The 62,025-nt window shown below is 38.4% G+C and overlaps 3 protein-coding genes across 4 annotated transcripts; 2 read left to right on the forward strand and 1 right to left on the reverse strand.

Moving 5' to 3' along the window:
• Window positions 1–2,838: 2,838 nt before the first annotated feature.
• On the forward strand, window positions 2,839–29,429 carry LOC114358706 (uncharacterized). The gene is made up of 6 exons (XM_028312740.1): window positions 2,839–3,014; window positions 3,685–3,808; window positions 13,774–13,970; window positions 27,339–27,449; window positions 28,775–28,975; window positions 29,416–29,429. Exons 1-6 carry the CDS (start codon window positions 2,927–2,929, stop codon window positions 29,427–29,429), a joined length of 735 nt encoding a protein of 244 aa, XP_028168541.1. The 5' UTR covers window positions 2,839–2,926.
• A 14,217-nt stretch (window positions 29,430–43,646) lies between these two features.
• On the forward strand, window positions 43,647–47,001 carry LOC114358716 (uncharacterized). Of its 2 annotated transcripts, XM_028312752.1 has the most exons (3): window positions 43,647–44,016; window positions 46,552–46,702; window positions 46,789–47,001. In XM_028312752.1, the coding sequence occupies exons 2-3, from the start codon at window positions 46,651–46,653 to the stop codon at window positions 46,977–46,979; spliced, it is 243 nt and encodes an 80-aa protein (XP_028168553.1). In that variant the 5' UTR covers window positions 43,647–44,016; window positions 46,552–46,650; the 3' UTR covers window positions 46,980–47,001. The 2 variants fall into 2 exon arrangements, with proteins under 2 accessions (XP_028168553.1, XP_028168552.1); XM_028312751.1 differs by lacking the exon at window positions 46,789–47,001 and having other exon boundaries at window positions 46,552–46,741.
• LOC114358707 (uncharacterized) lies at window positions 46,879–51,187 on the reverse strand. Its single transcript, XM_028312741.1, has 6 exons — window positions 51,167–51,187; window positions 51,001–51,085; window positions 50,876–50,891; window positions 49,067–49,215; window positions 48,904–48,980; window positions 46,879–47,564 (listed from the first exon to the last, which is right to left on the reverse strand). Exons 1-6 carry the CDS (start codon window positions 51,185–51,187, stop codon window positions 47,250–47,252), a joined length of 663 nt encoding a protein of 220 aa, XP_028168542.1. The 3' UTR covers window positions 46,879–47,249.
• Window positions 51,188–62,025: the final 10,838 nt, after the last annotated feature.

Below are 62,025 nucleotides of genomic sequence, written 5' to 3' on the forward strand. Positions count from 1 at the left end.
AGGCCTCTCCCACCCATCTGGACAGCGAGAGAAGTGAGACCAAGTCCTCCTCCACCCAAATGACAATGCCAGATTTAGTATGGAAGGTGGCGTCTTTTTTTTTATCGCGCGGCCATCGACCAAACTTTGTTTTTTGATTACAAAATAGTGTAATAAACCAAACTTATTATGACATGTATACGTCTCAACTCAGTCTGAACTGAGTTACGAGCTTTAGAAGTTTGATGATTTTACATACTAGATTTGCTTTTTGCGCGCAAGTTTTGTAAGAAATTGCAACATTGAAATAATCATTGTTTCGCATTGTAGAGTCACAATCATTAATGCAGAATGCAGCCGCTGTAACGTGTAATTAAGCATACATAGGTACTCTACATGTTTTCTCGCTATTTTATGTTATTTAAGAGCGTTGTAGCAAAAAGTTGGCGTTCGAATTTTAGGTTTTTATTGCTTGACGTCGCGTAGTGAGTGCGCAAACTGCATTTATCTGTACAATTTCAATGCTGCGTCGACTAAACGATCTTAATCCGTAGTTGTATCGTACCTAAGACAGTACATCATACATAATAATAAAGAAATAATGTACAATAATTTACCTATTTGATTTTTTCTCAGATTAGACTTTTAGCAAAATTAAGTTACGTAATTAATGTATTTTTACACTAGTAAATCCCGCGACAAGTTTTTAATCTTTAAATTGAGTAAAGTAATAAGTTGATGGGTTTGAAAGAATTTATGTTTTATTTTATTCTTTTTACAGCATCAAATGCTTGTTTATGAAAAATATTTACTATTTAAATTTTACTTTTTAGTTTTTATGATGCGGGATGGATAAATTAAAATTTATTCTGATTTTGTGACGTTTCCGCACATAAAATAATATAGGATAGGTTAAATAAATAGAATGAAATGTATGAAAACGAGCGTGCCATTTTTTAAACGTTATCTATAATATCTGTGTCCATCAAAGAGCTCGTAAGTAAATATTATCGTAAGCGCCATTCACATTATTATCTAAAAGTTAATAATAAATATTTAGTTTTTGCAAATCTAAACAAGTCAGGAAATCAAAGAGGTAAATACTGATATCATTGTGATTTTATAGAATTTATTATTATAAACCACGGTCGTATAATGCTAAAATTTATCTAATCGTGTTTTTAAACAGTTATCCCATTAGGTACACATGCGTTCTGTAATACAAACCCATCAAAAACAATACTTTGTCAAAAAACCAAGTCTCGCTACTGAGTTGTTCTACGGTAAAAAGTTGTGAGATCCATGTAATACCAAGTCCAGTCCAGGAAATCATTAACGTTTTACATAAATATATTGACTTGGCCATCGCATGAAAACACGTAAATTAAATTATTTAGTGCGAAAAGAAACGAAATTTTGCATGCCTGTGTAGACGTGCAAAATTTCAGCTCAATGGGAAAACGGAAAGTAAGTAAATTTTAAGTTGCAAGATTTTACAACTCCAGATGTCAAAGAAAATAAAAGCTTGTAGATAGCATTACAAAGAAAATAAAGATTTATGAAGAAAATAAAAAGTACTGTCTACGACACATTTGTTAGGCCGTGTTGCACCGTCTTACTCTAACATTTACATCAAAATTTTGGATGTCAAAAATCTGTCTAACATAAAACACCGGTTATTGTCAGTTAGGGTCGAAGTTAGGTGGTGCATCTCAGCCTTAGTGTATTTTAACTAAATTTAATACAAATAAGGATGACGAAAATAAATCGATAAGTGATCTCACTTGAATATTTCTTATAGTAGGTATACAAGATGTCGAACAAATGGTTACTTACTGAAAAAGTATAAAGTAGTTTATGTTGCCAAATGACTTTTAGATTATGAGATGTGACCGGTTTTCTTGCAGCAATTTTCTCGAATTTTGACTATCTTAGACATGATAAAAATGCATTTTAATGAATTAAACATCAAATTTTTCTCAATACACTTTCTTCTTCAGGGTATGCTTATTCTAATGAATATATTCTGTCTTCTTACTTAGAAATAAATTTGTTGTAATATTAGTTCAAAATTGTGCCTTCGCGAGTTACCTGGAAATCGGGCTTTCGAAATTCGCTGTTTTCGTAGGCAAAAATCCAATTTGAACGAGATTTTGTCAATAGACATTCCGTAAAAACGTATGATAATTACGATGATATAAGTCAAAAGAAGCTATAACAATAAATTATATGACTAAAATCATTTCGAAATCTGCCAAATTCTCGATTTCTGCATGAAAAATGTGACAACGCTCTTAATATGCAAGAATCTTTTCCTACTTGTTCTGTTGTTAAAAGATACTTAGATATCAAGCTTATTAGCGTCTACAGAGCCACTTGCAGGATTAAAACTTGCTCTCCGAAGTTGCATTATCCTTGTTACGTCAATTATTTTTATTAAAACTGGCTGTCTTTTTTATTATTATTAAGGGCTACCTTTTTTTACTGTATTTTTATTTTACTAGTGCAATAGTGATCTAAATTATTAAATCTTTGTTTGTCACCTGTCATCCGCTTTGTAATGGAGGGAAGACGAATCTTAATTTCGAACTCCTCCTATGTTCTTCTGATTAATTTCGTTGCGGGTCCAATGACAGTTTAACTTTCCCCCGGGACAAACTTGACCTTCATTGGTTGGGTTTTTATGGCGGTCAAGCTGTAGATCCTGGCTACACAGGAGGTGCAGTGGTGGGAACGAGAGGTGGAAATAGTCTCATTCCTTCAATAATTTGTGATTTATATACCGACGAGGTCAATAAGAAAATTGATTAAACCTTTTTTGTTACAATCTTAACCAAATCCTTTTTTTTTGTTACAGATACACCCCATGTCCTTATAAGGACAACGCCACTGTAATGCTCGCGCGCCCTTGAGATATGCGCGGCGAGCGAGATGCGCGGGGGCATGGATGGGGCATAGAATGCGCGCCACTCTCGCGCAGATATGCCTGTTGCTGACCGTGATCGGCGTACACACGTTCATACCGGGCGCTGATGGTAAGTAAAGAATTCTCTAAATTTGTTTCGCGAGCCCTTTATACGCCCCGCCAACGCCCCGCCAACGCCCCGCTAACGCCCCGCAAATGCCCCGCCAATGCACCGCTTAAGCCCCGAATACGGGCCACATGCCACGTAAATACCCTAATAAGAACATCGCCACTGTAATGCTTGCGCGCCCTTGAGATATAATAATAATAATAAATCTTTGGACAATTTCACACAGCGCCAGCTAGCCCCAAAGTAAGCAACTTAATGCTTGTGTTATGGGTGCTAGCTTACCGGATATACTACTTATATACTTTTTTTTAAATACATAAATATTATACATAGTCACACCCAGACCCGTCGCAGAAATTAAAATTCATCATTACGCGTAATACGCGATATACGCGTAAATATGCCATCGTTGGAGCAGATATAAAGTCCGTATTTTCCTTCATAATAAGTACATATCGTATGCCAGCCACGGCTCAACGTATCCTACGAACAGACACTATTAGGTATACAAATCTCCGATGTCCAAATAAAACTGGAAACAATCAATCTAGCTTTGGTATTTAGATTTCGAAATCCGAAATCAACAGACGGTCACCTAAAACTCCGGATGTAGAGGTAATTAGAAATAATTTATGCACATTTTACATATTAATATGGTTGTTTTTCACAGGCCCAGTGACGAACCAGGAGGCAATAGAAGGAGGCAACGTCACTCTCTATTGCGACACCGAAACAGAATCACCCGACGAGCTTATGCTCCTAGTTTGGTATAAAAGCTACACGCCTATTTTTAGGTAAGTCTAATTTACTACATCGTTAACTCCTAATAAGCAATTTTATTACACAACAAAAGACTATCGCAATCTAGTTTCCGAGAAACGAAACTTGCGAACTGAACAAGGAGAAAATTTTACGTCACTATACTCCATTGCAACACCGAAAAAGAATCAACCGAAAAGCATGCTACTAGTTTGGCTGAAAAAGCTACACGACCATTTTTAGGTAAGTCAAAAATGTAAATAAAAATAATAACACAATCTAATTGAAGACAACGCCATCTAGTTTTCAAAAATGAAAGCTTTAAAACCTTGCGGCTGTTGTATTCTAATCAACTTATTATTATAATTTTCCCTGTTCCTACGCTGTAAACAACAAAATCCTCTGTTCACTTTTTCTTTGTCATTCCCTTAGTTTAGCTAAAAGAAAAATCTAGATAATACATTACTCAGGACAGGAGAAAAAGGGCAGTTAATTAAAGAGCGTCGGAATAAATCCTTGTTGCCTCATCTGATAGTGAGAAGCTTGATTCCTTCAATTATTCAATACAAAAGAACATTAGTGACTAGTGATTTGGCAGGATCCACAACGAAAGGTAAAGTGAGACAGGAATAAGTTATTTGATATACTCGTATGTTATTTTTATGCTATGAGAGAGTAATGTCCCTAATCATTGTAATTATTAAGATCTAAACGAGATCTTTCATCATCATCATCATTTCAGCCAGTCCTGTGGCTATAGCCAATATAACATAGTCCGCAATATTGGCTGGTTGGTAGCGGCCTGCATCCAGCGCCTTCCTACTACCTTTGTGAGGTCGTCGGTCTTTACTCATTTAGATTCTCTTGGATCTGGTGGATGCATGCCGCCACCACCCGGCCATTGTGGAAATCATTGGCCTATGTTCAGCAGTGGACGTCCTATGGCTGAAATGATCATGATGATGATGATGATCTGGTGGTGGTTTCGATTCCCAAGAACACACAAATAGAGTGATAATGGCTTTGTTGCCCAAGTTTGCAAAATTAATCATTTCGAGAGACACCAGTTCGATCCCCGTCAACTGCTAAGTATTTAAATAAGTTAAAATCTACTTTTAGTACAAGAGTGTAAGCGTGCCCATTTAACCTTATTTTATCGCGATACATTACTATTCACAGCTCTATCCTCGAACAGAAATAGAGCACATTACTTACACTTTACAATCTCGCCAAAAAGGTGTTAAATAAATAAAACAATGACCAGCAGCGATTTCCCCGCAGACTAATAGAAACCCACATGAAAGTCAAAGGGCCGCTGAAGCGGTCTTGTGCCTACTAATAAATAAAATACAGGAATGCCTACATAACCACAAATAACTGAAATTCAGTAGGTCGAATAAAACTGAATTTGGCACTTGCGCATTTATGATGATCATCATCAGTACTTACCATGAGTTTACGTGTTAGGCTTGCTTGCTAGCGAGTGCGTAAAAAAAGTTATTTCTTGAAAGTAGTCGCTAGGGGAGCTATACAATCTGTCATACATTTATTGATGTCGGCCGTTTGGTGTAGTGGTTCAGAACGGACTACTATGCCGAGAGGTCCCGGGTTCGATTCCCGGCCGGGCAGAAATTGAAATGATGAATTTTAATTTCTGTGACGGGTCTGGGTGTGACTATGTATAATATTTATGTATTTAAAAAAAAAAAGTATATAAGTAGTATATCCGTTAAGCTAGCACCCATAACACAAGCATTAAGTTGCTTACTTTGGGGCTAGCTGGCGCTGTGTGAAATTGTCCAAAGATTTATTTATTATTTATTATTTATTTATTGGATTTTTTTTAAACAGTCGATAGCGAGCAGATCTGACTTAAACTCATGGTAAGCACATAGATCATTTAGTTAGTCTCCGCTGGAGGACGATCCAGTCTAATTTACTACAGATTTGGCCTACACTCCAAACTCCTTGGTTTTTTGGCCAGACGGGTTGGGAAGGCCTGTTATTCGCATATTTCTCCCTTACTTACCACTTTCGGCATTTGTGATACATAATTAATTATGTTAATCTTCTCTTAGTTAATCCCTAAACAACAAACAGTTACTCAAACAATTACTATTTTTAGATTATTATTATTCCGTTGAAATCTGCGATAAACATACAACAATGTTTATGTTTCACTTGAAAAATTATCATAATATTTGCCGAGAAACTTCGGTTGTTTTTTAATACTTTTGGTAAGTGGGTTTACCACTTGACACCGAGGATTCTGTGTTGTAATGATGACCAGCTTCTAAATATTAACTTACTTCAGAAAAATCACCATTAGATATTATAGCGTTTATCTGAGTATGTATCTGGGGTAGTGTATTTTTAAAGCCAGACCATAGAGAAATTTCAAATGTGCAATATGTAAACCAGCCGGGCTAGGATGCGCGCCATGACAAAATCTTATCGATGATTTTAGACAACAAAAATCTTAGTCAAGCGCAGTACCGGTAGCTGGACATTTTTATGAATTCATTTACTGTTTTGAGCTACAATACATATGAGCCGATACATATCATAACCAAGTGAAACCGTAAACGCCCCACAAACGCCCCGCAAGCCCTATTTCTTTCACAATGTGCCTTAAAATAGATAGAGTGGGTCTATTGTTTATCCCATACATTATGTCAAACGCCGTTTCCTTTGTTCATTAGTCAGCCTTTGAAATGACTAGCTATTTCCGAACGTATTGGAATCGTTTGTTCGGAAAATCGTATTAATGTTGAACGTACAGTCCAGAGCAGATCAGATTATACATTTTTATTCTAAAATAGCGTCTATTACAACCACTTAGGGTGCTACAGTGCTTAGCTTCTGATGTTGTAGTCTGTACATTGAACGAGATGAAAACAAGGTACAAATCAGTCAGGGTAATAGTACTTGTGTAGTTACAAAAGCGAGAGAGAATAAAAGCTGTTTGTAACTCCTACACAAAAACTACTGAACCGATTGTGGTTATATTATACAGTAATATAGTTTATGGGTATTTCTCATCAAATTGCGAAATTTGATTCCCGAGCCATTAGTGCCGAGTCACATGCATTAAATTACATAAGTCTTTTTTTTATCTGAGTGGCTGTCTATACCACTATTGCATAAAAAGAAAACGTATTACCTCTAAAGAAAAAAAAGATATGGCTACTTTATTACCGTGAAAATCATTCCCTCACCTTGTCCCTTAGTACAAAATTATTACTAAAATGCCTATTAACTTGAAATATATCAATATTTTTAATAATAAAATTATGCAAATATGTAAGAAAGATGTTTGTTATTGTCCATAAAAGCTTTCATCTTACAACAACAAATTTATAAAAACAATGATTCGATTTTAAATGTGTCCCGCCAAATAAAATCATTCCCTCATCCTATTACGAATATTCGATTTCTGAATGTGTAAAACGATATTTAGGAACGCAACTTTAAGTTTTTAGTACCTGGATGGATACACTCTCAAATGATTCAAGATGGCAATTTCTTCTCAACAGTAGGTTAGTTCGTGTAAAAAAATAATTTGCGTAAAATTGTTAAAAGTTAAATTTATGACGATCATTACCTCACGTTACATTAATGTATTAAGCATTTTAATATTTATCATTAAAATTTGTTGGTTTTATGCGTTTTTGGGAGTAAAATACATATTAAAAATGTAACAAGCAAATTGAACTTATGTGTCGGTGTTTTTGTAGCTTAAGTTAAAATTCGTCATTCCCTCACAGTCATTCCCTCACTTCTAAGTGCAGTGAGGGAATGACGGTCGTGTGAGGGAATGATTTATCCAGTAATCTGCGGTTTTTTAGATTGTTTAGACACCGTTGATTTTTAGTCGACCGATAGTTTAGTCGGGTTGGACTCTCAGTGCTCCCACTGATTCAACTAAACAGTTGAATCGGGCGTGTTGATTTAAAATCGGGCCGATTGCTTCATTCGATAGAGAGCTGTTGAAGAGATCAGTCGCGTAGAATGTTTCCCAGAAATATGTATTATAATTTTTTCTATACCAAATTAACTCATGCCTGCGGCTTCAACTGCTCGAAATTCAGATTGTTACATAAAAGATAAAAGTTTAATAAAAATCATCTCAAATTTATACATCATGAAAAGGAAATTGACCTCCTTCTTTTCGAAATTGGACCTACCTAGCTGAATCGTTTGTCCGAGGTAGACATACTTGTCAACAATCTCAAGAATCGAGCGCAACATGGACGTTCGACATAAGCTTCGTTTTGTCCGTGTTCATCCTGTGATGACTCGGAAACGTGGCCTCTCCCTGTGGCTGAAATGATGATGATGAAAGGGAAATGATCATGAAAAAGTGAAATCGAGAGTAATAACTAGTTAAATCAATTAATTAGTAATAATAACCTTTCCCGCCAAAAACGAGGAGCAAACTGAAGCTATCGGCCGAGTTGGACGACGAAAAATCGGCCAGTCTGCGCGCGCGTAGAGGAGCGCCGTCTGATCAAGCTATCGACCGATAGTTGGACGATACTTTAGTTGGAAGGCAGTTGGGAATCGTATTCAACTATTTAGTCGGCCAAATCAAATCGGCGTAATGTGCGAACTTCCATACATGCCCATACTGATTAACTGCCCGACTAAACTATCGGCCGACGAAAAATCGATGGTCTGCGCCTAGGCTTATTTAATTCATGTAACTTGTATTTCATGGTATTTAATTTAAAAGAGGTGCATGTATGTGGAAGCAAAATAGCACAACAAAAGAAGTTGAGTGATGCAAAAAAATAAATAAAAAAGAAAGAATACGATAGAAAAAGGCGAGAAAAATGAAAAATAATACTGAATCTTTGAAAAAACTGCGGGAAAAAGAAAGATTAAAATATTTAAAGAAAAAAGCGAACGTTCAAGTAAAAACTTAGACTAGTGAATACCCGAAATACTTGTCAATGCTTAAAGCATGCCAATATGCCATTTGTACATGTTGTTTTTTACTATAATATAATAATAAATCATTCCCTCACTCCGTTAATCATTCCCTCATTTATTAATTTTTTAAAACCTCATTTTTTATAGGTAATATAAATAAATATGGAAGACCAATACCCCTGGACAGATCTCTAAAAGTAACTTTTCTGATCTCTGCAAAAAATATCTAAGTTTATGTAAAAAAAAAGAAATTTAAATAAAATCTCAAATTTCGAGATTTCATAAGAAATACCCTTATACTTCAAAGGATAGTGCTGAGGATATTTTGTTGAAATGGTGTAGTCTAATAAAATAAAAGCTTGTAATAGACTACACTGAGTAAATTTAATATTTAAAAGGTTTACCTACTTCTTATATTTGAATATTAAGTTATAATGTTATTGTTATAATATTATGTTGAAAAGTTCTCGAGTGGTGACCGCGGGCTGGAAGACGTAGCGTGGGCAGGCCTCCCACTAGGTGGACCGACGATCTGGTGAAGGCCGCTGGATGAGCCTCGATGCGGGCAGCGCAGGACCGGTGGAAATCCTTGGGGGAAGCCTTTCTCCAGCAGTGGACGTCATTTGACTGAAACGAAACGAACGAACGATCGAAGTTATACAGAATTCCAGTTACAAACTAACATTGAAATTATGTAATCTATAATCGTTTCCATTTTGAGTAACTTGATATCTAATAATGTAGAATCTATACATCTCACAGAGCAGAGATGAGATAGTCTTACAATAGCACTCTAGTAACTCCAATTACTCCTTTGTCATACTAATGCATTTCTGAGGCCTATTGGTAAAGCCTATTGTGTGGCGTTGGTTACAACTATCTATTGTCTCGAACGACGACTGTGAGACGTCTATACAATTATACATATGCTAGAAGTCACAGGATCGATCCCCGCAGACTGCAAATATTTGTGTGCATAATTAATTATATTTGAAAATTATAAATAACTTGAAGAAATTTGAAAATTTTGATAAGTTCATCCAGTGTTTGTCTAAGTAGCTCAGATGGAAGAGCAGTCGCCCGGCAAGCGAAAGGTCGTGGGTTCAATTCCCGCCTTAGGTAGTTCGATTTCTTCAAGTTATTTATAATTTTCAAATTAGTTTGAGAATCAACTCTTAACGCTAAAAATTAAATAACTATTATCATAATTTTATTATTTATTTGTATTTTGTTTTATATGGGTAAGAGGAATATTTGACGAGTCGAGTGTATCACATATCATATATCACACTGTATTTTATTTGATGTTTTTTACTGAAGTATTTTTTTTATCCGGTGACAACATTACAAACTTTTCTAAGTTTGGGACTAGGTGTTGCACTATAAAAAAAGTTCAGATATTTATTTAAAGTGGAGAGATGTCCATAAAACGTCCTTTATTTAGATAAAACTTATGCAGTTCTAAGGCAGCTTAGAAACCAGCAAATTGCCAAAGTTATGCTTGAAAACTTGCCTGATTTACATACACGGCTCATTGCCACAAGATAGACCCATAAACTGCTGATTTATCTTTACTACTTCAGCCAAAGTTTTAGCAAAACCCTTCATGTAGCTGGGGAATTTTAGCTCACTATAGCCCAGTGCTTCTCAAACTTTCATAACGGTAGATCCTTAAAAGATAAACGACGTGAGATGCTTAACACCTTAACCCGGCGTCAATGACGCTGGGTCATATTGACCCGAGGCATTTTCAAACGATCATAATTTTTTTTTGCGTCCATTTTGTGGTTCGGGCGTTCGTATAGCTGGAGTTAGAACCTCCCTAAATCCATTCCGTTAGTTAACGTATTGTGACTCCGCTAGCGTAGCGAGATACACAGGCTTCAAATTAAAACGGGTCATTATGACCCGGCGTCATCGGTGGCGCGGTGATTTTGTGACTTACTTTTATTCGCTTATTTTGTGTTTAGTACTAGCTTATGTTGTTCTTTTTTAAGTTTTAGTCAAAATGTCTTTGTTAAATGACCCAGCAAGAATGTAGCATTGCTGGAAGAGTCGGATTCCGAGATTGAAGAATTTCAGGCTGTAATAGCCAGAACTTAGAAATGGCAACGAATGTGAAAAATACGCAAATAATGGGGACTCAGTGTTCGGATAATCTTGAACTTGCATTAGTACGACGCCGGCAAGTGCGTCATGCCACATTTACATGCCCAGACCATATGATTACATACTGCACCAGTTGCAGCAGTTCCATGGCTCTGAATGATGAAGTAGAAGACTGATCTCATTGTATCTGCATATAAAAAGTTGATTTTATCTCTTTTTCACTATATAACATTGTTGATTCCCATTAATACTAGAAATCTTTACCAAAAACAAAACATGTAGACTCAAATGTGTTTCTATACATGATTTTTTCATGTTTTGTTTAAAAATTCATAAAAAAATATTTATTTCATGCATTCGTTTTATTTTTGGTTTATTAGCTCAGTAAAGAACCCTATATACATAGACAGTAATTAAAATTAAGCTTACTTGTACAATTTCCTGAAAAAATGATCGATGAAATGTGGGTCAATATGACCCGGGGTCATCGTCTTTGCAATTATTTTCACGTCATTGGCGCCGGGTTAACTTAACACAACCAAACTGTGGAATGGACTGTCATCTACGGTGTTTCCGGACGGATACGACCTGCAAGATTTTAAGAGGAGAGCGTATCTTCACCTTAAAGGCCGGCAACGCACCTGCAACGCCCCTGGGTCTGTTGTGCTGCGGGTGTCTATGGGCGACGGTAATCACTTACCATCAGGTGATCTATCTGCTCGTTTGCCTCCTGTCACATAAAAAAAAACTTATTAAAGGGAAAATAATGATGGGGAAATTTCCAGATAGTGACACGTGACAGTCGACAATGCGCTATAGCGCTAGGTCTATCTACACTTTTCTCCTTGTCCTGATGGAAACCTATAAAGATGTATAGAAATATTGATATAAGAATTTAACGAGGAACGAGAAAGTCACAGAACTAAACCCCTATCGATCTCACCTACTCCTGTCCATAACAGCTTGACGGTCAGTAAAATGAATTTATATTCGGCGGTGTGTTCGGTTCTATGCCATGGAATTCAATGAACAATAATGACCCCTATTTGGCGGGTGTAATACTTTACGTAGCTCCTACTGCAGGAGGTTTTTATGAATGAGACTCAGTCATTCAGCCCTATGCGCCATCAGGCTGATCACCACTCTATCGCTTCTTTTGAACCCTGGGGTAAAAAGGCCCCCAGAGATCACTTAACTCCAGATTGGGAACCGCTGTACAACACCAAACGTTGCAGTTCGAAACTCGGAACAGCTGCGCCTAACACTTAATAAGCTACTCAAAAAGTTTCTTCACCCCTTCGCTCTTAAGCCTCAGTAGTTCAGTACCGACCGAGCTTCACTGGAAAACGAATTTCCACAGAAATTGGAACCTACTTAGATTGATTTTTAACCTCTGTTTACCTCTAATTCGCTTCTTCTTTGAAATTGTTAAGGCCGCTTTCGAGAACGCAATTACAAATTGAACAATGAATATTGCTCGTAGGTAATTTTACTTAAAATAGTCTACCTATTTATTAGCCTGACTGATTTTAACAAGTTTGTATAGTTATAAAAGTAGGAACTGAAAAACTTTTAATTTAATCGTCTATAGTCTACACTGAAAACGAAATCTCCTTTAATTACTCCTGTTTCGGGACAAAAAAGTGTCCCGTATTCGGAATAAGCAGCGCAAGAAACTTTATCACCGTTTTATGTCTCTTTAAAAATATAGTGACACATTTTGCCTTTATATTGCGCTTCTTTAATAATACTTAATGTCTACTTCGAAGATAAAATTCGTGTAGCTTATACGAGATCGTTTTCACCTGATGAGCGCTCGTCTCCGTAAATAAGACATGGTATAAATTTAGAAAATGAAAGGCACATTATGCTTCAATATTGATAATTTTGCTACAACACGATCCTTTGTATCACAAATACTGTCAAAGAGACAAATCGTTATCAGCTTATTATAAGCATTATGTATTCTTTTAAGAAGTTATCAAATGAAAATTCTGTGTTTTTCTTTTTCATTTCAAAAGTCGTAAGAATCGTAGCCAATACTAGAACACGGTTGTTTATCATAATAATGACGTGACCATACGTCCAACCAACCAACCAACCAACTAACCAACTAAAATAATCAACTTTAGAGAACTATCTTTATTACCATAATCATCATCGGCACGATCTTCTCCTTTTACGAATGGCAAATTGAGGATTTTGCCTCTACTCTTCACGCTAGGCAGTTGTGAAGGCAAGTCTTCTCTATGATACGCTAAGGCTCTTCAGATAAGCGCGATTTAGCATAAGAGCTTACACGATATCGCAAATAAGCCGAAAGCGCGTGCACGAACCTTTCCTCGAACGCAGGCGGCTAGGGCGTGTACTAGCTTGTTAGCTTATCTAACACTCGTATGCAAATTCGGAATAATTACAAAAACAAGCTTCCATCTAGGCGCCAAAACACGCCCTTTACTTTGCAGAACGTCAACTAGAGCAGCAATATTTTCCTGTCTTATCTTTTCCTACGATCAACCAGCTGACCAGCTCATACTTTTATATCTTACTAGCGGCCGCCCGCGACTTCGTACGCGTGGATCCCGTTTTACCCCCTTAGGGGTGGAGTTTCGTAAAATCCTTTCTTAGCGGATGCTTACGTCATAACATCTACCTACAAATTTCAGCCCGATCCGTCCAGTGGTTTGGGCTGTGCGTTGATAGATCACTATGTCAGTCAGTCACCTTTGTATATAATATCGTATTAATATAATATTGTATAATATCGTAGGTTCACGGAGTGGGAGACCTTCACTGCGTCTTTCAGTTCGTGGTCGCCACTGGTTTCTACCATTCCGCTTATTGTCACTTCTGCGAAGGATTACTATCATATGGTTCTAATGATATTCTCATTTGTTTACATTATTACTTTATACCATGTTATGAATATCAGTATTTAAACGTCCCTTCTTTACAGCTACGACGCGCGCAACCAGAGCCAGTGGGCGAACCCTTCCAGTTCAGGTGGCACCAGGATCTCCGCAACCCTCGACCGGCAGCCGACTTCCATCACCATCTCAAGATTGACGGAGCTGGATCAGGCGCTGTATCACTGCAGGGTCGACTTCTTGGTCTCGCCGACCAGGAATATTGGGGTCAACTTGACTGTAATCGGTAAGTACCTACTTTACTAAACTACACTCCAGTTTACCTACTTAGAGCAAGATGCAAGGGGAATTGTAACTTTTTTTTGTAGTATTAGAAAAGAGCTTGTTCGTCCTGGAGAAAAAAGAAATTTCGTCCTAGAGAAAAAAGAAATTTCGTCCTAGAGAAAAGAGAATGTTCGTCTTAAAGAAAAGATAAAGTTCGTCTTATTGAAAAGATATATAAATATAATGTTTGTCATAGAAAAAAGAAAATGTTTGTCATAGAAAAAAAGATAATGTTCGTCCTATAGAAAAGATAATGCATAATGTTTGTCCTAGCGAAACAAGAATGTTTATCCTAGCGAAAAGAGAATGATCGTCCTAAACAAAACAAAATGTTTATCATAGAGAAAAGAGCAAAAGGACAATGACCAAAAATTTATGGAGTGTGGTCCAAATGTCCACCACTAACGAGACCTATGTAGTAAAATAGTCTACTAAAAACTGATTCATTATAACCAAACCGCAATCAAAAATAATAAAAATAAACTTTTTTAAAAACAAGCTTTTATTCTGAATTTCGAAAGTTTGTATCGCGCATGGAATTTATTCCTCTTTTTCTCTGTTTGCGCTACAAGCTTTCGAAATTCAGAATAAAAGCTTGTTTTTAAAAAAGTTTATTTTTATTATAATTTTATTTTACACTTTTTAGTTATATCTTAATCTCAGGACCCTGGACGTTATCTAACACTAAAGTGCTCGAAAAGACAAATCCAACGAACCCAAACTCGATGAGTTTCCGCCGTTTTGCTTAGGAGTTCCTATGGCCACCTCCCGACTCCATCATCAGACCAGCTCAATGGTACCATAATATTGCATTGTCATCGGACTTACACATGTATGCAAAATTTCAGCTCAATAGGAAACCGGGAAGTGGGTCAATTTTAAGTTGCAAGATTTGACGACAGACACCAGACATGTGAAAGTAATAAAAAGCTTGTAATATGTTTTTTACCTTTTCATCTGAAAAATGTTCTTGATATCATTCTATCCATCGCACATTTTTGATTAATTTATGCATGTTATGTCATGTCCCTTAGTGTGCCGTGTTAGATTCTCGCTAAAAGAAAAAAAATAAACTCAGAAGAAAGAAAACAATATTGGAATTATGGACGGGTGGTCGTTACTCCGCCCCTATTGGTTGTAGTGCGATGTTATATAACCTAAATAAAACCATCCTTAATAAATGGGCTATCCATAACAAAAATAATTTTTCAAATCGGACCAGTAGTTCCTGAGATTAGCGCGTAAACTACTAAAATTTTTCATACAGCCATAACTTTTTACTGACAGCTTATTATTTTTTTTCGTCCCATACTGAAAGTTAATCTCTATTTAATGGACTATAAGCCAATATAGGTCTCATTAGTGGTGGACATTTGGACCACTTTTGGTCATTGTCCTTTACTCGAAAATCAATAATAACCCCCGAGCTGGAAAATTTTGAAGTTGAAAACGAAAACTCACTTTCATTTTGCCAGACACGCATTACTTTGATAACTTTGCTTAGTTAATTAGCAACCATTAATTAGGCCACAGACATTGCTGAACATGAAGATCCATTGACCTCTGGGGCGACCCAAAGCAATCAGCTATCGTCTATTTCTTTCGTTCAGCCCAGTCAGCACTTTTTTGATTTACTTATTGGCTAACTTTTTTCCTGAAACAGTGGTGGCTAAGTTTATTCCGACTTTTTATGTTTGTCTGAAGGTCGTTTTTTATAAGGTCTGCAAATAAAGAGGCCTGTTTTTTGGAAAGATGCCTTAAGGGCTAGGTTTTATTATGTACCTTATCCCTCATTATTGAAGTTTTAAAATGCCCTAACATCAATCATGGTCGTCTTAAGTGTCGATTTCTACTGCCTTACGATGATTTCTAGTCTTAAATGTCGAATTTAACGACCGCTATCCAACACTTCTAATTCGAAACCTATTCGAAGTGGAGCAAAGTTCGAACAAGTCAGTGCTTCCACCGCAAGATAGGTAGATCTGTCTGAAATATAGCCTAACCTGCACCTGGGCTAAAGGGAAGCAAACCACGCAGATGCAAAGTTATGTCTAGAAATTCAGAGTCAAGTAATCCATTATAACTTAAGTCGACGAAGTAAGGTTGAAATTCGATGCTTTTTAAGTTAGCGGTTAACTATAAAGTTCCGATACGAAACTCTATCTATACTAATATTATAAAGCTGAAGAGTTTGTTTGTTTGTTTACTTGAACGCGCTAATCTCAGGAACTACCGGTCCGATTTGAAAAATTCTTTCAGTGTTAGAATAGTCCATTTATTGAGGAAGGCTATAGGCTATATACCATCACGCTACGAGTAATAGGTGCAGAGAAAAAATGAAAAATGTTGCCAAAACGGGTTTTCACGCGTACGAAGTCGTGGGCACAGCAGCTAATAACTCTATAAAACGGTTTTTATTAGAGATGAAACGGATATCCGGTAACTATCCGGTAGGCCGGATATCCGGCCTAAATTTACTATCCGGCCGGATACCGGATAGTAACTCACTATCCGGCCGGATACCGGATATTAAAAAACTACGACAATTTCCTATTAATAAAATGAAATACATTAATCTTTGAGGTAAATATCAATAAAATGGCTTATAATAATGACGGCTTTTATTTAAAGTCCAAAAAGTTACAAAAAAGCCATATTAAGGCATTTCAAAAAACTGATTTCTTTTTCTGGGCTATTCACTCTAATGACGAATACACGTACACCCACCCACACTGTTAACTATCCATTTCCGTTTTTGCTCTCGCTCTAATCAAATGGCGATTCTTTGCGATAGCACGAGATGACATGACTTTCAATGGGCAGTTAACACTGTTGGCGATAGTACATAAATTAGTAAATATCTGTTAATGTCGAACGAAATATTGCCAAATAAAAAAGGCGATCTTTTTTTCACTGATGGTCTGATGACATGATGCATGCAGTTCAGTCAGATTACGCAACAAGTAAACTAATTTAATTTTCACTATTCAATCACACACTCACGATAGCAACGGAAATCGGCCGAATTGACAACCCCCAAGACAAGTGGCAAAATCTGACATTCTATTCGGACGGATTCGATTTTCGAAAAGTGTGACTACTTGACTAGTCTAGTCTACTAATAGACCCACTGATCGCGTTCGAAGCACCTGTGCGGCGCTAAACTCGTCATGACATGCAACGAGACAATGGGCCAACTATCCGGCCGCCGGATATCCGGCTATCCGGCCTAGCAGCTGGCCGGATATCCGGTATCCGGTATCCGGCCAAACAACTATCCGTTTCATCTCTAGTTTTTATCTTTTCGAAAACCTCTTAAATGTATTGGAATCCTTTTAGCGCATTTACAAACTTTGTTGTTGTTCAAAGTTTATTATAAACGTGAGATATGGATGGATTTTAGTTACTAGCGAAATCTGAGAAGGATAGATGAGTTTACTTAAAATCAACTGGACTGATTTCCATGAAACTTTAGTTAGAACATTATAATATTACACCAACATTATTGTACTGAATTAAAATATAGTTAGTTGGGTTTTCAGAGCTAAAACATCTTTATTGGAAACAGCTTAACAGCTTTTTAACCGACTATATTATTAACTCTACTTATTAACTATTAAATTTTGTCCACGGCTTCGCCAGCGTGAAATTTAGTTTTGACACAGATCGTTATAAATGATAGACTACTAGCGACCCGCCCTGACTTCGCACGGGTGCTAAATCTATATATATGTCGGCGCGCGGGGCGCAATAAATTAAATAACTTAATGTTATAGTTCTCACAACACTTTGAATGTGTTAGCTAATTTATTGCTATGGAATTTTAAGCAACGCCAAAGCTCTTATGGTCAGAGTTAAGTGCGCGCCTGGGAACGAAGGTGACATAAATCCCCATGTTGCCTGACGTAGTTGTGGACCCGTTCAAGTGCAGTATTGATGGATTAATAGCTTTACAAAAACTTCAGGTACAGAGCCCTGGAACGTAGAGATTCTGGGACTCAGTGTTAGAGTCTTTGCACATTCGGGTTTTGGACGTGGTGGTGACTGGGCGTGGTTCACAAATTCGTCAATCGCTCCCAATTTATTAAGTCTAGGCGTCTCTAGCTTTGTTAAAGTAATTCAGTAACTTTGATCTTTCTGTTAAATTTAACTGTGGACAATATTGATTAAATTACGAACCAGTCTTTACATTCTAGTCTAGTAAAGTTAGTCATTTATAATCAGTGATTATAATTAGTGTTAGTATCCACTCGCACGTGTTCCCTATACGCCCACATAGGTAGATAGTATGAATTCAATGAGAGACCCTTCTGGTGCCGTCCGAGAGCCCGACGCTCCGACATGCGCAATAAATTAAATAACTTAATGTTATAGTTCTCACAACACTTTGAATGTGTTAGCTAATTTATTGCTATGGAATTTTAAGCAACGCCAAAGCTCTTATGGTCAGAGTTAAGTGCGCGCCTGGGAACGAAGGTGACATAAATCCCCATGTTGCCTGACGTAGTTGTGGACCCGTTCAAGTGCAGTATTGATGGATTAATAGCTTTACAAAAACTTCAGGTACAGAGCCCTGGAACGTAGAGATTCTGGGACTCAGTGTTAGAGTCTTTGCACATTCGGGTTTTGGACGTGGTGGTGACTGGGCGTGGTTCACAAATTCGTCAATCGCTCCCAATTTATTAAGTCTAGGCGTCTCTAGCTTTGTTAAAGTAATTCAGTAACTTTGATCTTTCTGTTAAATTTAACTGTGGACAATATTGATTAAATTACGAACCAGTCTTTACATTCTAGTCTAGTAAAGTTAGTCATTTATAATCAGTGATTATAATTAGTGTTAGTATCCACTCGCACGTGTTCCCTATACGCCCACATAGGTAGATAGTATGAATTCAATGAGAGACCCTTCTGGTGCCGTCCGAGAGCCCGACGCTCCGACATATATAAAATAAAGTCGTGTTAGTTACTTCGCTTATAACTCAAGAACGGCTGAACCGATTTAGCTGAAAATTGTCAGGGAGGTAGTTTAGAGCCAGGAGAAGGACATAGAATACTTTTTATCCCGTTATTTATTGCCATTAAGGCGGAAGTTCGCCGGGTCAGCTAGTATACATATAAACCTTCCTCATGAATCATTCTATCTATTTAAAAAAGAGGCTTCCGGCGACTGGGACCGCGGTCCCAGTTAATTGCGGTCCCAGTTGACGGAATCCTCTTAAAAAAAACCGCACTAAAATCCGTTGCGTAGTTTTGAAGATATTAGCATACATAGGGACAGACAGACAGGAAAGCTACTTTGTTTTATAATATTTTATTTAATATTGCAAACGGTGCTGCTCGCCAGTACTGTTACTTGAACTTGGCTGGACACACTACCGCGTGTCTAGATTAGTAGGATAATGATGACCGGTCTTTTATATTCTTTTCATGGTAACAAACAGACAGATTTTTTATATAGCTGGCAGGATATAAACGTATTTCGCAATACTCATTGAAATATCAAAGGGCGGACTCATTGTTATAATAAAAAGAAAGGCAAAAGATTTTCGGGAACCAAGTTGTTCATTTCCTGTTTATTTTGTAAACCCCACGGAATTCTGTCTCACTCCATGAATATTTATTCAGCTCTGAATATAATACCAGAGATCGTGTCTGCTATGTTTTTTGAAATTAAATGTAATAATGTGGGTCTTTATTGGTATATAAATTATAATATGTGTGTCTGCTTATAAAGAAAATAAAGTATATCCTTGGATATTATTACACTGCGCCATCTTGTCCCAAACTAAGCAAAGCATGTTCTATGGGTACCAGACAACGGTTATTATTATAAATAGAAAACAACAACAAAATGTACTATGAAAGATGTAGGATAAGGATAGGTAACATCAGCTTTGGGAAAGTTTTACGTTTTTTACCTCGCCCTTGGTATAATTTCCACTTAGATCTTAAAATTATAAATAGTCGTGTATAGTTTTATTGACCATAGTGCCCTGAGCACGAATGAATCTTGTAGTTATCAGGTATTGAGGGTATACCTGACACCTCCTACAACGGTAGCAGCGTTGTTTTAGTAAAGAGAATGATATTGTTTGTGTTCAGGGCACAATATCACCTTGTTTTTACTTTCCGGCTTTAAAAACCCAATACTGTGTTATATCTATGTATAGTTTAGTATGTATTATACCTGCTTCAAGTTTTGGGTAGTGCCCGCCAAATGTAAAAAAAGAACGTTCATTCAAGAGTATTGACACCGAAATTCCATTCAGTTGTTTGTTATAGCGTTTTACAGCAATGATAAAATATCATCTAGCATTTTATTTTCAACCTTACTGCCTTGGGTTAAGAACTATCTGAGTAAAAGTTGAGGTACACCTGTGGATCGTCGGCAATACTGACAGTTGTTTACAGAACGCTCGTCGCGTGATGTACTGTCAAAAGCACATTATACTTTAATTTTTTGTTGAAAAATAGCACCTTAATACAACTGCTTAAGGAACTAGTATTTAGCTTGATGAGCTTTCTTCGTACATTCAGATACATATGACGAAGAGCGAGTAACGCTCAATTAATTTTGAGGGCCCCGTAAACGCGAATTACTAGGGAGTTGAATATAAATTCTGATGCTGTACCTGGGTGTAACGATTTTCATTTGCCCTGTGGGAAAATACACCCTACTTTAATTTTGTATATTTCCCAGCATCTGAGTAAATTGCTGATAAATAAGTAGGTAACTAGTAAAAAGTCAAATAGAAATTACCTTTGCTCTTTATGCCGACAAATGCCTATACGATAATTACATACTTACATAGGTGATCTACGATGCTTTTTTCTTATTTATAGAAAAAAAATATCCCAGATGTTTTTGTGCCTGACTGCACCCGTTGAATATTTTGAAAGACGAACGCGTTTCAACGAGTCACATTAGCGGAAAATGTATTTGTTCTTTGTAATGCACTGCCAAAGAAGTATCCAGAGATAGTTTACATTTCGGGGCAATGTGGCGGTTATATTTGGGAGCATTAACTTTCTTATGAATGAAATACACCACCTTGCCACATGTATACCTATGTAACCTATGGGTATAGTCGTATATTCGATGGTACAAAAGACTCTACATTTTTCTTGCAAAAATCATAATCTACTATTGTTGTTGGAGAGGGCTATGCTCGGTGTTTCTGCACGAGATCGAATCAGAAATGAGGAGATCCGTAAACAAACTAAAGTCGCTGACATAGCCCGACGGATTAGCAAGCTGAAGTGGCAATGGGCAGGGCACATAGTACGAACTAACGGCCGATGGGGCAGCAAGGTTCTGGAGTGGAGGCCACGTACCGGAAAACGCAGCGTGAGACGTCCACCCACAAGGTGGACCGACGACATCATAAGGGTAGCAGGAAGGCGCTGAACGCAGGCCGCTACCAACCGGGCAACATGGAAAGCCTATGTTCAGCAGTAAACGTCCTGTGGCTGCGATGATGATGATTATAATTACTATTGTTGTAATGTAGCTATAATTTATGTTTAAGTTCTGTATAAACTAGAAGTGAATTGAAAAAAATCCATGATTATTGACTATAATGGAAGTAGAAGGCTTTGGTCCTGATAGATAGATATTCCTTATTGAACTTTTGTGTTAAGTTTTGTGTGGTTCCTATTTTGAATGTATAATATCTCCCACTAAACCCATTTAGATAAGATCTGAGTATGTTTACTTAGTGAGTACGCATGCTGCTATTTTTCGTGGAAAATCTTTTTTTATCCTTATTGACAAGTACGAGTAAAGAGGATACCAAACCAGTGTCCCGGATGGGTCCAAATTGATAACTTATTGAATGAAGTCTTCTGAGAACCATTCGATTTATACTTTTCACATTGAATTTTGTTTGAATACCCTCGTTGGAACTTCAAAGCCTTACAATAGTGTTGCATTGTGTAGAAGCAGAACAATATTTGCTTCTGCGCCATTGTTAAGTTAGCAGGACTTCAGTGCTTTTGTATTTATTTGAGTAGCTATCGATAAAAATAATATTGAATTTACCGTATACTACCAGAAAAATATATAGGTACTCAATCACTACATATTATAAAACAAAGTCGCTTCGCTGTCTGTCTGTACGCAACGAATTTTGATGCGTTTTTTTTTTAATAGATAGAGTGATTCAAGAGGAACTAGTTTATATGGCTTTCTATTCTAGACAACCTTTGGGCCAATAATTTCTATACGAAACAATTTTATTATCAAGCAAAATATCTTAAATTAAGTGATCTTTTGCAATAAAAGTACATAATCTTGTATTATTTTCGTATAATGTCACTGCAAAAAAACATACGTTATAACGTATAATTTATCACATAACGCATGTTTTCTGACATAAGATAACTACATAGTTACCTGGTAATCATTATCATAACTACAACATGTTATCATGTATAATGAATATTCATGAAGTACCTAACTTAAAACTATTAACTTCACATAAATAATAACCTCCTCCTTTTTTGAAGTCGGTTAAAAATAAAAACCAGTCGCATCAACCACGTTGGCTCGCACGTAGCTGTGTGAGAATACCTTTACAATAAAGATCTTCGTGTTTTGCCTTTAAATAAAGCAAACTTTTTTGACTTTTGAAAATTACTTTTCCAAAAGGCGGTGTGAAATATCCTGGAGCATAATACAATTTTCATCTTCAGTTTACAGTGAGGGAGCTCTGCAAAATTGCATTAATTCTCCCCCTTTCCACAAGAAAGGGGAGTCAGTAGAGTCATTTAAAGTCCGGCTACGGCCAACCAGCAGCGATACAAAAGGTCGATACGACTGTTGAGTTGACAATATATTCTGTCTCTTCCCATCTTGTGTATTTGCCGTAATGTCGCTTTCTCCCGCCAAAATATGTCAAAGTCAGACGGGTTCACCCATGACATTGGGATTGTTTACATTTGGTATCGCTTCTCGTTGGCCGTAGCTTATGTTATAGTTCTTGCAACTCACAAAGGCGAGTGAGCTTTACTTGTGAGTGTACGTTTACATGCACATAACTGTAGTGTAATGTATATCAAAACTTTTGAATAACGGACAATAGCGAGCCACCACACATGTAAAGCTCACTCGCTTTCGTGAATTGCAACAACTGTTACTTTCTCTTTTTAAACATTAGTGGAAATCAAGTCTAACTCAAGTTTTAAGATAGATTATTTGTTATTTGCAGAGAAAAAAGTAGGTTTGTGCATTGAATGCCCTACAATACAATCGCCTACCTAATATAGCTGCTGCTCTCGGATTTTTTTATTCTACTAATATTATATGTATGTGAAAGTTTGTGAGAATGTTTGTTCTCTTACGCAAAAACTGCTGAACGGATTTTGATGAAACTTTACATAGTAGGCTATAATTTCATATACATATAAATAACATCCACTAAATTTACTTGTTGTTGCAATCACGAAGGCTCGCTACTGTTCGTTTTTCATGATAGACATTACACTACCGTTATGTGCATGTACAGGTACACACACAAGTAATTAAAGCTCATTCGCCTTCGTGAGTTGCAATGCAAAAACTATATCAGAGGTGGAATTGTGTAAAGCAATCGTAATCAATTGACAGTTCATAACGTACGATAAAGTCAGATATACAAAGCGTTTGACAGAATAATCATACGTTATGAACTGTCAAATGATTACGATTGCTTTACACAATTATTCCACCACAGAAGTGAACCCTCTACAACTGAGCCCACTGTATGACTCTGTGTTATGTTGCCGAGGGGTCCCGAGTTCGATCCCGGTATGTTTATTGTGGAAACAGAGCCGACCTTGTTCCAGCTTTCGCTTAAGGTGCCCTACGCAAGGTCTCGCTTAATTGTGAATACAATGTAGTCAACTTGTCAAATTTCGGTAACGTTGTATTACATACTGAGTTATACCACAGAATAATAATAAGTACTACGTACAGAAGTTTTACTTCGCAAAGGTATTTAAAAAAATGTATGCTCAATGTCATTAACAATATGGTGTAATTTAGCCTGTCTCAAGAGTCAAGCACCATTTTGTTGACAAACGTCAGTGATCGGCACTGCGCCGAAGCTATAGGGCTGACTTCGGTAAAATGATGTGACGTGAGGTGCCAAACTGCGGAAAATGGCGGAGGAAATACATGATTTAGCATGAATTATCATGAATAATATTAACTACTTATTTATCTCTCAGTGTCTTGAGGCAACTTAAAAAAGTACATTCTGTGTTTTTATTATTATTTAGGCAGTTAAATACTGCACAGTATTTAGTACACCATTTTCTTTATTTTCTTCCATCATACACAAGAATACGCGTGCGTGAGTCAATGTTCGCTCGTATGTGAGGCCTTGTCGAATAGTATCCTGTAGGTGGGCCATCGTGCGTGTTTTGTTTTCGATGTAAGCTCGCGGAGATGAACAGGCCTGGTTATACCAACAAGTTTTGTTCGACATAAACAGGGTATAAAGTTCTGTAGGAGTCAACCGGAAGACTCTTGGCCGGATTGTTCTGTGTATATTTGAATTACACTCGAAAACCTTATAGAGTAAGAGCTAGTGAACGCCAGACCTACGTCATTTTATAAAAGCTGAAAGTTTGTCAGCGTATGCTCCCAATATAGGATATAATGTTGGTGAATTATGAAGTTTGGGTCATCGTGGCTTTGTGAGCTACCCTAAAAAACTGTCTGGCAAGGAGTTGGAACTGTCAAAACTGTCTGGCTGCTGGGGAAAATACTTCTAATTATTGTCCAAATATTATACACAAAAATCAGATTTAATGGTATAACGTTAGTAGAATTACTGTCTATTGAATATAAAGAAAAAGCCACCGTAAAAGTTAGACTTTTTTAGTTAGTTTTTATTCTTAGGTTTATAGAATTCCCGACAATATTATAATGATTTATGGTGTAGTGGTTATAGTTTAACTAGACTTTATTGAGATGAAACATATAGTCACTATTCTAGGTATGAAACTTAAGATCAGTTTATAAATCCCTTAAAAAAGTATGATTTTATACGCTCTACAATACCAAAGTAATCCCAGAACTAAATACTTAGGTCTATTTATATTATTTATAAAAAGAAAAAAGCCTTTTATTCACACAATGGACTAAAAAAGCCATAAATCATGAAATCATCAATCACAATAATAACAGAAAGATACCGAATTAACTTCTTACTCTACCTTTAAAGGGCAATTTGTAGACCATTTATGTTATCTAAGGGCTTTTAGGGCCAAATCAAACGTGTACATCCATTTTTCTCAACTCTCAACTCGATAATAGTATCGATATGGCTCCAATGTGTCGATAGAGACATTGAATCGATAAATGTATTAAAACACTTGCATCGAGTGTGGTTTTAAACCAGGGTTCGAAATTATCAAGATAATTACGCTTCGTGATAATTATCGGATAATTATCAACAGTATAAGATACATTTTGTCAAATTGTTTTAAAAGAAATATTACTTTATGTTTTTAGTTGCTGATTATTGTTAAGTTATCCATCGCTAGTCGCATAATGCTTGGAAAATAGATAAATATTTTGACGCTAGATAAGTAGTGATAATTTTGGAGCTAAAAAGATAGGTTTTTTGATTAACGCCGACCACTAGACGTACTCGTAAGTGCTGAAATACACGTTCGATAACTTCGAATACAGTTCATTTTCACGAGCGCATTTTTTTTGTTTTTATCATGATAATTATCTTGATAATTATCATTGATAATTATCATTTCGAACCCTGTTTTAAACTAAAGTAAATCGCTAATCGGGAATGCCAAAAGCAGCATTTATAACTAGTCAAAGTTTGCTATTTGTTTGTCTAAAGTATGGCCTGTTTCACTACTTACTGATAAAGTCCCTGATAACTTATCAGGAACTGGAAATCTGTCAGATATAACATACATTTTTGTTTTACGGGTATTGGATACAGTCATCTGGCAAATACAGTCACAAGTAAACAGCAACCTGATTTTATGTGTCAGATAAATTATCTGACACTTTATCAGGAACCGGTAAAAGTAGCCCTTATGCAACTATCTCGCCAATAATAGATAAACCCAGAGCCCTTCAGGGCCCTCTAATGGATAAGGATTGTGTTTATTGTAACTTTTCGTTTAACCTTTATGTAACCTTTTAGGAAATGCTTGCTACTCACATATTTATGATAATAGATTACACGTTGTGAGTGACGTATTTCCATATAAAATGTATGAAAACAATCACATGTAATTACCTAACCCCAAACGTGTTATTTATTATTCGGTGTCTAAACTTAGAAAAGCTTTTAAGGCTCTATATCTAGACACGCGTGTTGTCGCCAAGTTCAAGTATAACATTCTTAAATAACACGACGCTTGCTTACACCATAAAATCCCCTTGAACATATCTACTTCACCATTATCTCTGCAGCTCACTGGTCACAGCAGTCACCGTTCATGGTGTTGCTGGCAGTTTGGCCAGCAATCCTTTTTTGATGTTATTTATGTTTTTTTTACTATTTTTAATATTGTTTTTGGTTTTGAAGTGGCTTTTTTACTGTCTCTTGGGCGGTCTAGTTTTATGTCCTGATCAATATACTGTTTTGGCCCTTTTTGGAGTGTTTCCTTCTTTGCTTCTTGCATATTAATCACCACCAGCAGGCCTATCTCTCAGAAATATACAGTCCACTCCATCGCCCATTAAGACATGGGTTCAAGTCCCAACAGAGGCAGTCAAATAAAAAATATAATACAGGAAGATTTTGCAAACAGACAAAAGTCTGCAAACAGAAAATTTAGGTAGCATTTAACCCTTGCACAAGTGTGTGGTCCTATGAATCTAGATATCCCTTTATTTGTCTGACCCTTCGGCCTGTATTTGTGTATCTTGTTGGTTGTCCTAAATAAAGAAATAAAATAGGCCATTTTCACATGTGTTGGTGTGCGTGTGTTTGACAAGCCCATTCAAGTAATCGTTAACTCAATGGTATAGCAAACAGCGATAGGTTTTTGTTGCAAAATATCACGTATTACAACTTAATACGATGTATTTTAAAATGTACTGGTTGGTCTACCTACGAATGCCAAAGTTTAGCCAGAAAGTAGATAGTAACAGTAGAAAATCAACTGTATGTACTTAATTTTGCATACGCACACCGACGCATCTCAAGTGGGTGACATTCGCGCTCACACTGGTTTAGACTGGTTTGCTATTATTTCGATGCGATATCGTGTCTGTGAGCGTGGTCTATGTATGCTTTGCCCGAGCGTAGATTGTCTTCTGCTCCTATCTATTTTCTAATTTAGCAGTGGTTTTTGTTTGTTTCAGTCCTTCCAAGTCAACCATTCTTCTTGGACGAAGTCGGAAACAAGGTGCAGGACAGAATCGGGCCTTACCACGAAGGAGATACCTTGGTGCTCAGCTGTCTGGTCATAGGAGGTGAGCATACGTCTCATTGTTATATTCGTTCGTTTCAGCCAAATGACGTCCACTGCTGGACAAAGGCCTCCCCCAAGGATTTCGACATCGACCGGTCCTGCGCCGCCCGCATCCAGGCATCAGGTGAGGGTCGCGGGAGGTGCCTGGATTCTTATATTAATTAGATATATTCAAAATCTTATCCGAAAAGCTGAAGTGGCAATGGGCAGGGCACATAGTACGCAGAACTGACGTCCGATAGGGCAGCAAGGTTCTGGAGTGGAGGCCAAGTACCGGAAAACGCAGCGTGAGACGTCCACCTACAAGGTGGACCGCGACCTGATAAAGGTAGCAGGAAGGCGCTGGATGCAGGCCGCTACCAACCGTGCGATGTGGAAGTCATTGGGGGAGGCCTATGTTCAGCAGTGGACGTCCTATGGCTGAAATGATGATGATGATGATGATTCAAAATCTTACTCAATATGTTTATTGCTTCCTTAATAGTACTTAAGTCACTTCCGTGATTCGGTAATATGTATTTTTATATTTAGTTTTCAATACATTTATGTTTAAATCTTACCCCGCAGAAAGTTTGGAGCATCACAATTTGAATTATTACTCAGTGTTAGATTCCAACTAAATAATTTGTTATTTTGGATTAAAATATCTCTAAATTAATCCCCTCAAAGTTCTTACTTCAATGTTAATCCTAAAATAGGATACAAAAAATAGGTTTAGTATTTTAGTCCATTACTACGTTTGTATTTTGTTAAGATCTGTCTAAATATAAACTTTAGCTTTTAAGCCCATTCTATTAATGGACTAAAAGTCTAGTCACCTTTTTGTTAAGAAAAAAGATCTCAGAGCTGAAAAGCTGAATACAAAATCACAAAAGTAATAAGCATTAAAGTATTAAAGATTAAAATATTGAAATATGAGAACATAATGCTACACGAGTTACAATATTATTAATGTGCGATTCTCTGTGACATAAAGTTGATTAATTAAAGTAACAAAAAGTAATTAAATAATTACTTACCTGGCATAACAATTAATATGACTTTTCTTCTTCTATAAATTGTCTACATTAACTTTGAACGGTCGTCTGGTAAGATGATCATACTTATGAAGACACTCCTACAACTTTTTAAATCAATTCCTAAAAAAAAATTCCGCGATACTTGGCGATCTTGTAGCCTTAAAACTAGAACTACTAATAAAGAAAGAATTGAGTAAAGCAAATGACAGAACAAAAAATGGCGGTATTTATTCTTATTTCGATTAAATTAATGCCTAATTGACAGTGACTGGTTAAACCTTCGTTAACCTAGTAAAAAATCCCCCAGGTCGACCGCCGCCCCGGATCAGCTGGTACTCTGGGAAGACCCTGGTAGACGCATCTGACGGCGCCAGCGACATCCCAACAGTGAGGGAGAACGAGCTATACCTCCCTCTCACTCGGGACAACGCAGCTGAGCTGACCTGCCGAGCTTCGAACACGCACCTCCGCCCACCCATCGAAGCCAGTTTGGACATTGAGCTTTATCGTAAGTTTTTATTTTTTTTTAACAACTAGCGGCCGCCCGCGACTTCGTACCCGTGGACCCCGTTTTACCCCTTAGGGGTGGAGTTTTGTAAAATCCGTTCTTAGTGAGCATCTAAGTTCTAAAAGAAACCCCCATGCAAAATTTGAGACTCCTAGCACTTGTAGTTTCTGAGATTTCGTGATGAGTGAGTAAGTCAGTCAGTTAGTTAGTCAGTGACCTTCCGCTTTTATAATAATTAGATAGATTGACAGCACATAAGATTTCACATGTTCATGGCAAAATAAGACCTTATCACAAGTAAATAAAATGCCACAGTGTTAAGCTTGGTGTGCCGTTGTCGTACATTCCTCTGCAATACCTTCACTCGATAGTGAAGTAAAGCGATCTTTAAAGATGGCATATCATTGTTTTTCTAAATAACTATTTAGTGTCTCCAGCAGATCAACCTACCTGAAGGTGCAGGCTTCTGACATGACATTTATATGAATGTAATAAGCTTGAAGAATTTAAGGATTAGAAATAGCAGAGTTGCGATTAATCTCGATGCTGCCAAAAACTTTTCATTTAATCTCGAAAACTAACTACTACCTACAAGTGGCTTGCAATACTGTTATTTCCAGATAGGCAATATGTTTACTTGCTAATGAAACAACCAATTTTCATCAATTAAACTCCATTTGCAAGCACGACCTAAGACCGATGTCCTGAAGTGCCGAATTTCGAACTCCATTTGCAAGTAGGGTTGCCAGGTGTCCGGCTGTAGCCGGACATGTTTGGTTTTTTACGGTCTTGTCCGGCCAAATATTGTCTAGTTCGGCCTGTCCGGCTTTTTTAAGGCTTTTCATGTGGCTGCCGCGCCAGGCGAAAGTCGAGCTACAGATTAATATATCAAGCGCACGCGTCAGGATGTTGAGCAACCGATGATCATAGTACTCAATTGTGAGCTGAGCTATGACGCTAATTGTACCCCCCCCCCCCTGACATGTCCGGCTTTAGGGTAAAATGTCCGGCCAAATGAAGCACAGAGTCCGGCTTTTGTGTTTTTGGACCTGGCAACCCTATTTGCAAGGCAAGCACTACCTAAAGTACGGGTAAAGTACGGAAGTCCTATAGTGCCGAATTGTTCCCCTCTAATCAAGTCAAATCAATCAATCACAAGTTCACTAATCTATCAGTCAGTCTCACTGTTTCGATAAACATGACAGCTACCGATTGGCTTCTAGCCTTTATAGGCTGCGGTCGGGGTCTCGGGTTCAATTTCCTGCGTTGAATAAGTTTTATGATGATGCAGAGAGGGTAGACGGAGCTATTCCAAGGGTGTTTGGGGATCAGGAAACCGAATCTTCATGATGCGATCTTGATGTAAAATATGGGTCGGTAAAAACTTGAGGCCGATTTATGTTTCAGCCGAAAAACGAAAATACTGCGTGAGGCAGTTTTGGAATTCATGTGTAAAAGACCCACAACATAAAGTATGCAACTAAGCAAGCTTCAGAATAAAAATTGTGTCACATAAAACGTGTACTTTTTTTGCGAATAAACTTCGTTTTATTGGTCTCTACAATAACAGTGTTAGTTGGTACAACTGCTAGCCTTTCTATACATCTGCTCCACGCATCATTCGCAATCACCTAAATAAGTTTCGTATTTTAGTAAGCAATATCTAACATCCTGTTCTCTATAAATATTATTCTAATCTTCCACCCCAGAATACATGCCACGTATAAATTAAGAAAAGAAATATCGAGGCTAGATAATATATCTAATCGAACAGAGACAGTACACAATCCACCTTGTATCACATAAAAGAAAATGAATGACACTTATTGCCTCTAGTCTAGTGTGATACAGTCAGAGAGCGTACAAAAAGGACTGCGACACGCCAGTTAGGTTCTGTTTTTGCGAAATACACAGTCGCTCACTCGCCGAATTAGACGTGGTACGTCATTCTAGATTAGTTTATCAATGTCAAGTAATGTAATATACAGGGTGTCTTAAGTTAATTAGTGAACTTTCTGAAATCGTGAAAAGACAATTCTGTAACACTATGTGTAAATGTGTGGCAATTTAGGTACCTAGTAGGCCAGTTTGGTGATCATCTGGTCTGGTAGTTCGCGTACCAGATTACTCGGTTCTCGGATGGATCATCATCATCATTTCAGCCATAGGACGTCCACTGCTGAACATATGCCTCCTTCAATGACTTCCACAATGACCGGTTAGTGGCGGCCTGCATCCAGCGCCTTCCTGCTACCTTTCTCAGTTGGATATCATGTTTAAAACTTAATTTAGGACGTTCATTTACTCAAAGGACTGAAGACCTCTAAAGATTAGGTCGCTGAGACTGGATAAAAAAGGGATCATTGTGGTTGTTAAAAGGGTCGCTTAGATTCAATTCAACAATGAACTGAAATTCTGATTCTGCCTTCTCAGCTAAAGCAGTAAAAAGATGTGGGAATCGTCCTTTAAAAAACATGGCTACCCCACCCCAGTCTGTTGCCACTCACGCATTAAAAGAATTGAGGGAACGTTGTTACAACGAAGAATGAATTTCTTGGAACAATCTTCGGGGCTTCGCCGTTGTGTATTAATTCTGATATCAATATCGCCATGAAAAAGAAATACGTTTTAATATGCAGCGAGACCAAATGAAAAGTAAAGAGTAAGGATAGACGCCTCGAGAATTCCCGCGGGAACATTTTGTGCTCAGAAAATGAAATACAAAAGACTATTATCTCTTGAATCCGGTCTTTACTTTAGAGAAATAATGTGAAAATGTATTATTAACTATGGAGTAGTTTTTGAACGTGTTTTATGTAGATACATCTCTATTCTAGTACATACCTCTGTCGGCGCTCTNATGAAAAATAAAATTATGAAGAGAGATTATTATGAACACAAATCGGTAGTAAGACAAAGAATAGGATTTAGAATTTTATGTGAGCCAATATAGAACCTTAATGAAGATCATTCATAATTTATCCGTAGATCTACTAATATAGACCCAATAATTAATATAAAGATAAAATATTGTCGGCGCTCTATACTCGGGTAGCAAGGTTCGTAGGTTTTTAAAAATAAAAGTTCATATAGACTGGTAAGACGGTAACTATATTGTGTAAGCGCGAGGATGGGCCTTCGAGGCGTCCGACCGGTACGGAGGTTGCGTACTGACTGACTAAACTAAACATTGGTTTTTCTCTCGACGGTCGGCGGCCTTTTCAGGTAACAATCGTAAAACAAAGTGAAAATAACACGAAGATACTAACAAAACAATTAGCATGAAATACATGGCAAAGGTTGGCACAAACATAATACAAAGTAAACAACAAACAATAGAAAGACATTACAAAGGTTGGTGTTGCTTGATACACAGACACCTGCAATAATTGCATAGATCAACAATGGACCATGTGTTACATCGGCAAAACACTACAAAGATTTGAGTTAAACATTCCGACAGTAAAATCCTAAAATTGCAGGTGCGTGAGAAACTAAAATTACCATGCTCTAAAATTAACACGCTAGAACTACCAAAGCATTTACATCTTAAGTTTGTACGAGAAGTATTACAATTAAGTATATTTTAATCAATTGGTATGAGGCGTAAGTGGGACGTAGTCGCCACAGTACCCCCCTACCAGTGATTTAGATCACGAGAACAAAAACAGCAATCGCGATAAGTAAGCTACAAGTGATCTAAATAACAAATTAACAAAATTACAAAAAAGAAGATATAATTACGCTAACACAAGCCTGCTTGGTAGTAGTCTGGAAAACGAACGCGTCTACCAGAACGGCGAGGGAAGTCACGTCCGTCAGAGGCAGGCGGTAAAGCTGCAGGTGGAGAACCTGAACTAACATTAGAACCTGTAGTTTGACCTAGACCACTTTCAAGAGTTACCTCCAATGGTATACTGCTGTCAGGATGGTTGTTTGGATGGTGTTCTGCATCTCTCAGAATATAGGCAGGTTTCAGTCTTTCGATCGATACCGTGACTTCGCGTCCACGTATATCGAGTACGAACGTTTTGTTTGTCCTGCTTATTACCTTATATGGCCCTTCGTAGGGTTGTTGCAGAGGAGCTTTAACAGCGTCATTCCTTACAAATACATGACTGGACGACAGCAAATCTTTGAAACAGAAAGTACTCTTAATGCCATGGCGCGTGCCGTCGATTGGCTGTAACTTATTAAACTGCTGTCGTAGATGGTTGACGTAATCGCTAGGCACTGGGTTGGGCGTAACACTCTTACATAAAAACTCACCTGGGAGGCGCAAGCTCTGTCCGTATAGAAGTTCAGCAGATGTAGCTTGTAAATCCTCCTTCCAGGATGCCCTAATGCCTAACAATACTGTTGGTAATACCCGCGTCCAACTCTCGTCAGCTGAGGTATGACACTTAATTGCGCTCTTAAGTTGCCGATGAAAGCGTTCTACCATACCATTTGAAGACGGATGATAAGCAGTGGTGCGTAGGTGGTTCGAACCTAGTAGAGCGTTTAGATCTCTAAATAGGTGCGACTCAAACTGCCTGCCTTGGTCCGTTGTGATTCTGCTTGGAATGCCGAAACGTGCAATCCAATTCGAATAGAACGCGCGTGCTACTGTTTCTGCCTCTTGGTTGGGTATCGGTATCGCCTCAGGCCATCTTGAAAAGCGGTCGACGCACGTGAGACAGTATCGATATCCCTCAGAGTAAGGCATAACGATAATGTCCAAATGAACGTGGTCAAACCGAGAAGATGGTGGTGCGAAAGTGCCAGGAAGAGTGATAACGTGTCGCGACACTTTGGAACGCTGGCAACCCAAGCACGCTCTCGTCCACTTTTTGCAGTCAGAATTCATTGAGGGCCACACGAATCGTTGTGAAACGAGTTTCGTCGTTGCACGTGCCCCGGGGTGTGAATTCTGATGAAGTATGTTAAACGCTACCTTTCTGAAAGGCTCTGTAAGGTAGGGTCTGGCGCGTTGAGTTGATACATCGCAATAGACTGGTGTGTCGCTATCTGGCAAACTAAGAAGTCGTAATTGCAATGACGAGTTATTTGAATCTAACAACGACTTAAGATGAGTGTCATTTTCCTGTGACTTCGCAAGAGATTCCCAATCAAGGCCTTTACGAACGCTCTCTATACGTGAAAGTGCGTCGGCTGGCACGTTGTCTTCCCCACTCACATGACGTATGTCTGTTGAAAATTGACCGATTAAATCCAGGTATCTAAACTGCCTGGGTGAACACTGTTGCTCCTTTTTACGAAATGCATAGGTTATCGGCTTATGGTCAGTAAAAATTACAAACTGTCGTGCTTCAACATAATGCCTAAAATGTTTGACTGCAGCATAGATAGCGAAAAGTTCGCGGTCGTACGCTGAGTACTTTTGTTCGGCCGTAGTAAGCTTTTTAGAAAAGAATGCGATAGGGTGCCAATCGTTACCTACTTTTTGTTGCAGAGCTGCTCCAATGCTATTGTTTGATGCGTCACAAAAGAGGCCTAACTCGGCGTCGTCCCGAGGATGGGCTAACAAAGCTGCCTGGGCTAGACTCTCCTTACAAACATCAAAATCTTTTCTCGCCTGATCCGTCCACGCAATTGGAGTTTTACCTTTTATGTTACCATGCAGCAGCTCGTTAAGACTAGATTGGCTAGCGGCTGCGTTAGGTATGCACCTTCTATAAAAGTTTAGCATACCTAGGAACCGTCGTAGCTGCTTTGCTGTGGTCGGAAGTGGGTACGTCCGTATTGCTTCAACCTTTTCAGGGAGCGGACGAGTACCGTCGGCTGACACTAAATAACCTAGGAATTCGATCTCTGATTGGCCAAATACACATTTCTTAGGATTAATCACTACACCATATTTTCTTAACCTATTAAATACTGTCTCTAAGTGTTTTAAATGTTCATTTTCGTCACTGGATGCAATTAAAATATCGTCTATGTAGCAGTAGCAAAAGTCTAATTCACTTAACACTTCGTCCATAAACCGCTGAAACGTTTGAGCTGCGTTGCGCAAGCCGAACGTCATGAACTTGAACTCAAATAAACCGAACGGCGTTGTGATAGCAGTCTTTGGAATGTCTTCTTCAGCGATAGGGATTTGATTGAATGCACGCACTAGATCTAATTTTGAGAACACTTTACTACCACTTAAACACTGTGCGAAGTCTTGAATGTGACGCACTGGATACTGATCGGGCACTGTTCTTGCATTCAGAGCTCGGTAGTCACCGCATGGACGATGTTTTTCTTCAGTCTCCTTTTCACTTCCGGGAATCGGTGATGAACTGGATTCTGGCGTGGAGGATGTGGTCGTCTTGGTTACCATAACTAAGGGCGCTGCCCACGGGCTTTTCGATGGACGAGCGATGCCAAGTTTTACCATCGAATCAAACTCTTTCTTGGCAGCTCTAAGACGATCGGGAGCGAGCCTTCGCGGTTTGAGTGCTACGGGAGGTCCTGGCGTCACCAGTATGTGGTGTTTCGTTCCGTGCTTTACCTCCTGCATGGCTCCGTCTGGTCGTGTTATCGCAACATACTTGGACAGTAGATCGAGGTAAGGTGATGTTCCACTTAAAGTTTTCACAGTGAGTTGCTCACACTCAGCCACATGTCCATTGACCGTAAGATGAGTGATCGCGTCTACCAACCTCTTATTTTTTGCATCTACCATCAGGTTGTAGTGAGCGAGGAAATCTACACCTATAATGGGTTTCTGTACATCCGCTACCACGAAAATCCATGGGAAGTCTCTTCTAAGCCCGAGGTTCAAGGTCAGTGCGATAGTACCATACGTAGCTATTGGAGTTCCATTGGCGGCTACTAATCCGTAGGCAGAAGCTTTGCAAGCCGTAGGGACTAGTGCTTTAGGGTATACGCAAAGGTCGGCCCCTGTATCAATGAGGAACGTTACATTATTGGCCTTGTCGGTAACGAAGATGCGGCGTGTAGGTGTATGGGAAATTGCGTCACCCGCCGTTAATGACTCCCGCTGGCGTTTCCCTGCTGTGGTTTGTTGTAGGAACAAGGTCCAATGCACTTCTTACATCGTGAACCGTAACGATGATGGTCCCAACATAGCCAGTCTGTCAGTCTAGTTCTAGACCGTGAAGAGGTACACGAGCGTGAGTTTGAACGACCGCGTGGCCTGCTACTTCTCGTATCTACCTCGCTTACTTGTGCCTGTTGCAAGTTCTTTATGAGGAGCGACNCCGTAAGATGAGTGATCGCGTCTACCAACCTCTTATTTTTTGCATCTACCATCAGGTTGTAGTGAGCGAGGAAATCTACACCTATAATGGGTTTCTGTACATCCGCTACCACGAAAATCCATGGGAAGTCTCTTCGAAGCCCGAGGTTCAAGGTCAGTGCGATAGTACCATACGTGGTTNCTATAATGGGTTTCTGTACATCCGCTACCACGAAAATCCATGGAAAGTCTCTTCGAAGCCCGAGGTTCAAGGTCAGTGCAATAGTACCATACGTGGTTATTGGAGTTCCATTGGCGGCGACTAATCCATAGGCAGAAGCTTTGCAAGCCGTAGGGACTAGTGCTTTAGGGTACACACAAAGGTCGGCCCCTGTATCAATGAGGAACGTTACATTATTGGCCTTGTCGGTAACGAAGATGCGGCGTGTAGGTGTGTGGGAAATTGCGTCACCCGCCGTTAATGACTCCCGCTGGCGTTTCCCTGCTGTGGTTTGTTGTAGGGGCATGGTTCAATGCACTTCCTCGCTTGTGCACCGTAGCGATGATGGTACCAACACAGCCAGTCCGCCGGTCTAGTTCTAGACCGTGATGGTGTTCGCGAGTGTGAGTTCGCACGACCGCGTGGCCTGCTACTTCTCGCATCTACCTCGCTTACTTGTGCCTGTTGCACGTTCTTTATGAGGAGCGACATGTTTTCTTCCAGCCGGCGTAAACGCTCGTCAGTGTCGTGTGTGGAGACCGCTGCTACCGGGGGCGATGGCCTCGTGCATCGTAGCCTAACGTTTTCTGCTACGAGGTCTGCAATGTCGGCAAGTGCGTCGAGTGGCGTATCTCTCTTGGCCACGACAGCTGCTTGCATGTCGGTAGGTAGGCCCTTCGTCCAAATAACTCGCAACACGTCTTCAGGCATAGCGCTGCCAGCTAGCGATTTGAGATGCCGCAGGAACTGTGACGGCGTTCGGTCACCGTTTCAGGTAACAATCGTAAAACAAAGTAAAAATAACACGAAGATACAAACAAAACAATTAGCATGAAACACATGGCAAAGGTTGGCTCAAACATAATACAAAGTAAACAACAAACAATAGAAATACATTGGGTTTAACATTCCGACAATAAAATCCTAAAATTGCAGGTACGTGAGAAACTAAAATTACCATGCTCTAAAATTAACACGCTAGAACTAACAAAGCATTTACATCTTACGTTTGTACGAGAAGTATTACAATTAAGTATATTTTAATCAATTGGTATGAGGCGTAAGTGGGACGTAGTCGCCACACATGCAATACTTTATGCATGGCAATATTAACAAAGCGATCACAACAAATGCGTTTCGTCCTACCGATTTTGTAATAAAATTTATAAAAATGTAATAATATAGCACAAAAGAAATCACAAACTACTGTTTTTTATTTTGGCATCATTAATGTTTCATGTTATAAAAAGTAATTGCATTTGCAATTGCTCATTACTAACAATCATATTATTATTGAATAATTTTCAGAGAACGAAACGTTCTTGATAGAATTGGCCAAATATCGAGCCCGAAAGCCGTAATAATGTGCATAACTGACAGAAAAAAGTTAAATAATCATGTTTTTGTCTGATAGCGCTATTTTAAAATTCTTTAATCATTTAGACAGAAACATGGATAATGGTAAGTGCCACGATGTAACAGACAGATACCTAAATATCACGCACACAATAAAACACCCTTCTGTTTGAGTCAGGAATTAAAAACAATAATAAAAGCATCAATATATCATTTCTGTCGACAAAACTATAGACAAGTGTGACATAGACAGAAATGACAATTTCAAGTAATTTGTAAATTGTGGCTTTAATTTTGAGGTCAGATTGTAAATAATCTGGGCACAGTAAATAATCCCACATTCGAACAAGGGCATGTGATAAAAACATCTCTAATAAGTAACATATTTTATTTATATGTCTTTTAGAAGTGACACTTCAACTTTGAGATGATGTAGAACCACTCTTAAAATATAATTAACTGGTGCAATACTCTCTTTGCAGAAAAAAATATCTCTGTACAATAACAAGTGGGTTGAGATGTTGTCATAAAATATAAATTAATGTTCCCACCATTAAATTTTCTTTATCTTTTGGTAGAAACTTCAACAGTCGACAGGTGTGTCAAAAATCTTATAACAGTTGTAGAATCGTCGGTAATTTCTTATTTTCAGATCGAAATTTATTGATATTTAATAGATGTAGTCTTGAGTATGTCTGATTTCCTAATCACGACTTATTACCCGATTTTAATGAACGGGTTTTTTTTTGCAGGTATGCAAACATGAAAAGCCGTGTTCATAACAGTCGACAGAGCGTGATATGTCACATATTGTCGGCAGAAAAAATCTAATAAAACAAATGTCTTTTATGTTTCTTCACATATTTTTTGAAGCTACTAAGTACACTTTTGCTTATAGAAGTTCATAACTAAACGAAGACAAATTATTTTACAAGTAATTTCACCTGAACAAAAAAACGGCCTCTTCGTAGAATGACCCAAAAAACTTTTTGGGAAATAAGTAGTCCGTCAATTTTCCTGACCACGTCAATCAGTTAGTACTATACTTTCAGCAACTTGAATACAACATGAGCATTANAGGGCTTGCAATATCGGATAGTTTTCAACTCCGGAACTGATTTCCGATATTGGGCACTCAACTCCGGAATTCCGGTTCTAGTTCCGGAATTGGATAAAAAAAGAAAGCGCCTCCCGACAAACACGTACACGTATGTGGCCTTCACTTCAGAACCTTTCCCCATCGGCCGTCTGTTCTACGTACTATGTGCCCTGCCCATTGCTACTTTAGCTTGCTAATCCGATCGATGTCAGGCGACTTTAATTCGTTTACGAATCTCCTCATTCCTGGTTCGGTCTCGAAAAGAAACACCGAGCATAGCACTCTCCATACCATGGTGTGCAACTTTGAGCTTATTATAAGGCCTATAGTAAGAGGCCACGTTTCCGAACCGTATGTCATCACTACTGGTAACACACACTGATTGTAGACTTTCGTCTTTATGCACTGAGGTGTTTTGGTCGAAAAGATGTTATGTAGTTTCCCGAACGCTGCCCAGCCGAGTTGAATTCGACGTATTAATAAATTTCCCTGCCTCACAGCTCCCTGCAGAGGAATCGCCCTCGTGCTCAGCCAGGCTCAAAGACCTTCTCATAGTCTAAGAACGCCAGGCATACCTATAGGCAAGTTAGACTCTTCGATCTTCTGTATAACCTGCCGTAGCGTATACAGGGTGACAGGAAAAGCGATACATTCCTTGATAGGGGTTAAAGTAGAGCTTATTTGCAGTCATTTAAGTCATATGACACCATGTCCGAAACTTGTTCATTTCCAAGTTATTCAAGATTTAAGTATTTTTTTAAAAATCTCCCGTTTTTATGTTAAAATGTACCCTTGTAATGAAGAATACGGAATAATGTTAACTTTTTTGTTGTATTCGTATAGCTAAACAATAGGATTAACATTTTAAATTAAAATTTGCAAGAAAGAATCGTCATTACTCAAGTTAAAGCTAAAAAACCATGTATCATTTTGCAAAAAAAAATATGTTTTAGGTAAATAAACGAAGAATTTCCAAGAAAAAATGTATGAAATGTTGCGTACAAATTACAGAATTTAGTTCCTTGATTCATTAGCTATTCAAAAAGGTACAGGTGTTTAACAAATACTACATCATTATTTTTTTATTTGAATTTAAACGTCTAGTAGATACTTTCATAAAAAAATTAATAAATAAAAAAGTCACACTAACAACTATTCTTGGGTGTAATAATTGTATCACCTAATTTTATCTAGGTAAATTATTTTAAGTCCTGCTCAAACTGTGAGCCCCGTCTTCTAATACAAGCTCGTAGTCTGTTTCTCACTTCTGGTTTTGTGACTCTTGTTGTGAAACTTTGCCGAATATCTTGAGCTGCCCTCTGAATGCGCTCACGAAGCTTTCACACACACCCAGCACACTTTCAGCTCAGTGTACGCCAATGGATGGATCAACAATATCCACTTCGTTGGATTGGGCGTGGTGGACCCATTTCTAGGCCAGCCAGAAGTCCTGATCTGACCCCTTGCGATTTTTATTTATGGGGTCACATGAAGGATCTCTTGTATGTAACCCCCGTAAACAACGAGCAAGAGCTTCAGAGGGCAGCTAAAGATATTCAGCAGTTTGACAACAAGAGTCACAAAACCAGAAGTGAGAAACAGACTACGAGCTTGTATTAGAAGACCGGGCTCACAGTTTGAGCAGGACTTAAAATAATGTACCTAGATAAAATTAGGTGATACAATAGATAAAATACTAAGTTTTTCATTTATTGAGACCCAAGAATAGTTGTTAGTGTGACTTTTTTATTTATTAATTTTTTTATGAGAGTATCTACTAGACGTTTGAATTCAAATAAAAAAATAATGATGTAGTATTTGTTAAACACCTGTACCTTTTTGAATAGCTAATGAATCAAGGAACTAAATTCTGTAATTTGTACGCAACATTCCATACATTTTTTCTTGGAAATTCTTCATTTATTTACCTAAAACATAATATTTTTGCAAAATGATACATGGTTTTTTAGCTTTAACTTGAGTAATGACGATTCTTTCTTGCAAATTTTAATTTAAAATGTTAATCCTATTGTTTAGCTATACGAATACAACAAAAAAGTTAACATTATTCCGTATTCTTCATTACAAGGGTACATTTTAACATAAAAACGGGAGATTTTTAAAAAAATACTTAAATCTTGAATAACTTGGAAATGAACAAGTTTCGGACATGGTGTCATATGACTTAAATGACTGCAAATAAGCTCTACTTTAATCCCCTATCAAGGAATGTATCGCTTTTCCTGTCACCCTGTAGATGCGGTATATGGTAGTGTAAACTTTTCGATAACCGGCTTCCTGGAGAAGCTATGTCATCGAACCTACGCGCGAGACTATTCGTGATGGCTCTCAAAAACAGCTTGTAGACATGACTCAGAGTCAGAACCCAGATGGGTCTGTAACTCCATGACTTTTACCCCTTTCTTAAAGAAAAACACCACCAAGCCTTTGTTCCGTGCCTCTGGCATTATTCCCTGGAGTAAGACGGAGATACAGTCTCTGAAGGACTTTCAGTATCGGCTTATCACTCGCCGCGTTTAGAAGCTCCGAGGTTATTCCGTCATCACCCGGTGCCTTGTTGTTCTTTAGCTGTTTGAGAACCATCCTAATCTCGTAAGGGCTGATGTCCGGGATATCTTCGGTATAGTGTCGAGTTAGCTTAGCTCTTGAAACTGTCCTGTGGCTGAGCTATTAACAGGTTTGGTGACCGAGGTATAATAGGTATAGCTGTCCAAAAAAACTTTTCGATCTCACCCAGAACCCTCAGGTTTTGTTGAATTTACACTATCATTCGCTGTCTTCAGCTGGCTTCGCCCATTAGAGTTGTCTCTAGCGAACATTTTGGATCTTTTGTTCCGCTCTATTGTCTCTTTAATTATTAGTAATAAAGTTGCGAATACATATCTCAAGGACTTCCTTATCTAAGGACCTATTTAGAGACTTTAACGTTTTGAAAACTTAAAATAATTTATGAAAAATTTCAATATCGGAATACGATATTGGCTTCAGTTCCGGAGTTGAAATATCGGAAAAAATCNAGGTACACGAGCGTGAGTTTGAACGACCGCGTGGCCTGCTACTTCTCGTATCTACCTCGCTTACTTGTGCCTGTTGCAAGTTCTTTATGAGGAGCGACATGTTTTCTTCCAGCCGGCGTAAACGCTCATCAGTGTCGTGTGTGGAGATCGCTGCTACCGGGGGCGATGGCCTCGTGCACCGTAGCCTAACGGTTTCTGCTACGAGGTCTGCGATGTCGGCAAGTGCATCGAGTGGCGTATCTGTCTTGGCCACGACAGCTGCTTGCATGTCGGTAGGTAGGCCCTTCGTCCACATGACGCGCAACACGTCTTCAGGCATAGCGCTGCCAGCTAATGATTTGAGATGCCGCAGGAACTGTGACGGCGTTCGGTCACCGATTTCCTCTCCTTCCAGAAGACGCCGGGTCTTCACGGTCTGGGATTCGCCGAACCTTTTAATTATCCTCTTCGTCATAATCAGGCGGCATAATTACATCTCCATTCAAGAGCAAGGGATGATTTGCATTTCCTTGAGCTCCTGGGGGTACCCTGCGACGTCTACGATCTTCATCTTCAACAGGGAAAGTCCACTCAGCATACGGTAAAGGACAATTCTCATAGAATTCAGTCCTGATGGGTAGCGGAGTATGAGGGTCACTCATCTGCACGACGGTTCTTCTCAGATTACTGAGTAATACTCCCAAAGTTGGGTGGTCAATAGGGCGGACGTAGAATGTCTTGCCATTGTGCTCAAAATTTCCGATCGCATGAATGGTGTTAGTTATTGGCGCAATATTAACTGGTGCGCTTAAAATCAAATCCTTCCAGGAATCTGGAAGACGAGGTCGATAAAATAAATGATTATTACGAGAGGCAGTGGGAAGCACCTGCCCTTTTAAAGCATGCAGTAGCTTTAATTCTATCTGTCCAAGGGTAACTCGATAAAAGGCCCATGGTGTGCAGTCAGGTATGTTACGAAATTGAAAATGAGAGTTGGAGAAACATAACTGTGTAGTCAGCCCCGGGCTACGAGTGCTGATAGGAAGCACAACTGCTGTAGTCTGAAGAGTAAAATTCTGCTTTTGCTGTGCTTCAAAAGCTTCCTTAAAGCCGAAGAATAATGTCTTATTAATTAAATCTTTTATTTCCTGTTCTTTCTGCTTGATCGGTGCACCTTCTCGGCGAAATTGATCACGACGTTGCGCATCGCGGTTCTTTTGCGCATTAGATCGTCCACGTTTATTATTGTTTCTATTATTATTTTGACTCGATGTGGGTCCTTCTTCCCAAACATCAAAATCTTGTCGAGGGATGGGTTGATAACCACCTCTCCCACGAGGGTATCCACGTCCACGGTAATTATTATTATGCATCATAAGGATGGTGTTGCTTGATACACAGACACCTGCAATAATTGCATAGATCAACAATGGACCACGTGTTACATCGGCAAAACACTAAAAAGATTTGAGTTAAACATTCCGACAATAAAATCCTAAAATTGCAGGTGCGTGAGAAACTAAAATTACCATGCTCTAAAATTAACACGCTAGAATTACCAAAGCATTTACATCTTAAGTTTGTACGAGAAGTATTACAATTAAGTATATTTTAATCAATTGGTATGAGGCGTAAGTGGGACGTAGTCGCCACAATATAATAAAAAACATCATTTATTTTTAAAAGTGCACATACAAAAAAGATCAATTAGTTTTTAGAGGATCAAATAATATTGTCCCATATTATTTGATCCTCTAAAAACTAATTGATCTTTTTTGTATGTGCACTTTTTTACCTTTATTTGAATGTGCTAGATCAACATGTAATTACTGATTTTTCTGTATAGAAATGCTTCTCCTGAGAGGGAGCAGTATGAAATGCTGCCGGAAGTAGTGGATCCACTGCAACCTACGCCGCAAGTGGATCCACTACAGCCATCAACATCATGGCAACCTACGCGCCGCCCTTAATAGTATTGCCGGCTGACGTCGAGTTTGGTAAATATCATATTATTAATGCGTGCCCATTGCCACTTCAGTGCGCTAAACTTGTAATATTACTAACATTTATCATTTTTATACAGTTAACAACGAGGAGAGTGACGATGAGAGACAGATCGGAGACAGCGACGGTTCCGTTGGTACGGCAGAGGCGGACAAGGTACCCAACTCGCCTAGTTCTCTAGACTCATTGGTNGTTTGTACGAGAAGTATTACAATTAAGTATATTTTAATCAATTGGTATGAGGCGTAAGTGGGACGTAGTCGCCACAACTTTTCAGTTTCAACGTTTTGAAGGAAGTCGGGACCTTTCCACCACAGCTCAAAGTTTATCAGTTTGCTGGGGTACAGTCCTCGAGAAGCACAATCTGCAGGATTTTGTTCTGACTTAATATACTGCCAGTTTGTTGATGGAATAACTTGCTTGATTTTGTTGACCCGGTTGGCCACGTATCTCTCCCATCTGGATACGTCTCCTTGCAGCCAGGCGAGAACAACTTGAGAGTCACACCATGCTCGAACGTTAATCGTGTGTCCTTTGAAGGCTTCTTTTATTTTTTGTACTAGTTGTGAAAGTAGTAGTGCACCACATAATTCCATTCTGGGTAGTGTTGTTTTTTGTGTCAAAGGGGCAACCCTAGTCTTTGCAGTGAGTAATTTTATAGTTGGAGGGCCTTCAGGGTTAGCGACATAACTGTAGATGACGCATGAATAAGCCTTCTCGATGTTTGATTGCTGGCCCCCTAGCCATCTGTCAAGTTTGACATCTTGGACTAGCGGAAGTTCACTTCTAAGTTTGACCCAATCGTCTTGAATGTCGGAGGGTAGAGCTTCGTCCCACCCTAACTTGGCCGTCCATACTTTCTGGAACAGTAGTTTTGCCGTAATTGTGACAGGTGAGAGCCATCCCAGGGGATCATAAAGTTTTGATATCTCTGATAGTAACGTCCTCTTTGTAAGAACAGCTTTCACGTTGTCTCCAAGTTCCCAGTTAAAAGAGAATTTGTCAGTAGTGGGGTTCCAGCCGAGGCCAAGTGTTTTCAGTGATTCATCGTGTTTGAAGTCGAAGTTGTTACGCGATGAAATTTGATCTTCAGTTAAGTTATTTAGTAGAATGGGGTCGTTCGCTGACCATTTTCTCAGGTTCATGCCGCCCAGTTTTAGTAGTTCGATTAGCGATTGTTGAAGTTTGATTGCGTCATCGAGTACGTTGTGACCACTGACAAGGTCGTCCACGTAAAACTCATCTTGAAGTATGCGTGCTGCTTCTGGGTGTTTGTGACCGTCGTCCATTGCAAGTTGTTTGAGAGTTCTCATAGCAAGCCATGGAGCACATTTCATCCCATAAGTCACGGTGCACAGTTCATACTCTCGGAGCTTTTCAGTTGGTGAGTCACGCCAAATATTTTTTTGTAGTTGTTGTTGATCTTGAGTTATTTCTATGCAGCGGTACATTTTCTCTATGTCCGCGGTGTATGCATATTTGTATGACCTCCATTTTAAGATAAGCGCCTGAATATCTTTTTGTAGATTTGGGCCCTTTTCTTGTAGTTGGTTAAGACTGAAGCCACTTGTAGTTTTTTGAGAAGCGTTGAACACGACTCTCAGTTTGGTAGTAGTTGATTGTTCACGTAAAACGTCATGATGCGGTAAGTAATATTGCGGTAGGTATGTAGGTGTCGATGACGACGGCTTCATGTGACCAAGTTCAATGTACTCGTTGATAAAGTCTCTGTACATTTGAGCAAGTTTATGGTTTCTTTCAAATCGTCTCTCTAGTTGTAAGTATTGTGAGAGGGCGATAGATTTTGAGTTTCCCATTTTTTCTTCATAGTTAGATAGAAGTGGCATTTCAAATCAAATCAAATAAATTTATTTGCTTAAAACATGGTAATATACATATATGTGGATAAATAATAATAATAACTGTGCTCATGTTTTACCTTACTATAAATGGCATGCAAATATTTACAATTTAATAATAATGTTAATGATGAAGATTAATTATTAATGTAAAAAAAAATACAATTTCCAATTAAAATAATATCGATGGGTGCCTGGAATAAAGCCGCAATCGACAAAACACAATTTTACAGGAGAAGAGATTTAGTGAAATTTTTGAATAATAACTAAACTACGAGGCGTATCCAAATGGTTTGTATATCAAACGATGCGTTATTTTTTCTGGAGTAACATATAATGTGCATAAGGTTATAGTGCTTAGAATATACATTAAAAAAGGTAGAAATACATATTGCCGCTTCATACATTGAAAGTCGGTTCCGTAAGAGTCCATTGTGGTTTTATTCCGGTAAAAAGTGCAAAAGTAATCATACAGCAATAGTGCATTGCAGCGTTGTGCGCTGATCTGAAGGATGTATNCTCTAAAATTAACACGCTAGAATTACCAAAGCATTTACATCTTAAGTTTGTACGAGAAGTATTACAATTAAGTATATTTTAATCAATTGGTATGAGGCGTAAGTGGGACGTAGTCGCCACAATATAATAAAAAACATCATTTATTTTTAAAAGTGCACATACAAAAAAGATCAATTAGTTTTTAGAGGATCAAATAATATGGGACAATATTATTTGATCCTCTAAAAACTAATTGATCTTTTTTGTATGTGCACTTTTTTACCTTTATTTGAATGTGCTAGATCAACATGTAATTACTGATTTTTCTGTATAGAAATGCTTCTCCTGAGAGGGAGCAGTATGAAATGCTGCCGGAAGTAGTGGATCCACTGCAACCTACGCCGCAAGTGGATCCACTACAGCCATCAACATCATGGCAACCTACGCGCCGCCCTTAATAGTATTGCCGGCTGACGTCGAGTTTGGTAAATATCATATTATTAATGCGTGCCCATTGCCACTTCAGTGCGCTAAACTTGTAATATTACTAACATTTATCATTTTTATACAGTTAACAACGAGGAGAGTGACGATGAGAGACAGATCGGAGACAGCGACGGTTCCGTTGGTACGGCAGAGGCGGACAAGGTACCCAACTCGCCTAGTTCTCTAGACTCATTGGTTTCATTGGCCTGTCAACCACTGAAAACTGGGCGAATGTATGCAGAGAGTATTTTAACAAGGAGATCACAGACTCTGTAGCGTAGGGTCTTCAATAAAAAGAGTGGACTGTATTTTATAGGTGTTTACTGGTAGTTCTTCGTGTTATTACAAGAAATCAAGAAATGCAAGGGTGCGCGACGCGCGTTCGCGGAGGGCGGAAGTCCAAGTGGCGGCTCCCGATAGCCGCCCCTCCCGCTGCCCGCGCAGACCGCTGTAGTGCTGTGCCCGGCTTCCGGCGCACGTAGTGATGTGGGCAGCAGGAGGGCGAGTCGAGACGATGCGTAGACAGGCTCCCCGGGTTGAAGTAATTCAAGGATGATCATCCAGGGGCAGCACGCAGATGTTGTTGAATCCTCGTCGAATTGTGCCCTTCTTGGTTCTAATTTCGGCCACTCTGCTGACCCCGTCGACTTCTGGGTAGGTCTTGACTATCCTCCCCAAGAGCCAGATGAGAGGAGGTGCAGTTTTGTCCCTTATGAGGACGAGACTCTCGGGTTTCAGTGTGTCCCCGTGGCGCCACTTCGTCTTCAGTTGGAGGAGTGACACGTAGTCGTTGGAGAACCGTTTCCAGAAGTGTTGCTGTATGGATTGCACGCGGCGATACCTCTTCAGCGTAGACAGGATCTGTAGACATGGGGGATATAGGTCTAGAATTTAAAATAGCCTCAATTTGAGTGAGACATGTGTTCATCTCCTCATAAGTAAAATGAGTTAATTTCAAAAGATTTTTCAAGTGAAGCTTCGTAGATCGGACAGCCGCTTCGGCTAGTCCGTTAAAATGTGGAGAGTAAGGCGGGGTAAAGTAAAAATTTGTGCCTTCATCAGCCAAATCAGACTCTACTTTAGATGATGACAGAAAAGACGTTAACTCGTTACAAGCTCCGACAAAGTTAGTTCCATTATCAGAAGTAATAGATTGTGGTTTGCCTCTACGGGATACAAAGCGGCTTAACGCGGCTAGGTACGCCTCTTTGCTCAGCTCCGTAACCAGCTCCAGATGTACTGCCTTGACTGCTGAACAGACAAAAATACACAGGTAAGCCTTAATCAATTTACAACCGCGCCCTTTCTTATCAGCTATGTGCAGGAAGCTGGCCCATGATTGGTTGAATACTTCTACATTTATTTCTGAAACATGTAACACATTTATTTACAGTTTGCCTAGCGAGAATTCTACCTCCGAGGGGCCAGTACGTCTGGCGTATATTAGCAAGTAGGCACAGCGGTCCTGCATGAAGAAGCGTTAAGTGTTGTGTCCTAAATATGAGTTTAGTTATGTAATGTTTACTACACAATAGTATTGGGTGTTTATGATCATAGGTATAAGGAGAATTATCTAATCGACCTCCTACTCTTATAATGTTATTGGAATGTAAAAAAGGTGACAGAGATAGAAGGCGATTTTTAGCTGGCAAAGATTTGCCTGACACAAGGAGGTTATGTTCATCGGTGAACATTTCTGATTGACAATGTCTTAATATCAAAAACTGAGAAGACTGAATTTCATTTGTAGTCAAACTACCGGTAAGTTTATTTTGCTTATTTTTGCAATTGAAAATAAATCGTTTAATGTAGGCTACAATGTGTAATAAGCGTTTCAAATTAGAATGTTTATGTACGATTTCCGAAAGTAAACTTGTGTCTGAATTTTGAGTGTCTTGTGTTAAGTGACAGACTAACTCTGGCAGATTCTGCTTCTTGTTGGGTTTAGAAGGCCATGCACTATCAGGGTTTTGTAAATATTGTGGCCCAGACCACCACAGCCCGGCGGAGCTGATAAGATCAGCCTTCACCCGCGAGAAACAAGATCGGCGGGATTCTCGAGAGACGGTACGTAGCTCCACAGACATCCAGCTGTAGTCTCGTTTATTTCGTTTACCCGGTTACGAACGAAAGGTTTAAGTCGCTGTACAGGCATCTGCAACCAACCTAGTACAATAGTGGAATCACACCAAAATCTTACCGTGTCCGCCTCTGCCGTACCAACGGAACCGTCGCTGTCTCCGATCTGTCTCTCATCGTCACTATCCTCGTTGTTAACTGTATAAAAATGATAAATGTTAGTAATATTACAAGTTTGGCGCACTGAAGTGGCAGTGGGCACGCATTAATAATATTATATTTACCAAACTCGACGTCAGCCGGCACTACTATTAAGGGCGGCGTAGGTTGCCATGATGTTGATGGCTGTAGTGGATCCACTTGCGGCGTAGGTTGCAGTGGATCCACTACTTCCGGCAGCATTTCATACTGCTCCCTCTCAGAAGATGCATTTCTATACAGAAAAATCAGTAATTACATGTTGATCTAGCACATTCAAATAAAGGTAAAATATCAAAAAGGTAGGTACTTACAAAGTACGTCGCTTGCGCGGGTTAGGTATTATCTGGCCCACCGAAAATCTGGTCCGCGGACCAGTTAATAACTTTTTAAAATACTAGTCTTCATCTCGTCCGAAGGTCCGGGCCAGATAATACCTGTAAAATCACTAGGGTATAACTCGCCCAATCTATAGTGAGATTTAACAATCTGTTCTTAGTTAAAGGATTCGTGATAAATTGTTAGTTAAATAGCCAAATTCAAATTTCAAGCCCTTAAAATTTTAAACTAGGTAATGACTTCGTGCATCTAAAAAGTGCAAAAAAAAGGTATGTTCACGGTCTATTTTTTTATACCATTGAAAAATTTAAAACAAGCATCCTTTTTATGTTTCAAGTGTTTCATAAAGATTTCAATGGGAGTTTTTGATAGACTTTTTGATGTCAATTATTGCCTATTCTTTTAGCTGTCGAACGAATTTACCTTACTTTTATGCTTATAGGTCCTGTACATCGGAAGATATAAATATTGCTAAATTAATTAATAGACCCAGACACAGAAACCAAAAAACTGCAATTTTTTAGACCTTCCTTCCGCGACGCGAACTTTAAAGATTTTCTTCTGACACAATCACAGTGCCCCAACTATATTGGTGTTATTTGAAAGCCCAATAAAATATCCTTAAAGAAAATAACATTTAATCTATACTTATAATAAATCTGTAGAGAAGTCAATTCTGTACATGAAATATATTTTCAAAATAACTATCAGGGGGTGATTAGTAATCGATACTGATGCCAAAAATGCAATCAGTAAAATTTTTGTCTTTCTGTCTGTTCCTTATAGAAACAAAAACTACGGGACGGATTTTAACGAAACTTAGTACAATTATTCTTCATACTCCTGGGCAGGTTATAGTATACTTAGAAATTCCCACGGGAACGGGAATTAGCGGGAAAATCCTTTTGTGTGAAAAATCTAAACCGCTTAAGTTAGACGCTTGAAATTTGGCATGCAGGTATGTTAGTAAACTTAAAGCTCAGTTACAACAGAATATTGCAAAATTCCCACGGGAACGGGAGTTAGCGGGAAAAAACATTTGTATGAAAAAATCTAAACCGCGTAAGATAGATGAAGGNGTCACTATCCTCGTTGTTAACTGTATAAAAATGATAAATGTTAGTAATATTACAAGTTTGGCGCACTGAAGTGGCAGTGGGCACGCATTAATAATATTATATTTACCAAACTCGACGTCAGCCGGCACTACTATTAAGGGCGGCGTAGGTTGCCATGATGTTGATGGCTGTAGTGGATCCACTTGCGGCGTAGGTTGCAGTGGATCCACTACTTCCGGCAGCATTTCATACTGCTCCCTCTCAGAAGATGCATTTCTATACAGAAAAATCAGTAATTACATGTTGATCTAGCACATTCAAATAAAGGTAAAATATCAAAAAGGTAGGTACTTACAAAGTACGTCGCTTGCGCGGAGGCGCATCGGGAAGGAGCACCCGCTGCAGCTCCTTCTGCCTTTTTCGGTGCAATAATTCTTTTTTGTCGGCCGCCGACAAGTTGGCAAAATGTCTTTTCGAGACTTGTCGGGCGGCTCTGACCGTAAGAAGTACTTCCCTGCAAAAACAAAATAATTATACAGCTTACCTTCGCACCTGTTACTAAAACACATACGCAACAAACACAAAAAGGGCCATAGTAAGTGATTACAGATATAGATACTTACGGATCCTCAGCACCTTCTCTGCTTCTTCTGCCCCTATTGCCACCGCGACCACGGTCACGGCCACGGCCTTAGCCTTGGCCTTGGCCTGAGGTCGATGGAAAATTGTTTTATTCCTTAAAAATTTTGATAAATGTCTTTAGTGCAAAAAAGTCCAGACCACATATACAGCCGCACACCAATAGCACATTTAAGCGAAAATACGAATTTTTCATTTTAGTGAGTGACCAGTGTCTACCAAGTTTGAGCAAGGCAGATGTGAAAAATAATATTTGAAATTTATTAGGATCATAAACAGCCCATTACAGTCCACTGCTGGTCACTTGATTCTTCAATGACAGTAACCACCTCAGTGATCGAGGATCAGTGCCTATACGTACCTGAGCTCCTTCTAGATATTTGTGAAACTTGTCTAACGCCCACACTACCGCTAGAGCCTCCCGCTCGGTAGTGGTGTACTTACGCTCAGCATTACTCAGCAGACAGCTGGCGTATTCGATGGGCCGTTCTGATTGCATATCAGGGCTCTGCATAAATACGGCGCCAAGGGCGTATGCACTGGAATCAATCCTCAAAATAAAAGGCTTATTGAAATCAGGCTGACAGAGGATAGGCGCGGATGATAAGCAAGTTTTCAGTTGCTCAAAGGCTTGCTTCTGCTGGTCCTTCCATATCCAACCTTGATTCTTCCGCGTTGACTTTGTGAGGGGTTCACTGAACTTTGCAAATCCTGGGATGAACTTATGAAACCACGAGCAATTTCCAAGAAAGGCCTTTAACTCTTTCACATTTGTGGGTGGTTTCCGTTGCAAAATTGCCTTAATCCTGGATGGGTCAGCTACTATACCTTTAGCGGAGATAACATGTCTCAGATCCTTCTTCCTGACCTCCTTCTTTACCGGAGAAACATGGTAAGGTGGTGGCGAAGCCGATGATGACGCTGTCGGTCCCGAGGTGACGTTAGTCATCGTACGCCCCCCGCACGTCTCCTCCCGCGCGTTGTTGGCTTCCCAACTGTAGTGTATGTAAAAAGTGAGGTTATGTTGATTGACAGACGTCATTCTTTTCCCCGCCTTTTTGTTACTTGATCACTTGATGGCTACCAAGCCAACACAATAAACTTATAAGCAAATAAGTGTGGTTTCAATCATAATAGTGGCGATGGCTAGGAAAAATGGACCTCTTTTGTTTTGAGGCGAATGGCATCCTCATGGACCAAATTAAACGAGCAAATTAGCAAAAAGAAGAGTTTGAAACCAGATATACACTTCACTGAAAAGGAAGAGGAGGAACAACTCAACGGGATCTATGTGATGAAGGGTGATGATCGGGTACCACCCTATGAAGTACAAGTACAAATAGACAAAGTTACAACAAGAATGCAAGTGGATACTGGTGCCAGTTGCTCACTCATCAATGAGAGGACTTGGCAGGCAGTGTGCTCTCGTCAACCCATGGCATTGCAGCCCACTTCACTCAGGCTACGCACATGGACTGAAGCACCTGTCATATTATTGGGCCGTATCTCACTACCAGTTACATACAAATATCGAACACGACAACTTACTGTAATTGTTGCTAAAGGTGATGGACCAAACCTTTTAGGAACAAACTGGTTAGAGCCTTTGGAAATTTCTCTGAAAATTAACTTCATTTCCAATAATCAAAGCTCTTATCTGGAAAAGATACTGACTAAATACAATGAAGTATTTAAAGAAGGGCTTGGTACTTACCGTGGGAAACCTGTCACAGTCCATTTGAAGCCAGAAGCGAGACCAAAATTTCTCAAAGCAAGACCAGTGCCATTTGCAATCAAAGACCGAGTGGAGAAAGAAATTGATAGACTTGTAGAAGAAGGAGTGTTGCGGTCAGAATCATACTCTGATTGGGCAACACCAGTGGTACCAATTGTAAAGAAAAATGGTGAAATCCGACTCTGCGGCGATTATCGTAGTACAGTGAACTTGGCTACTGAGCCAGACACATATCCAATGCCGACAGCTAGTGAGGTATTTGCGACAGTAGCTGGTGCTAAATATTTCACGACCCTTGACCTGGACAGAGCGTACACGCAAGTGATCGTAGATAATGACACAGCTAAACTACTTACCTTGAATACTTGCAAGGGTTTATTCTCGGTGCATCGATTGGCATTTGGTGTGAAAGCTTGTCCAGGTATATTCCAACGCTTGATGACATCATTGTTGGGAGGAATCGCAGGCGTGGCTGTACTAATTGACGACATAATAATTGGTGGTACAACAATTGAAGAGATGTTCAATCGGTTAGATGCAGTGCTCGAACGCATAAAGAATGCAGGACTTCGTTTGAATAAAAGCAAATGCAAATTTGCACAAACACGTGTTGAATTCCTGGGATTCATCATAGATGCAGAAGGTATACACCCGGCAAGAAGCAAAGTGGAATGCATTTGGAACATAGCATTTGGAACATAGCATTTGGTATTTACTTAGGGGGAAGGTTTTTTTTTTTTTTAGTGGCAACTAAACCTCTCTTGGAGGTTTATTTCTGCCAATGTCGAGTGAAAAATAATTGACATAGTTATCAATAGAACGTGGGTGTTTCAGTTCTATTGATTTTTCATGGATTCCGTGGAGTTAAGTATGCCCGTAAGCAGGTTTCGAGACGCCACCGGGTCCAAAGCGGGTTGTTCATACGACAACCCACTCGACACTCGATGCGCGCTCAAATTCGCAGTATTTCAATGTTTTTTATAATTTATCACTTAACTGCACTTTAGAACACAAAATAACACCAAATTTGTACACTAAAGTCCATTAAATAATAAATTGAAACCATTAAAACAGATCGACCATGCTTCCCGTTCAACTACCCTCCACGGAATCCGGGGGAAGGTTATGTAGTGTATATAAAAAGTGAGGTTATGTTGATTGACAGATGTCATTCTTTTCCCCGCCTTTTTGTTACTTGATCACTTGATGGCTACCAAGCCTACACAATAAACTTGTTACCAAATAAGTGTGGTTTCAATCATAATACCAACACAGATTTATAATTTTGAAATAGACTTAGCTACTAGGCTAGTATTTACTAAATTTTTATATTTCAGGAGCTGTTTCAAATTTTAAATTCCATAAACGATGGAAAAGCCCTTTTAGCAAGACATACAACATCAGGGCTTCGTAATAACGCCGACAGGAGGAGGGTGTGCAGGGTTGCCAACCATACGAGGTTCCTCGTACAAATACGAGATTTGTGGTCTTCCATACGAGTTACGAGGACGCTATCAACCTCGTACAATTATGTACGAGATTTTGATAACATTATGGCCATGCGATTTTTTTAATGGATTATGTAGCTAGTTCCAAATGAGCTTTTGCTACTTCACCGGACTCTAGGCTATACGATCATTTTGAATCACCTTTATAAATTAGTAAAAACTAGTGCCATCTATCAAAACTTGTAGGAACTTACACCGTAAATTTCACTGCTGGAGATTTCCCGGTTTACGGTATAGCTACCATAGAGTAATATATAGCAAATAGAGAGCCCTCTCCGTTAAATTTTTGAACCTAATAATTGATAATAGTTATTCAATATGACATCCTGTAGCAAGTTTATAATTTAATGATGATTTATTTGGATTTGGAAAAATTCTACATTGCACATGGAAATGCAAATAAAACAAAACTTTTGAATTTAATAATTTTCCTTTATTTATGAACACACATAATATAACACCAAAAGCGTCTTTTCGCAGTTTTCAACAACAGAAATAAGAAAAGCATTTGCACATTGAGAAAACTCAGATTGTAGTGTGAACTTAACAGAAAGAGTCTTTTCGCGATTCGTGAAGGAACAAACAAAACTCAGATGAATCAGAACAGCAGCAGGTACGAAGGAATGAACTTGAATTTAACTGGACTCTTCAATACTTCAAAAGGGCCACAGAACACTTAGACGAGGGCTAAGAAAACAAAAATGCGTTTAACATAACAAAAACAACACCGGCCATTTTGAAGGAAAAACAAAGATGCCATAATGTTAAAAATTAAAATAGTAATTTCTACTACTCTATTATGTAAATTATAACAAAAAATGTCACCTTTAAGTTTTAATTTTAAAACAAATTAATTTCATTTTAAAAAAGTCTTTACATTGTAAAAAAACAATATTTTCAAATATATTTTAATTAAGAAAAAAGAGGAAAAATGAAGGAAACAGTAACAGCGACATCTAGAACGTTTTAGAGTAGTTATAAAGTATTTGATTCTATCGACGGAATGACAGATGTCGCTATGTTGTATGCAAATTTCACTTAGAGTAGGCGCACACCGTTGATTTTTAGTTGGCCGATAGTTATGCCCAATTTTAATTTGTATGAAGAATCGGTCAAATCGAATCGGCGTAGTGTGCGCACTCCCATACATGCCCACACTGATCAACTGCCCGACTAAACTATCGGCCGACGAAAAATCAACGGTGTGCGCCTACTCTTAGATGTATGGAAGTGTCGGAGTGTCCTCACCCTGTCCCCAATAAAACATTTCGTACATACTTCGCATTAGTCTCTTGTACTACGTCGTGTAGCTAATTGTTTTTTTTTTTGTAAAATATTGTTAATACCAATTTTTTTTCCATTGTTTAGAGGTATTATTATAAGAGTAATAGTCTCATTATTTGTGATAAGAAGAAAACAGTGACCGTTCGCCTACTTTAACTCCGCCTACAAAATTACCCAAAAAAAGTGGTTGGACAAGAAAAAAGGAAGGTAACAAATTATCGCAACATCGTGTACAAAATTTTAGACAGCAGTGGTTAAAAGATCCGACTTTTAAAGAACTTATGAGACATAGAGATAACTGAGACTTATTACTCCTATAACTTTTGCCAGACACCAATTATTTAACAAAAGCCAAATGTGCATATTGCCCGGGAACATCAATGGTATTATTATTCTATTGTGGCAGCCCTTGTCTTTAGAGTTCACTGCTTAGTCCCGTTGTGTCTATAAATTTCCAGATTCTTTGGAGCGTGATATCTGCTATCTCATACATCAATGGTAGCTGAACTATCTAATTTAAAAACGCATGCCTCTACCAAGAAACACTTGGGCAACCAACCTGGATCCAGTGGAAAAAAAAACAAACATTAACATCGTTTGGTTTCCAGAACGGTCCAACTTCACAAAATAAAGAAAAAGCTCGTGCTGAATTTATTAAAAGAAGTTGTGCTCACGACGACTTATTCAAAATCACTTTAACGGCGATGAAGCGAGACGGCAGCATACGTCTCCACGGGTGTGCGAGTGACGCAGGCGTATCGTGGCGGGCCGCACGCATGCGCCAAGCGTTCGTTCAGTCAGGTCGGAGTTGGCCCAATTTCATAAGCGGAAGCGGGTCGCTCAGAAATCTAAGGTCCGCCACAGACCTTTTCCTAAAGCTCCGCTTCGCAAACTAACAGGCAAAGGTAGAAAGAAGTGCAGATCGCGCATATTGACAGAGAAAAACAAGAAATGCAGAAGGCTTACCTTGAACGCCAAGCGCGTCTTGAAAAGACCTGCAAAGAAGAAAACAAACGCGTTACTTCAACAAAACATAGTGTGTCTCAGCGTCCTATGAAGATAAGGTTCAAAATCAAAAGACCTAAGCTTACTTTAAAATTTTCTTTATCAGAGACAGGTACAGAAATACATTTAGAATCAGAAGAAGAGGTAATAGAATGAAAAATGGAGAGAAGAGGAAAGTAATAATGATGATAACCAAAAAGACCCCCAATGAAATTGACTACAATACCCTGTTGATACTACCTATACCTATTTGTTTTAGCCAAACTTGCATCAGAAAAAAAAATTAAAAAAGTTAGCTGTCGTTGGCAAAGTTTTAGAAAAGGAGGGTAGTGTTGGTTTTCTTATTACATTTCTGAAAAAGAAAGGTATTAAGAATAATGCTAAACGGATATTACGTTCAACTTGCTTTTATTGTAACCAAGATTTCAGCACATTAAATCACCGACGAATGCACGGCGCGACCAGAGAGAGTAGAAGAAAAAAAATTTACACTAGTGAGGTGTAATAGTGTTGTGCTTTACGTATTTTCAACACTCCTCCTCTTTAACAATAACATCTTATTTGCTACATGTAAAGCATCAAACTATGTCCCCAGTTATAACACAATAGGTACACTAACAATTAAAGCTATTTTGAAAATTATAAATAACTTGAAAAATCGAACTGCCTAAGGCGGGAATTGAACCCACGACCTTTAGCTTGCCAATTACAGCTACAATTTAAATTATTCTCAATAACNTTTTTGTTTCTATAAGGAACATACAGACAGACAGACAGACAGACAGACAGACAGACAGACAGACAGACAGACAAAAATTTTTCTGATTGCATTTTTGGCATCAGTATCGATCACTAATCACCCCCTGATAGTTATTTTGAAAATATATTTCATGTACAGAATTGACCTCTCTACAGATTTATTATAAGTATAGATATCCATTTATGTTATTTGTTACAACAAAGATATGATAATAGAGTTAGAATTATTGCAAACCCATGTCAATCTTCTTTTGGATATGCCCCAAATGCATTAACCGCTTCGGGATGTGATTCGTTCACGAGAGGCAAGTTTATAACAACTGCCAACGCATCACCTTGCAAGTATTTCCTTAAATAAAACATTTTCTAAACATTGGATAATGATTGATTATTATCAATAACTGCTTTGAATAAATCCTTATAGGGTTTAAATTGAGTAAAATCTCTACCATCAAATGTTGACAACTCAATATTAGGCAATTTACTATTTGATTGACTTTCTGAAACGGACTCTGATTTAAGTTTAACTATGGCAGCATTGATTTTAGTAAGAATATTAAAGTATTTGTCTTCGACCAATTCCTGGTCTTCTTCATCATTTTCGTCTAAACATGATATATCTATGCATACACCCTCATTCTCCTTGTAGGTGGTGATGAGTTTGTCCCTGCGCTCTTCCAGCATCTCAACCGTGGATAATTCCAGGTTATTAGGTTCATCAATAAACTTTTCTAAGCGAGTGATTGCAGACTTACATTGTCCCCGCTGTTTGCAGTCTTTTCAGCTCCTTTTCCGTGGTAGCCATAATAACGTAACGTAAACACCGCACTTAGTAGAACCACTCGATAAAAACACACAAACACTTGCACTTTGACAAATATGGCCGGCAACCCGGCAGCACCCACGCCGCGAATTCCCGCCAAGTGATTTTGTCGCCGGTGACCCCTGCCTCCCAGGCCGGGGTGTCGCACTCGGGTTGTTCCAAAAATGACCCTGGGGTCTTGTAGCCCGATGATATTGTCGTAGACGCGAGAATTTATAGAATTCTCGATGTAGGGACGCTCGCTGGCACCGGTTCCGGCTTATAGACCGAAATTATCGCCGATCCGCAGTTTCGTCTATACGAACGAAAAACCATCACAGCTTATTGTATAGCTCGAAGGACCACTTTCCGCCTGTTAAATAAAACAGGCGGAGTATTTTAAAGTAAATTTTCATTTATTTAACTTCTTCTTCTACTTTTATTTTGACAACGACTTGGTAGATTTATTGAAACCAAGACAAGAATGCACACAACGCTGCGCTCAAATAGTGGAGAGAAACCATAGAGTAAAGACTAATAATAGACAATTTTTTTTTTTTACTTATTAAATTTTATGTTCCGTATTGAACATTATTTTAACACTTTAAGTATGTTATCTATTGTTTCGGAATAGCCAATAAAATTAACATGTGTGCCTTTATTAGTGCCTTAGGTACATGATAAAATGAGATAAAATAAAATAAAATATCGTGCTACCTGTTACTAACACTACTCATAAGTTATATTTCATTTGTACTATCATACCCATGGACGAACTGTAGTTTGAAATTGCGCGCTCGCTAAAATAATATTTTGTATATCTGAAAGTGTTGTGAATGCTTATACTAAAACGTTTGTTTTTATTTGTATAGAGAACAATAGTGTCTAGACAAACCTAAAAAGGATTTAGGACGCTATTTGGATCAAATATGTAATTGCTCAATAATGAATAATAAATAAAAATAAAAAAAATAATAATAAAATATTTTGAATTTGAATTTATTACGACATAATTTTTATTGAAATTTACAAAAAATCCAGTTTCAGTTATAAACAAGTGACATTTTCAAGGATTAAAGCATCTATTTTTATCTTTTAAATATCAAAGTTCCAATTTTATTTGTTGTTACGTATTGACCATTCGCAACGAACATTCTTATGTGTTTATCCAAACTTTTAACATTTGACATGTATTTTTCATAATCATTACTTACAATGTGTTGTGCGCTGCCAGAATCCACAATTAAATTAATTTCAGAATCATTACCAGCAGCGGTTAACATTTCTTGTTCACTCGCAAGTCACTTTGATTTATTAAAGATGACGGTTAATGTCCTCGTAATCCTCGTTCTCTGCCACGGCTCTTTGCATTATTTCTCCTCTTCTCCGGTACTTTTCCTTTATTCTTGCATTCATATGATTTATGACCAGGTTTTCCCCATGTATAACAGCTGATGAAAGCCTTTTCTTTATGGTCTTCACTATTCACATTCAATTTAGTTTGTGCGTCCAGTAATCTGGCTTTTACAAAGTAAAAGCTCAAACAAATTCTTCTCCGATGCCATTGTTTCAATTGATGTTATGACATGATCATATTCCTTGGGTATTGAGGATAGAAGGTAGCTTTTGTCGTCTTCTTGTATCTTCATAGTCTTCACTATTCACATTGAATTTAGTTTGTGCGTCCAGTAATCTGGCTTTTACAAAGTGAAAGCTCAAACAAATTCTTCTCCGATGCCATTGTTTCAATTGATGTTATGACGTCATGATCATATTCCTTGGGTAGTGAGGATAGAAGGTAGCTTTTGTCGTCTTCTTGTATTAGTACTTGTAGATCGCTTATTATTGAGCAAAATTTGATTTCAGCCAGCCGGGCGAGAAGAAGTGGACGCAACATACAATTTATTATTAAAAAATATAGAAGTGTAGCGGAATGGTTCCCTTGCAGCAGCTGCAACCGAGTTTTATTTGGCTTTCATGATTATCTTATACTTAATCATTGTTGTCTTTGTGTTGACGAGTAAATCAAGTTATTGTTAACTCTTCGACCCTGGCATACGTAGTAGTCATGAGTATTATTCACGTTAGTAAGCCAAAAGCAATAAATGTCAAAGTTTAGTTGCAAATTAAAGCAGTAATAATTAAAGCGTTTTACTTTTATGNTTCCCTTGCAGCAGCTGCAACCGAGTTTTATTTGGCTTTCATGATTATCTTATACTTAATCATTGTTGTCTTTGTGTTGACGAGTAAATCAAGTTATTGTTAACTCTTCGACCCTGGCATACGTAGTAGTCATGAGTATTATTCACGTTAGTAAGCCAAAAGCAATAAATGTCAAAGTTTAGTTGCAAATTAAAGCAGTAATAATTAAAGCGTTTTACTTTTATGAAATCATAATAATAATTATCTATGAATGTTATAAAAAATATTATTTATAGTTTTCTTTTTATTTTAGTTTAAGATGTTGAATAAATAACATTAAAACCTTAGGTAAAAGCTGATAAAAATTTAAAAGAAGAATTTGTTTATGTTTGTTTTATATTTTTTGTCTGTGATGTTACTATTTCTTTCAATAAATAAAAATCATAATAAATCAATGGATTTTAATTTTATTAACCTACTATATAACTTGAAAAAAGCCCGGCAAGCGAGAGGTCATGGGTTCGATTCCTGCCTAAGAAAAGAAAGACAACAGCCCGGCAAGCGAGAGGTCATGGGTTCAATTCCCGCCTTAGGCAGTTTTTATTTTAATCTGAAGTTTCTAAGATGTTGCTAAGAAATAATATTTACGAATATGCAAATTTTCATGTCAGTAATAGCATTCAAAACATTTTCCCTCCGCTCCGCTCCTCTCCTCTCTGCTCCGCCTTAATGGTGGAAACCGGCCCTTACTTAAAGTAAGTATTTTTAAATGATCGATTCAGATAATTCTTATGAAAAAAAAATCTAATAATAATAATAATTTATCTTTCAAAATGTTCCAACAATATACTTAACATCCCTCTTTAATAAAATAAAATATCCAGAGACATTAATAATGTGTGTGTGAATAATCATCGGAAGCCGTCGGAAGGCGTTATCCATACTACCTTGACACATTTTGGCCATTTTTGTCTGATTTTGTTAGCATTTATCTCATAAATTTTCTTAGAAATCCATAGAAACCTTGCAAGATGTTATGTTCAGATTAAACCTTGGTAAATCTAGTTTCTGGAAAATGTAACTTTTACTTACGTTATCAGTTCTAAACATGCAGAAATCCATGTCTTGTAACTACCGATTTGTAAGCAAAAAAACAGACCCATATTTGTTTATCTCTCATTTAAATTCCATTGTAATTTAATTACAAATGAACCACTTATATCCTCGTCTAGCTGATATACTCAAGTTACTGTAAACATCTGTTTCAACACTCTAAAGCCTTGGTTCTATCGAATAAATATTTTTATGTCGACCTCGAAAGTAGTAGTAGTTTCGATGGTACTCTGAGTACTTAGTTTTTCTATGAAAGTTTCAAACATGTTTTGTTGAAGATATTTGTATGAAGAGGGTTGGTTTTTTGTATCAAATCTGTTAAAATGTGTGTTGGGGATTAAATGAAACACAGTAAAAATATCATGGCTTAATTCCTACTAGAAGCGAAGATATTAGCGTTTTTATGAACAAAGGCGTAAAAAATACCCTGTCTGTGGCGTTGGAGCATTTGCTCCGCACACGCGCTGGAAATCGCAAGATGGCGCTGTCCGCTATAGAGGTGAAGAAAGTTGAGAAATAATAATATTTTATGTTGGCATCATTGATTTTTATACTGTGTAAATTGTAAATGACAGCTAGAAGACTCGATGACATTTGTATGGATATTCTTTCTTCTCTATGGTAACCTGACCTGTGCAAGACGTAATAAAATAAGTTAACT

The sequence above is a fragment of the Ostrinia furnacalis genome, unplaced genomic scaffold (assembly GCF_004193835.3).
Source record: "Ostrinia furnacalis isolate ACB-3 unplaced genomic scaffold, ASM419383v2 OfSCF4102, whole genome shotgun sequence".
Taxonomy (NCBI): Eukaryota; Metazoa; Arthropoda; class Insecta; order Lepidoptera; family Crambidae; genus Ostrinia; species Ostrinia furnacalis.

Coding starts and splice junctions, on each gene's coding strand:
- LOC114358706 (XM_028312740.1), top strand. CDS start 2,927: ATGGGGCATAGAATGCGCGCCACTCTCGCGCAGATATGCCTGTTGCTG. Junction 3,015..3,684: donor GTTCATACCGGGCGCTGATG/GTAAGTAAAGAA, acceptor TGTTTTTCACAG/GCCCAGTGACGAACCAGGAG. Junction 13,971..27,338: donor GGTCAACTTGACTGTAATCG/GTAAGTACCTAC, acceptor TGTTTGTTTCAG/TCCTTCCAAGTCAACCATTC.
- LOC114358716 (XM_028312751.1), top strand. CDS start 43,802: ATGGCAACCTACGCGCCGCCCTTAATAGTATTGCCGGCTGACGTCGAG. Junction 44,017..46,551: donor GTACGGCAGAGGCGGACAAG/GTACCCAACTCG, acceptor TTTTCTGTATAG/AAATGCTTCTCCTGAGAGGG.
- LOC114358707 (XM_028312741.1), bottom strand. CDS start 51,187: ATGTGCTATTGGTGTGCGGCT. Junction 51,086..51,166: donor TGTGCTATTGGTGTGCGGCT/GTATATGTGGTC, acceptor CATCGACCTCAG/GCCAAGGCCAAGGCTAAGGC. Junction 47,565..48,903: donor GTACGGCAGAGGCGGACACG/GTAAGATTTTGG, acceptor CCATGTCTACAG/ATCCTGTCTACGCTGAAGAG.